This window comes from Spinacia oleracea, chromosome 1 (genome assembly GCF_020520425.1).
Source record: "Spinacia oleracea cultivar Varoflay chromosome 1, BTI_SOV_V1, whole genome shotgun sequence".
Lineage (NCBI taxonomy): Eukaryota > Viridiplantae > Streptophyta > Magnoliopsida > Caryophyllales > Amaranthaceae > Spinacia > Spinacia oleracea.
In genome coordinates this window covers 38,344,051-38,416,139 of record NC_079487.1, presented here as the reverse complement: position 1 = coordinate 38,416,139, position 72,089 = coordinate 38,344,051, and the positions used below count along the sequence as shown (strand labels likewise).

Here is a 72,089-nt window from a genome sequence, read left to right as displayed (position 1 = left end):
CGTCTTGAGTCACAAATAAAATAAATAAAAAAATAATACAAAAAAGAAATAAATAATAAAAAAGGAACTTTGCACAGCGCCTCTAAAGTTAGTCTAAAAAGAAAAAGAAGTATTTAGCGCACCAAAAAAGATCCTCACAGAAGTCATTTTCAGCGCCCATAGCTGGGCGCCGAAATCTTTAGCGCCCCTGCCTGGGCGCTGATTCTCTCTGCTCGCCAAATTTTGTCCAGAAGTGCTCGTCATTTTATTTGCACATGCACGGAAAAATAACGAACACTTGGGGGGGTACAGCACGTATTCAGATATACGTACCACCAAAAAAAATACATGTACTCAAAAAAAAAAAATACAAAACAAATTTTTGGCTTACAGCAGGGCAGCAGATTATAATAATAAACTTCACTTATTCTACCGTTTCAAATAATATGTTTCCACCTCAGAACATACTTGTTTAAAATCGGCATTCTATGAAACCATTTTCTAGGCTAAGAACTACGCAAGACCTGATTCCAAATTAAATCTACTTAAGGCGGATACGTAGGCAATCCATGATTCGGTCCAACCAATTTGCAAAAATATTAAAACCTATAGAAAAACAAGAATAAGAAATAGAGTCCCTTATTGAAATTTAAATCACTTGCGACCCCAGTCGAAAGAAAAATAGAAGTCAAAGGAAGAATCCAACTCATCAAAATGCCAAAACGAGCACCCATCGAAAAATAATAAGGGCACGTACCCTTTCCAGAAGGAGCACTCACACTCCTAGGCACTTAGCCAAGACTCAAAAAGATCGCTTTGCCTCAATCGAATGGGGCTAGCGCAAGCGTCCATGACCTCTAAAGTACTCAACTTGACCCTCCCTAAAGCGAACTAACTCACTTAAAGACCTTCTTTCACCACTAGACACAGTCATAATCGCCAACAAGTAGTAAAGGCAGTAAGCTCGCAATGAAGAGGATTGTCCTACGGCGTCGCCCCATCGTTCCTTCGAACTCAGGGCACCCGTTCATGGTAATTCAAATGTTTGCGAATCCCCTTTGAAAAAAAAATCAGACATTGTCAATAGGACTTGGCACTTAACCAAGGCTCACCCTACTCAGACATATGACACGGACATCTAAAATCGAAATTTAAAAAGCATCGTTAATGGGAAGACATAATAGCAACTGGGGGCTAAAAAATTGAAATGAAAGAGCTAGGGAAAGAACTAAATATACCTTGACCTTTTGTACGGACATACACCAAGTAAATCTAAGTCAATTTGAAAACGGTTTATATTCCCGCAATTTTGGAAAAGATGGCCTTAAAAGCCTAAAGCATATGCCAAACGGGCACAAGAATATCTTGACGCCTGCACCCTGGCTTCCAGCAAATCCTTAGACAACATTCCAAAAATCGTAACAGTATTTTGATTCACTCGTGTAATCCTGTACGAACCCTTCTATAAATCAACTTTAGGACACCTCGGATTGTACACAGTAGGATTCGGATTTTAAATAATTTTCAAATGATTTTTAAAGACTTCTTCGAACATAATAAAGTGTCGTTGGTTTAAGCTAAGTATGCGTTTATCTCAATGTTGCAAGTGAGTCAAAAGATTTCCAAATATGATTATGGGTAAAGAAAGGCACCTAGCTTTTGGACAAGGCACATTTCGACATGTGACTACCTTGACCATGGCAATGTCGCACAGTACGACATTTACAAGAGAAGTAGCAGGTCACTACTCGAACGTACCTCGCACTAAACGAGTCTGGTTCAAACTATTCATGATCCATGTCACCATGAATGCATAAAGACGTATGCAAAGCATTATAGCACCAAACTAATCCCGTAGCTACAATTGGGGGCTTGAGAAAAATACTCTAAAAATGCTCGAAATGACGATTTTATCGCAAATTCTCGACGCTAATGCTATGCATATGTCATAGGGGCTCAATCCTAAGCTTTAATCGTGCAAAACAAACCTTAGAATGGCCACAACCCCTCCCAAATTCTAAGCGCTACTTAGAATATATAAAGTCACCCCACTAACAAGGGTAACTGAAAATCGCGAGTCACCAAAACTCCGATCAAACTACTGCACCTAACGCTCGCCCTATAAGCGCCCGTTACACAGTCTACCTCGTTCCAAAGCAAAAGTGAAAGAAAAAAAATCAATGATAAGAACTGTCAAAATATACCCAGAAATCAATTTCAACGCCCAGAGCTGGGCGCCGATATCTTTAACGCCCCAGCCTGGGCGCTGAATCTTTCTGCTAGCCAAGTTTTGCCCAGATACAAAAATAAGGAAGAAACACCTATGAATCATCGCATCGAACGAAGTAATAAGCCGTGCAAACCCACGCAGAAGGTGCTACACTTGTTCGAGCACCTGAACGATTCAGCACGATGAAGTACTCCAAATAATGATATCCCAACACTTGGAGGAATGTTCTAAGACACGCCGTTAGGCCACACAAGCCTGCGTTGCACCATAATCCCACAGTACAAGTCTAAAAAAGGGTAAGGCACATTGCACTAATGCAAGCACGACCAAGAGTAAGAGGCAAAGACTACTTATCGCCCAAATGCAAGCCACACGACTTCTACATTAAGGATTAAAGGTAGCAAAACATTACCTACCACGGAAGGGATAGCTCGCACCTACACGAGCGAAACCCCAAGGCATCTTTCTCGAAAGAACCTACAAAATCGTACGCCAAAAGGAAGTATCCCAACATGCATACTTGGGGTCTCCAAGCTACGAAACAACCATAACAAAATAAAAAAATCTCGAAGCAAATGTTTGAACAATCGAAAGGGCACGATGTTTGAGCCCGCTTCATGAATAGGCCTAAACCCTATCAAACTTCTAAGCAAACTATTCAAAATCAGTCATTGCTCAAAAAAATATGATTCAAGCAAACTGATTAATGGACCGCACACAACGGCCATTCTATGAACACTCGTTCGCACATACATATCATCATTCTAAGTATCGAACATTCACGAACGCGTTCAAAAGGAATATACAACAACAAGAGCTGTCAAAGTCTTACGCCTCAAGGTATGTTCCTCGGGCCATATAGACTCGCCCAACTGTCACAGTAACTGTACGCCTTAAGAGCAACAGTTCCTTAAAATAATCGCCCCAAAGCGACAAGCACCGTAGTCCACCAATCGGCTACGGCTTCTCAAGAAAATCATCACGTTCTAAAAACAAAGAAAAAACAAAAGAAAAAAGAATACATAGAACTTCCAAGTGAAATAAACGAATGAACAAAAGGCCAACTGTGTCATCAAAAGACCAGCCCAAACAACACTTTCAACGCCCCACCTGGGCGTGAATTATTTCAACGCCCAGGCCTGGGCGCCGAAAATGAACTCAGGCTCAAAAAGGCCCTAACTTCTATTGGGCCCTGCCATATTCATTCGGCTTGAAAATTGCCGATTTCTTCACTGAAAGTCGCACCTCACGGCTTTGTTAAGAGTAGCACACCACTATAAAGATCGCTCGCACATACGAGCGTGACCCAAACATGATTACAAGACGCAAAAAACAACCGACGAGCCCCAACGCTCGGGGGCTCGCAAAAGTGGACTCTAACAAGGAGCGCGCAATCAAAATCACATTCCCAGACTGCGCCACGCACCATATCATGTTTGGATATCTCAAAAAATATATTGTTAAACAAAAATATACACAGTGTGGACCCACTTACAGGACACATCTAATCAGGAAATATTACGACCCACCAACAGGTTGTAATCACCAAAAGCTCTTCTACATAGGCAAAATAAGAAATTCAAAATGGGCTCGCCCACCCTCAGCGGGCGGGGTCTGCGTCACTAGCCGCGCAGGTCCTCAATTTTTCGAAGAATAAAGTCTTCAAATTTAAAATAGGCTCGCCATCTTCAGCCGGCGGGGTCTACGGCGCAAACCACGTAGGTCCTTATTTTCAAAAAAAAAAAAAAAAAAAAAAACAAAAATTTCAAAACAGATTCGTCCACTTCTATCGGACGGGGCGTCCACCCTCAGCGGACAGGTTCGCCATCTTCAGCCGGCGGGGTCTACGTCACAAACCGCGTAGGTCCTTATTTTCAAAAACATCAAAACAGATTCGTCCACTTCTATCGGACGGGGGGTCCACCCTCAGCGGACAGGCTCGCCCACCTTCAGCGGGCGGGGTCTGCGTCACTAACAGCGCAGGTCCTTAGTCGCTGCAGCGATAACTTTTATCGGTTTTCCCTTTTTCCGAAAATCAAAGGATCGGTTTTCCCTTTTTCCGAAAATCAAAGCATCGGTTTTCCCTTTTTCCGAAAATCAAAGGATCGGTTTTCCCTTTTTCCGAAAATCAAAGGATCGGTTTTCCCTTTTTCCGAAAATTAAAGGATCGGTTTTCCCTTTTTCCGAAAATTAAAGGATTGGTTTTCCCTTTTTCCAAAAATTAAAGGATTGGTTTTTCGTTTTTCCAAAAAAGAGCGATGTGCTGGATTTTCCTTCGTTTTACGTCCTATAAAAACAAGGGGGTTTTCTCGTTTAGCTAGCCCTGAAAATGAGAATCTTTAAAAACGTTTTACCTCGTGATTGGGCTTGGCCAGGTCCAATTACACTTTACAGCTTTAATTTCGAAAACATCTGTAGTTACTCCCAATGACAAAGTGAGGGAGTTTCTACGCATCTTTAGATCCTTCCAATGACAAAGTGAGGAAGTTTCTATACTATCAGTTGACAAATCCCAATGACACGTGAGGGATATGTCGACACTTCAAGTGATGACCCTTAAGTCAAATGTTATCCCTCGGGGGCTCGTGAGACCCTCGCAAAACAGGTCACATACACCATGGCTTGTGTGACGCACTTCGTCTAATACTTTGACCATCGTCTTACTCCAAGACTAAGTCAAAGTGGGGGCTAACTGTAGACACCTACTTTTGTCCCCATCCCCGTAAGGGAAAGGTTCGATGATGAAAGCATAAAAACTCCACTTGACAACGCATCTCCTATAAAATAAACGAATCTCGATTCCCCATTTCACCCGAAACCTGCTATTTATGGAAACCCGCTAAAAATAGTAACTGCCGTAAAAGGTAGCTTCTAAAAGTGGCGAATCATAAAAGATAGAAACCTGTCAGAATTAGGTGTTGCATTCCAACATAAATCCTAAATGAGATAGAAATCCGCGAGAATCCTATTCCTAATAGGATTCGGAAATAAGAGTTACGTATTAATTAAAATCCTAACGAGCCTAGAGTTCGTAACGGGCCCAGACGCATTCCGTCATGAAATTGATTTGCGCTAATAGACTCGAATTAATCTCAAAATCTACGGATTTTAGGAATCCGAATATGACTAAACAAAACTGCCCAGACCCTATTTTCAACGCCTGGCTCTGGGCGCCGAAATCTTCGGCGCCCAGGCCTGGGCGCTGAAAATACCTGGGTACGTCTCTTTTCCTAATTCTTTGTGGATTAGAACTCTGCAATTCTATCTTTCCACGAACTCTTCCCTATACATAGGCCCCTAGTTTCGACGTGAAAGAACACACAACAACACATAATATATTCTGAGTATTGACTCTAAACCCCTTAGCCTAAGCCTCTCGCTGCGAAACTGTTCACGCGTTCTTTCGCAATCGATCCATAAATCGAACAGAACGTATCCTGTCCCATAATCGAGATTCGTTAAATAAAAAGGAGAAATAGCAAAGTCAAAGTGGTTAGTTTTCTGAGAACCGTGGCGCACCTCTCAAGGGTGCGTCGTAATGTGTCCCTTTTCGATGATTTAACCGCTTTCCTCGCCCTTTTTATGAACTGTTAAACTAACCTAATTTGAATGTTCTATCACGCCTAACAAATATAATATTTTTGGGAAATCGGATTATCATGCTAGGTCCCTTAATGTTATTTAAACCAGATAATCACGATCGAATTAGAATTATATGTTGCATATTGCTAAAATCAACTCGGATTAGTTTAATGGTTAACGCATGTCCCTTCAATTATTTATGCTGAGCTAGTAAGGATATCCTGCCTCTGGAGTTATCGACGAGCGAATTACTCATCTCGGTAGTTACAGTCCCCCGAACCCTCAATCTCTACCTTGCGGGTGTATATTGAGAGATCCCCACACCAGGGATCACAAGGGAACCTACGGCCGTCGTGGTCAAACATAATTGCACTCCCTTTATAACCGTGTTTTGTCAGTTTTTCTCATTGTCGTTAAAAACTGAATGGCGACTCCTATATTACTAGTCAATTGGGTGTATACTCACAGGAAATCCAATTACACTTGATTGAATAAGAAGAATCGTCACACCCACGAGGGACAAGGTCACGCATTAGCCTCGCGCTTTTTCGACCCCCTCACACCCAATAGATGTTAAGCGATGTAGAAAGAAAGCGCAAAACCTTTGACAAACATCATCAATATGTAGCATAGGCATAGAACAAGAACGAAAAATGGTAAACTTTGAAGTACGAAATGCGAAAGCGACCAAATAGAAAACTAATAAAATTATTTTTGTTAAAGATCCTCGGTAGACTTTTCTCTCTAGCCATGGTTCCTCGGTGCACGTTGAGGAGAATTTGCTAACAAGCGCCTCTCTCACAAATGGCAAAAAAAAAACTAATTCAAATCCTTCGGGAGGTAATGGCGGCTCATCTTGGCAATCTCAAGGATTAGTTTTATAAATTATCAGATACCTAAATTTTAGGTGGGAAGGAGGCTTGATTTGACAGGGCGCATGAGGGGAGAGTGAGTATTTTCTAGCTATTAAAGTAAAAAAGGGGAACGGAGAGTGTATATATTAGATAGGAAAAGAAATGTCTCACATCCTACAGTGGGAGACAGCGATTATCTTACTAAAAAATATTAATGCATCGTCCTTTGCCAGCTGCCTTTTCTTTTATCCTTCCTTCTTCCAACTTGAATTCCTTGTTTCTAATCTCTTTGGACTTATTCTCTCAAATCGGCCATTAAAAACGGGATACTACCATCTACGTTATTTGTTCCAAATATACTCCTGTACCCTTTTAGATTTGGGTCCACCACATAAAAATTATTAACCTTCCCTTCTCCCCAATTTCTCTCTCCTAAAAAAGAACTTTCCCCATTATCTTAGTTTTTATTTTTGCTTTACATAATAATGACCCACTACAAGAAGTCTCCCAAAGACGGGACATGGGGGGTATTGAGGTTACCTGGTTATAGACTTGTAGCCTTCTAAAACTAGATAAATCTAGATACATTGAGTGATACATCCCACGGACATCTTACATATCTTACATATGTTGTGTATTTAGTTTTCGCCAACAAATACCTTTAACATTCTTGTACTTCCATAAGTGGGACAGACGAGCCATGTTATGCAAGATAAACCTAGCTGATGGAAACGAAACCAAATATTGTGTCATTAAGCCAATAATTCTAGACCTTGAAGTGGCAAAATTTTAAAAAGATAAAGGTGTAGTGTGGAGATAGAGATCCTAGAGGCAAGGCGCAAACCACAAGCGTAAAGCGCACGCCTCGTTGAAGTAGCCGCACATAATAAATAAAGAATCAAAAATTTTGGTGTACATGCCCCACTTTGAAACCACCTCCCCTATTCCAATAAGAGTAATTGACTCTAATCACTGGGCTTCAGCACCCAGGCACATTTTATAAAGCACCTAGAAGTGGGAACTGTTTCAAAGGACAGTTTTCTATACAACACACTTTCGGCTCCTAATTAAGCTCTACAAAATGGCAAATTCTACCATTAGACGATCGAGTGACATGAGAAGGAAAATATCACCTCATTTCACAGTGAAAGTCACCCTGAAATTTTAGTTATTAATAATAATGTAACATTTTGTAACGTTAAAGAAGTCTTCCTTAATTATACACTTGCCTCACACAAGCATTACCCCTACACAATATCTCCTTGTCAGTTTTTCAAACGACAAGAAGTTGAAATTGAGCTCTGCACTTAAAGTAGGGATTTTGTAAGTGAAGAGTAGCACAAGTAAAGCGCACATATTAATTTCTGGATAATGATGATTGGGATAAGAAAGAAAAGTTTTATTTGGAGATCAAACTCGTAAATCCTTTGAAATATAGGGCCTTGTAATATAAAGGGCCCCCCTATTTCATTTTTTGATTTGGGTCCACCTATTGCTACAATAAATCAAAGGCAACCTAAATTTCATGATTCACCACGGCTTTACCGGTGTTACTCTAGCAAATTCTTGAATTATAATATGAATTTGAAATGCATGCCAAATGCAATGGCTTAGATAAGGATCTAAGTTCTTATGCTATACCTTGTCCTTCCAAATTAGAAAAATTAACATATTTCTATTTAATTATTAACACATTTATACTTCCAGGGAAATTTCCTGACAAAACTATTCATCAAAAAAAAATCATACAAGTCGTCCTGTAATTCCCTTTGGCCCCTGTTTTTTTCTCGGTTACATGATATGAAAATATAGATATGTTTCGGTTTCCTGCCACTGAGACAGTGAGACAAACACAAAAAAGGGAGGGTAAGATGTGAGAGTATTTTGAGAACTTCCGATACCAAAAAGGTTGTAAAGAAAAAGGAATTCCGGATACTTATATCCAAAAAATCCGACTCCCATAGTAGGCACCTATAGTAATAAGCTGACTAAGAAACTTTTAAAACAATCTAAAAATATCAAAACAAACGGTGCCAAGATTTTCTGAATACTACAGTTAACACTTAACAGAACAGAGCAACTGATGTATCAATTTAAAATTAAAAACAAATAAGGCAACATATGACATGTAGAATAGCCATTATCTATCACAACAAACATGCTGCACACGAATCTAAGAACATTACCTTATTCCCCATCAGTGAGTTTAATGAACTAACACCACGCCGCGTATCAGCATCATCCAATACATCATCGTGAAGAAGGCTTGCCACCTACGACAACAAAAAAATCTTACTTGAGACCAATGGAGGACATTCATTTCAACCATCAATCTCTAAAGTCTCCTCCATATTATACATTGACAATTAAGAGGATGCCCTAAATTCCCAGCTAACACAAAACTTGGTAACTCAGTAACATATAAGAAATGAAAATACCAAAAGCATACATCATGTACAAAGATAATATTTACATAACTCCTGCAGGAATTCAATTTCTTCCAGTGAGCGACGGAATAGTTAGAAGTCTTTAGAGGACAAGAAATGCATAAAGTATCTGATTCCACCTGAAGCCATCATGAACAAAGAAAGACCAGGATCTAATACTGGGAAAGATAATTCGGCAGTTCGGCCTACAAATACATTCACCGAACAGCAAGAAAAACATTAGAGACAATATCAACAAAACAAGTCTATTATGGATGCTGCCACAGGTGGATAATGGCAGTTAGATTACACAAATCCTTACAAAGTTACAAAAAATAAATCGATTCAACCAGAGATGTTAATTGGAAAGACCATGATAAAAGCTTTCAAGAACAAGAAAAGTCTTCAAGAACCTATTATAAGGAGCTATACCCCATACTCTGTTAATCAAACTACATAGTCCACACATCACAAGCCCAATTCAGCATCACATCTAGGTAACTCAAACTTTGAGAATATAACAATTTTGAGCAGAACATTTAACATAGAAGCAAAGAAGAATATGTAGGGAGCAATGATATTTATTATAAACTAGCATGGATCATCTCTGTGATCTCAGCAATGCATTGTTGTCTTCTACGAAGCTCTGTTTCCAGATTATCTACTACCCCTGTAGGTGATAGTCTATCAACAGAGGGCATAGACACAGGCATGTTCAAAGCAGTGGCCATCAACAATAAAACCTGCACACAGAAATTCAATTCTCAATGAACATACTTGGTAAGATAAGAAAAATCTAGACTACCAAATCAAGTTAAAATGCTAAACTGGATTGATTATTGTGATTCTCCAATATTTGCGGAGAAAGATGTGAAATATTAGGTTGCTTTTTGACCTATTTCATAACACCCACAAGCAAAGTATGATAGTATTAGAATTTAGAACACCCATCCCCCTCATACAGTTCTAACCCTGTTTATCGATCCAGTTATGCACAACAAATTTGTGTTTAGCACTTTAGCCATGTGTTAAGTAACATTTATGATACTATTTATAGTCTTCTTCCTTCGACTTTGAATAAGGTTGTTGAAAAATCGGTTCAGACCACATCGAAGACAATAGGTTAGGTTTCCAAGTTAATAAATATTTCATTTTCTGGGTTCAATTGAACCAAGGAAAACATCAAAACTGGACCAGACGAATGTTTTAACCTAAATTAAACAACGGTTCTTTAACTTCGCTTCAGAATCAATTTAAGTCTATTATGGTATGAATTTTTTTTAAGAAATTATACAAGGATATGGTCAAGTTTGACAACGGACATGAAGTTTGATATGTATGTTCAGTTTGTAAGGACCAACCATAATGTTATTTTGAATTATGAATGTGTAATGTTCCTTTTTGTTTGTCCCATTTGGATTATTCCATTTGAAAAGAGAGAATTTGACCATCAGTGATTATCGATTTACATAAGAAAAAACATGCCCGTGTGGGATCTTGTTAGATACGTCTCGATGTGTATTTTCAAAATGTCAACTTATTATAATTTTTTATCATACAAAATTGATGATATCTATGTTTAGACGGGTTCCTTGAAAACGTCAAAAAGGTAAATGAGAAAAAAAAAAAAGGGGACGAAGTTTGTAATTGATACAATCCCTTATACTCCATCCACGTTTTGAATAAGTGCATCAGTTTGACCGGCACGTAGTTTTAGAATTTCAAGTTGAATTTAGTATAATATGAAGTGGGGTAAGTGGGTGTGTTCTTTGTTGTAGAAAATGATAGTGAAAGAATTTTCTATTGTAAAAATTGGTGGTGTGAGTAGACCTAGAAAACGGGTCGTTTGGATCGGGTTCGGATCGGGTAAATTTGGGCCATTTCTACTTCGGATGGGTCTGGTTCATTTGGGTTTCGAGTTACTTCAGTTGTTTAGGTTTGGGTCAGGATTTCAGGTTGATATTGGATCGGGTCAATATTGGATCGGGTCATATCAAATCAGTTCATACCGGATCGGGTTTTCCAGGTTATATCAGATTTGGCTTAGATCAAGTTTGTCGAGTTGGATTGGATTTTGATTAGGTTATTGCTCTTTAGATTTGGTGGTCATTCATAAAATTATTATTATTATTATTATTATTATTATTATTATAATTATTATTAATATTCTTATTATTATTATTATTATTATTATTATTAGTATTATTATTATTATTATTATTATTATTATTATTATTATTATTATTATTATTATTATTGTTGTTGTTGTTGTTATTATTATCATGTAACGACATTTTTTAAAAAAAGTTAAGGGATAAGACTTAAGCGTATACAGTTCGAAGTTCAATGGTTTATGGTATGGAAGTTATTACAGTAAACGATAATTCAATGGTCACATTTTCAATTTTTACAAGTAATAAATTAGGCGATTCTAGTCTTAATTCTACTAATTTACGGGCGAGAAGACGAGACATGAGACATGAGACATGGACAAATATAATATTGCGTAATGTATTTTATTGATCAACAATAAATTATCATGATTTGGTAAAGTATGTAACTAGTACTGAGACCAAACGCTCGGATTACTTTAAGGACAATATGTCGCTATAAATGAAATTTATGGTTGAAATTTGATTTCTTTTACTAAGTTTACTTTATTGCATTTCCACATATCATAAGTTCGTAACATTATCATAGTTTTTTCCTATAGCACAAAAGGGAACAAAATAAAATGAAAATAATAATAATAATAATAATAATAATAATAATAATAATAATAATAACACTAAAAGTTAAAGAAACTTGTATTTAAACTATTGGTAAATTCTAGTTGCTCTTGGCTCGGATTGGTTTCGGGCCTTCGGTTCGGATCATTTCGGGACTCCGGGTTGATTTAAATTTTACAGTTATTTTCGATTTGGGTTAATTCGGTTACAGGTGAAGATCGATTCGGGTTACTTCACTTACTTAAAGATGGAGGGAGTATTTAGAAAGATTGATGATAGTACATAGTTTCTTTCCTTCAAAGCATGGTTTTAAAAATCATTGTGAATTGATCAATTGAGGAAACTAATACGTACTTGTTATAAAAGTTCTTACCAGGCCCCCAACATTTCGGGGGCCCAGGGCAAATCAACGATAAAGGGCTCTTGTGTACAATGGGATCTCTTAAATTTTGATATTTATGGGTCCAAACAAATACTAGTATAAGTAATTTTTATTCGTAACTTTGAGGTTTAATTTCAACGTTGAAATAATAGTATTTTCTAGCTTGTATCTAGAACAATAGAGTTAAAAAAATTAATTAAAACAAAGAAGAGAGAAGTTGATAAAACTGTAAAAATGAAAAAGCCAGTTTTAGGAATCGAACATGTGCAACATTGGAAAACCCCATTTCCTTTAACCAACTGAGACACCAATCATTCAATGCAATGTTTCAAATTATATGTTACTTATCTGTAACTTAATTAAATTGTAAATTTGGGGCCCTTTTGATTTGGGGGCCCAGCGCGGTTGCCCCTTGTTTCACCCCTCAGGGTCGGGACTGGTTCTTACTTGGACCGGACTTATATTTGGATCGGTCCAGGTTTTGGACTAAACATATCCGTCCAATTTTAATCAGTGTGGTCTCTAGGTCTAGAAAATACATTTGTCAGGTTCTGGTTCAGTCTGTTCCAATCCGATTCTAAACTTATTTTAGGGTACTTGTTCATGTTCCTTTGTAGTTACTTTACTTGAGATCTAACCCTCCTCCCCTTTGTGTTACTCATTGTAACTGCTTTTACTACTCATGCTTTTCTAAACGAACTTTCCCGTTGGATCGACTCTTACTTACCGTAGCAGTTTATTAGAGTATATAAGGTTCAGTTTGTGTGCACTTCGACAACAGACCACATGTCAGTAATAGGGAAAGCATGTTCACAATTATTATTCTATCAAATTTCCAAAAAAGAACCAGATTCAGTTTTCACGTGTATAGACACTCTATACGTGAACTCTCATCGCCAAGGAAACTATTTAGTGTCATTTAACATCAAGTTTCACATACAGATAGGTACAGTGCTTGGTAATATGCAATCAACACATACTGTCGGGCGAAAGAGCTTTCCTTCAACTCCCTTCTTAAAGAAATATCCAGCAGCATATGCCAACTTAGGGACCTGCAAGAAGCAAATAGAGTGAATGTCATACAACGTCCAACATTTAGTAGCCCAGCACTAGTACAAAAAAGGGCAAAGAGACCCTTCCAAAATGGCCTAAGAGACCTCTTTTGAGGGGGTCTCTATCTCAAAGGTCTCTTTGATTAAGAGACCTACTCATCTAAAGGGGGTCTCTTTGATAGAAACAAGAGACCCCTTAAGTAAGAAAGGGGGTCTGTTATGTAAAGCATACTAAAAATAATTAAAAAGGAAAAAAGACCCATTCTTGAAGATATGAGGTCTCTTTGTTAAATAAATTCAGACCCAATATGTAAAAAAAGGGGTCTCTTTGAATTAATTTTTGTTTTTTACTCAACAAACTCAGACCCCCTATTTCACATAACGGGTCTCTTTGCTATGTTTTTATTTAAAAAAATTGGTTCAACAAAAGACCCAATATCTCACCTAACGGGTCTCTTTGACGATTTTAGATTTTTTTAAAAAAAAACGCCAGCACATCACTGCATATTAAATTGCTTAAATTAACGAAGCACCAATCGAAAAATAAACAAAAATTGCATTCAAAATCTTCTACACAATTACAAATTATTCATCCAAGATCGATCACATTCATAATCTAAATTTTATGTCTAAAAATACAAAAATTGTTTAAGTACAAGAATAAATTCCCGTTCCAATTCACCTAAATAAACCCAATAAAAAAAGTACTTTTTGTATCTTCCAAATGGACAATCCTAACCAGCAATCTTCAGAAATGAATGGTAAGAACGCTATAATAGCTACAGCGTTTACCTGCAAGCAATAATAGAGACAATGGCATTTTGGTACTCATGTGTCACTTTATGGAGGAAGAATCTGAACTATTGTTGTAACTTACCAAAATCATTGTCCTTTCAAGTTCCAAAAAACTTAACTTTCAAGACCTCATAAATGAGCACATTAAAAGATAATAGATTGCAATTTGCAAATGCTGCTAATTCAGTATGAGAAATGAAACATTTAAAGAACATAATAGACAAGTTCACTCACCAGCCAATATTTTGAAGACACCCCTTCAATCAGTGTACTTCTTTCCAACTGCAATGACGTCATAGTCTTCACTTCACCTATGGAAATCCAATGACAGAAGTCAAGTATCATGTTTGAAATATCTTTGATGGAATCTCATTTTCAAAAGAAGTGGGGGGGGGAGGGGGTTACATTATGGCATCCTTAGTACTGGAAATGCAGGTTGCTGTGCTAATATATATAGCACTACAAGAAGAAAACGCCGAAGTTGTATCTGACATATGTGACGACCAACTTAATTCTGTACGAAAACTTCTAAGGCGTAATAATTTCCAGGCTAAAGTAAGCCGCAATTACAAATTCAAATAAGTATCTTGACTGATGCAAAAATAGCATCAAAATATTTTATGTCACTGGAGCTAGACTCTTGTTTAATAATACATATCTTGACTGATGCAAAAATAGAATCAAAATATTTTATGTCACTGGAGCTAGACTCTTGTTTAATAATACATGAATGACTAAGCTCTGAGCCTCTGACAATAGCATAAAATAGAATGTCTATTACTGGAAAAGTGATATGTACACACATGTGGTGATACAAAGAAAAGACAGTTTAAAAGAAAACGTAAATAAAATGATAACCTCCAAAAGACTTGCGAAGTTTTTGTGGGTATAGGAATATAGGTATGAAAATGATCATTTGTTCCATGTTAAAAAAGAAACGGAAAAAAAAGAAGAGGGAGTAACATACACAGCAAATAGAGGGAGAGATCTAGAGAGAGAGGGAGAGAGAGAGAAGCCAGAAATCTCAAATTCAGACTTTGGTAATAAATTAATCTATGCTAGAACCACAAATCCTATTCACAACAGTAGTAATCCAATTGTTATACAAGATTAAAATTAATTTTTTGAAATAAAATAAGTATATCTTAAATGATGTATGCAATAACGCAAGAAACCTAAGAGTAAGAAGTAAAACATCATCTCAAGAGTCAAATCAACGACCTTCAAACCCTACTGACAGTAGATGGAAAAAGATATAGACTTTACGGAAAATAAAATGTGAGAACCTGAGATAGAGTCCAAGTATCACTAATTCACAAGCCAAAATAATAACGAGTAAAAGGAAGAACACTTAAGAATAAAACATAGTGCTGGTAGTTTTGAGAAAGAAAATACCATCAGAAAAATAACATATATGCGAAGAGGCCAAAATGCAAAGAAGAACTAGACATGCTTAACAACAATCTGCTTATAGGTTAACAAATGAACGAGCGAACTCAACATAAGTTGCATTCTGTCATACACCGACACTAGATTGCTTAGCTTAGTGTACTAGCTAGTAGATCAGTTAATCAGATATACCAACAAAATAAAAGCTCTCTAAATCGCACCCAATATCATAATAAGTTCGCCCCGTATTGTACGAATACAACACAATTCAAATTTGATATTCACTTAAATCCACTCATGCCAACAAAAACCTTACAAAATCCAAAAACCTCACTTAAATCCACTCATGCCAACAAAAACCTTACAAAATCCAAAATCAAAGCACCGTTGAACATGATGACATTATATTACTTAGTACAGGAAACCAGAAAGTAAATATAAAAGTATACCTTAGCACTTCCAACACTGATCTTGACCTCAGTAGTGAGTATTAAGGAGTACTTGATTATCACCACAAAATGACATAAATGAGATTAGCAAATGAGATTCCATCATCGACCTATATTAGCAAATGAGATTCCATCATCAACACTTGACCAGCCTACTAATTAGTTAAAGTACATTTATTGGCTAATAGGAGATATAAGGGGAGTATGACACAAATGAGTAGTTATTTCAGGTCTCCATTACAATCCTCCCATGAAAGTTTCACTGCATGTATAGCAAGTTAGTAACATTAGAGTATATAGATACAGAAGTTGCAACATTTAGAACATTGGCCGGCACGGCCTCCATAGCACATTTACTTATAAAAAGGAGATAGTTAATCAATTATTTGATTATGGAATAAACGTTCGCAGAATATTATAAGAAAATAAATAAGATAAGATAAAAAGCTATCTTTCCTTTAAAACTCTGGCTCTATTGGGTTGATGAGTAAAATAGTTCAGGGTAAGCTCAAACAAGAAATCTGCGAAACAACAGTAGGGAACCAATGAAATCAAATGTCATAATATTTATAATTTGGCCATTTATGCAAACAATAAACTGAAGACAACAAGAACAATTCCTTTTCCTAGGTTGTGGTCATTTACACTATCTTAACATTATATAATAGACAATGTTCAGAACTTTTCTAGTTCTGTTATCATAAAACTTTACTCTTGACATAGGTCACAAATTCAAAACAAATATTGGGAAGTTTTCAACTCAAATTCTCAATGTAAAAGCAAAATCAATAAACATATAAACATAACTTAACCCATATCACAATTATTGATATTTACCTACGTTTCAAAGGGATTCATGTAATCAGCCTCCAAATCCAACAAACATATCAGCTGCAAAAATCAGAAATTAACAACATTATCAAACAAGCTTCAACATTAAAGAAAAATTGGGTAAAACATAAAAAATAGAGAATTGGGGTTTAGAGAAATTGGAAATAATCTGATAGAAAAGAAGAATGAGGAGGCTGATGTTGGAGATTAGGGAGATTAGCCATAAGATTAAGTCTCACTGTCAGGTTTTAGTGAAGATTTAGACTTCTCTGGATTTGAAGTGACAATGAGCCCCTCTGGACACAACAATAACTATTGGCGCAACAAGGCCGCCATGAACCTGCGTTGCAAACCCTGCTCCGCTGCCTCCCCATCTATCTCTTATGGCTGCTCTCCCTCGATTCGTTTTCTTAAAACTTTAGGTTTTTCGCTGGTACAAGGAAGGAAGAAAGAAATTGAGGTTTTGATTACAGATACTACAAATATTTTTAAGAGAAAAAATTAGGAAGAGACCCGTTAAGGCAACCTAACAGGTCTCTGCTTTCTCCCTTAGTGGACCCCACCGACAAACATTATCAAATGGGACGAGAGGGAGAGACCACTTATGTATGTTAACGGGTCTGTTTTTGTTGGTAAGTGGGTCCATGTTAATATAAGAGACCTTTTATTTGTTATAGCCTTATAGGGGGTCTTTTTAATTAAAGAGACCTCTTATTTAATCAACGGGTCTTTTTTTAGAGATCTCTTTGGTCATTTTTGTAGTAGTGCAGCCTCCACTGAAACCATATTATTATTACTGGTTCACCTCTGTGACCACCATTGACCGCAATCTATCCATTAGGGGTGATATTTCATCAGAAACAAGGGAAAATGGATCTAGGTCCTGGGAAAGAAATTCAGTGACTTTCAGTTGAAAATTACAATAAAAAACAAATCTGAAGCTTGTTTAGATTACCAAAAAAAAGTGCTGAAAAATAAGACCAATCAACCAAAATTCTTGTAAGAACAGCTGTAGTTGTAATCTTAAGTCGTTTCTGTTTATCTCTCCATCTACATTCCCTGGACATCAGAAACATTTATGGCATAATGCATACCCATCATTAAAAAACTCAAAGCTACACATGTGTATTTATGTTTTACGGGACATAGAAAGAGGAGTATCATTTGACCTGCATATCAGGACATGCAATCTGGGATGCGGACAACAATTTACAGCTGGGGGGTCAGATCCGTGCTCCTGGCCACATTGCCCTACACAAGGCTTTGCTTCACCTTATTTTGCTAATTAATATACTTTTCACAACTTCTGTGAACGAGTCAGAACTTCTATGTTAACTAGTCCAAATTAAATATCCAACCTCTTCTAAACTTTGTGAACTTTGCCAGACATTTCAATTTTTGCTATAGCTTATTACATTGCATTTCTGAAGTTTTCTAAATCTGTGAAGAGTGAAGACAGCTAGCATGCCTAGCATATTAAGGAAGCAAGAACATTCTCATGCACAAAGAATTTGTCAGCATATAATGACTGCTTTAAGTAAAAGTTCAGAAAGTAACCCTGAGCTTATAACACTGGCGATAGAACTTAGTTCAGGAACATACCTTCGCTACAGTCACTTCAGCTCCTGTCGACAAACCATCAACATGCTTGTACAGCTACTCGGTTGTTTGTTTCCCTCTGCATAAAACATTCATCATGTCAGGCTTAGCACTCAGCCATCACGGGTGTGGCCCTCTGACTAGGATGGGTTTTAAAAAAGAGGATGTGTGTTTAGTTACCAATCATAGAGAACGGACAGGTGAGGGAAGGAGAGATAAGGGGAAGTGAAGTGAGGGAAGGAGTGCGCTGGCATAAGTAGTAGCATTTTCCAACATTTGGACATAGTTTGTGTGTGTAAGTAGGGGGGGGTTATCATTCCGATTTTATTTACCTTTCCTCAATCCATTTCAAAATAAAGGAAGGTATATCTCACTCTTGCTTCCCTTCCTTCCCTTAAGATCCTTTATCCATACAGACAAATAAAATAAACTTGCTGCCAACTACAAATCGAAGAGCATAATTTATCCAATATGTGAGTATTGAACATATTATCTCAGTTTCAGATCTTAGTTGACTCCTTTCAAGTCCTCTACTTTCTCCTTCAGCTATTTAATTTACAGTTGGTGGGAGTAAAAAGAATTTTTAAATTAACGCAAAAGGGGGAAAACCACATAGAGAAAACAACCATGATTAGAATCTCACCAATAGAATAAAATGATAAACCAAATGGAGGGATCATAATTACACTTTACGAAGGAACATGGCAATAGAAGTTGATTCGCATATACCAAGGAAATTATCCAAATTCACAATGTTAATGCTCATCAAATTCAAGAATCTTAATGCCTACGAAGCAAAACTAAAAAATAAAGAAAAAAGCTATATCATGATTGGGCATACACTTGTAATAACAAACAAATTGGAAATTCCATGGCATTACAAAAGAAAAGAATTGCAATAATAAGAGGCATTGATGTCAACAACAATTTCTAACCAATCCCTCATTTACCCAAATTCAATTAAAGAAAATTGGATTTAAGTAATTGTGCAATCATGTGATTACTCGATGCTCTTTTGTTGGCTTAAGAATCCAACCGCAAACGAAACAACCAGTAATAGAATCAATTTAACAACTAAATACACCAAGTCAGAATAAACTGAAAGCATTCGACTGATCCTCATAACCAGTATCAATACGCAATTGGCTAGCTAGATAAGATTGTTAAGCTAAAATGTAAAACATTCACGTAATAATTTACATTTTTGGGTTCGCAGTTTCGTGGGGTTTAAGGAGTTCAGGTAACTATGCCTGTAATCCTAATTGCTTGAAACCATAAAACAACATCTTGAGCAAGCTAACAATTAGAATGACATAAAAAACAAACTAAAGGACTGGTGATGAATTACCGGATAGCTTCACCAATAACCACACTGAATTGACGACGAATTGATGAATAATCAATTCCATTAATCATTCTTAGCTACGCATCGGAGTGCTGGTAAAGACCTGGATTGGAGAAGAGAAAAGCACAAACACGTTTTTTGGTACCCATTTCTTAAGAATTTTATTGCTTCGTTTAACAACAGTAATGCTCAGCAAATCGTGCTTTAGGGGGTTGTCACTTGTAATTCGAAAGGGACGATATATTTATTTATTTTATTTTTATTTGTTTTTGAATTTTTTGTTACGAATGAGAGACAAAGGCAATATAGATTACAAACGGGGTCGTTCTCTTTTTCTTTTTTCTTACCAATGGGATCCGGAATGCTATCAGTTTTAACCATCACGTAGAAAATGACATTTTCTAAGGTGATCCCGGCAACCGTGTTTTTTTTGAGCGGTTTCCTTCAATATTGAATAAAGATCAAATAATTCCCAAAATACGTTACTTTCTAATTTAATTCCCACCATACCGTCCACGTCAGCAAGGGAGAAAGAGAAGTAGTTTTTTTTTCGATTCAGCGTTGAACCGCCATCTGAGATAGCGGTTTCGTTTTAAAGCAAACCGCCACTCAGATGGCGGTTTAATGTTATAAACCGTTATCTCAGATGGTGGTTTGCTTTAAACATAACGGGTACGATAAGTTTTTGTTTTGGAAGCTCACTGTAAGTTTTTATTTAGGGAATATATAAACCGCTATCTAAGATAGCGGTTTATGTAAACCGCATTCTCAGATAGCGGTTTATATAAACCGCTATCTCAGATAGCGGTTTAGTGCCGCTTTGTTAAAAAAAATAGACCGGTTTTAATGTTGACGTGGACGGTATGTTGGAAAAAAGTTAGAAAGTGGCGCATTTTGGGAATTTGACGTTCTTTAAACAATATTGAGGGAAATCGCTCGTTTCTTTTCTATTAAGTTTCAATTAGGGATGGCATTGGGTAGGATCTGGACCGATCCTACTAGATCCAGATTCATTTTCTACACATGGATACAGATCTAGATTAATGGGTCCAAAAAATTTGGATCGAGGTCCACCGGATCCACGGGTAGGATCTGGATCCACATGTAATTTTTCTCCTTCAAAAAATATTATTTTTATGCTACTTTTTACAAAAAAGATATTAAGAATATGGATTCAACTTCTGATGAACAATATATTCTAGCGGAGTAAGGAAAATAAATATCAAAATCATGTAAAAATTAAAGTTCGTATTATTTTATACATGTTTTATACACATTTTTTATTTAAAAAGAATTTATTCTTTTAAAATTGGATCCATAAGCAGGATCTGGACCGGATCTGGATCCAAATCCTATCCGCCTGAAAGTGGATCCGGATCCATATCCGCACAGTCCAAAATTTGAAGATCCAGATCCTATAAAACGAATTTGGATCCACCGGATCTGAACCAGGTCCAGGATCCATAGACATCTTTAATCTCAACCCTTTATTTCATTTATAATTTATTTATTTTGCACAGATTCTTATTAACAAGCTAGTGGGATGCAATAAAATGATACTAAATATTATACATTAGAGTAAAAGTTAACTCAAAATGTTTAAAAGCTACCCCGGTATGTGTAAAAATTATTTACTTTTTAATGATAATGTTTTTTATTTGATAAAAATTATTTCCTTCAAAATCAATAATCTAATATACATAATCAAAGTAGTCATATTTTCTCAGTTATTAGAGCGCCACGTAGGAAATCATTAGATTTCGATCAATGAGTAATAAATTTCTAGTTTATTTTAGAATTAAAAAGTGTGTGTTCCACATAGATAAATAACTAGGTATCACGTAGCTATTTTAATTACTTAATTACAAATTCAATACGTACATAAATAATTAGGTTTCACATAGATATTTTAATTAATTAATTAATTACTAATACAACTCTACTGGTAATAACTCTACGCATAAGAGTCTTTTATCCAAAATCAAACACTTTAATAATTAAATAATAAATCTAATCAAACACTGTTTTGAGTTGAATTTTGATTTCCGAACCCAAGTTTCGGGACGAAACTTCTTTTAAGGAGGATAGACTGTAATACCTCGTATTTTTATAATATTTATAAATATATTTTATTATATTTATAAAGCATTTTACGATTTTTGGAATTTAGTTCGCATTTAAATAGTATTTAAATGTATTTTAATTAACTAGAATATTTATTATTTTAACTAATTACGAAACGAATTTAATTTTCGAGTCGGGAAATTTAATGGGTCGCAAGTAATTTTAAAAGGTTTGGGTTTTAAATGAAAAGTCCAATTCGTTTTATTAAACAAGCCCAATCAAAAGAATTTAATTCAAGTCCTAAGCTATCCCAATCTTTTAATTCCCTAATCCCAATTCTAATTTCCTAAGCCTAACCCATTGAAAGTAGGGAGCCTATAAATAGGACTCCCCATCATTAAATGAACCCCTTAATTTCATAAACCCTCTTCTTGCTTGCTTGAACCTCACTCCTCTTGCCCCTCATCCTCTCGGCCGGCTAGCACATCATGAGTGCTCGTGCCTGCTGTCCCCTCGTGCTCTCGTCCCCTCTTGCTCGCTGCTGCTCGTGCCTCTCGCACGGCACAGCCCTCGTCCCCCCTTGCTCCCTTGCTGCGTCGAGTGTGTGTGTCGTGTGGTGTGTTGTTGTCCCTCGCACACCCACACCCTCGCCTTCACTCTCCCTCTCGTCTTCCCCTCTCGCCTCTCGCTCGCACACAGCGCCCAGCCCAGGCGCGTTGCCCCGCTGCTGCTGCGTTCCCCTTCGTCGCTGCGCACACACGCACACGAGTTGTGCGTTGTGTGTGTGTGTGTTCGTGTTTTGTTCGTTCTTGTTCAATCTTTTCTCCCAATCACATTAATTCGTGGTTGTTCCGTGCTATAGGCCGGATTGGTATAATCCTAATCCCTTTAAATTATTTTATTTAAATTCCGTATTTTAAATTATAATATTATTATTGTTTTGAATGATTAAAATGCTGGGAATCGGTTATGAACACCGTGCTTTGAGGATTTACGTGTTGTGATTCATTAGGCTTGTTTTAATTATTAAAGTATGAATTTTCAGATTCGGTTATTTAATAAAGAATTGATTTTTATGATGATAAATTGGTTTTATTGGGATTTTCAAGTTAGGGTTTTAATGTAGACCTAATGAGTCAATTGATTAGCATAATTAGGTGGTGATTTTAATTATGATAATCAATTATATTTTCAGATTTGAATAAAGGCTTAAAGTGTTGATTTTATTGATTTTAAAGGCGGAAAAAGTATGTTTTAGTACTAGGGATTGGTTTTGCAAATTGAGACGATTATATTATTGAAGAACGATTGAATTCTAAAGTTTAAATGAGGTTTTAGATTTTACAAAGTTGCTGGAAATTTAATGAACATCGAAATAATTTAAGTTTCATTATTTTGATGGTAGGAGGTGATTTCTAAGTGAGTGCTCGTTATTGCAAAGTGGCCCCTACGCTTAGGTATTCAAGGTACGTACAAGTCTAGTGCGACCACACTATTTGTCAAGGACATTACATGATTGTTGTTGATGTGAATTATATTATGTGGATTCATATTTGTTTTGGTGAACGATCATGTGGATTATTATATTGGTATTGTTGAATTATTGGTTGAACAAGCATGTTGGGATTATTATGAGTATGGATTTCATTGTCAATCATGTTGTTCAATATTTATGCATGTATGGTTTGTTTCACATGCAAGGGATGGATTATTTATTTGTATGCTATTGCACAGGATGTCTAACATACTTTGAGCCAATTATTCTTACTTCGTTGTACTATTTATTCTACCACAATGAAGGGTTAGCTCACGTAAGCCACCGCACATGTAGGGTTCAGTTGGGAATATTATATGAAATGAATTAGGATTTGTCGTGCAAGGGCACAACCCTAATGTTAATGGGCATGATGTGGAATCTCACTTTGGTGAGGAGGAACATGGTAGTAATTTCACAAGTGTCTTGCTTTGTTGATCACAAGTCCTAAAGCATTAAAATAAGATTGTTTTGGTAGTCGTTTATTTATTGTATGTGTGTACGTTGTTGAGTCTTGAGTTCACCTTTAATAAAATAATAATAAACGTAAAGTGCAACCAGAACAAGCTTCAAAACTCTTGCGTATATACCTTGAGTATGAACAATGGGGGGAGTCTTGCCGGAAAGCTCGTTCTCCTACTAATGATACAAGACGTTGTTTCATTTATATTATGCGCAGGAATTCCGTCGGTATGGTATGGCCCGATTTTATTATTTATTATTTGGTGTATGGTTGGCTCCCATCACCTTTCCTTAATGGAATATTCTTTTGGCCCGTTCGAAGCTTATTCTAATTAAATTGTGAGTCAAGAGTCGAGTCAAGAGTCGAGTCTTGTATTCATGATTGGTTTGTTAATTATTAAATGGCTTTTTCATGTTGATTAGTACTTAGTGAGTGATGCATGTTTTTAGTTTTGTTTCACTCTATTCTTGTAAGTACTCAGCTTTTGTTGACTACATGCTTTGTGTTTTTGGTCATGGCCTTTGCCTTAATGACCCTATGATGATCTATCATTTGCACTTGCATTGATGGGGAGTAGAATAATATAGCAGGTTGGTAGATCGAAATCATGTGGCTTGGGATGATCGAGAGAGTTGCATGCTTTCGTATTTTGAACTATTTACTTATACTTTAATTATGTTTGAAATTGTTGAACTTTTTATACTTTGGTTTTTGGGCTGTCATGGTTCCAAATTGTAGGAGGCCTCGATATTTTATTAATTATGTTTTTAAAAGTTAGTCGACATTAATTCCGCTGCGTAATTCTGGTAATAGCCTTAACCGTTATCACGGTGGCGGTAATACTTTAGTAATTGCTTTATTTTAAGTTGGAAAATGGTTTTATAAAAGCAAGGAATTATTATGGTGTTACAAAGTGGTATACTAGAGCTTAGTTTCATTCCTTCTTTGTAGTAAGCAATACTACAAAGTGGTAATCGGAGACTAATGCGGAACTTTAGGATTTTTAAATATTATTTTCCTAAAGTCAAAACATATTATTTTGAATAATCAATATTTTAAAGGTCAAATATCAATTATTTTGGGTCGTTTGAAATAAGTTGACAATTTTTTATTATTAGTTAAATTACTTAAATTTTTCCGAAAAATTAATTTATTTATTCGGAATTTCCGAATTAAATTCGAAAAAAAAAATTCGGATTTCTTTGAAATTGTCCGAATTATTTATTTATTTATTTATCTAATTAATTTTCAAATTTTCGGAATTCTAAAAAAAATCGGATTTCCTTAATTAATAATCCGAAATTAATTTGCTTAATTCTTATTAATTCTCGACTTTAATTTTAATAATTTCAACTAAGTTAGGAGTTATTTCTTAATTAATTTCGAAAATTAATATTATTTTCAAGTGAGGAATGGGTAGACTAAGAAGGGCATAGTAGTTTAAGAATGCATATTATGTGACAATGTGGTTTATTAATTGTCATGTATGTGTTCTAATCATGTTTTATCTTGCTTTATGTGATTAATTGCATCATATTTCATGTTGAGCATATACTTGTGCCTTGAAATTGTATGGCTCCACGAACTATTTATTGTATCCTTTTTGGGTTGGAATTTCTATGGGAACGCGTTAGTAAGACTTTCTAGTTGTGAATTTTCAGGAATTAAGGATGCTACCTTCTAAGTTCACTAGTCTAGGATACTTAGAGAAGATGGATAACGAGACTCCTCACATGTATGTCCAGAAGATCGTGTTTGCTTGCAACTATTTTGCTTCGACCAAGGATATGCCCCACCTTAGGCACAAAGGTATGATGGCTAGTATGGTTATACATTGTTTGCCCCATAAGAACCCTTACATAGACCTCAAGAACAAGTTCAGTGACATGCATTTGAATGATGGTACCCCTAATTGGTACAAATATGGGACTGGAGATGGTAGGTGGAAGTATGATACTGAGGTTCTTACTACTATCTTAGAGGTTGCAGAGAATAGCTATGAGGACGGGAAGTACTCTGCGGGTCTAGGTATGGGCTATGGAGGGATAGAAAGTGATGGTGAGGATGGCATGATTCATGATGAGCAAGCTTGTGATGTTGAGGAGGACGATGATGATGATGATGTAGTAGAGATTGGGAATCCTAATCCTGTAGTTCCTGAACCAACAATTGAGATATCTAGTGGATCTGAGGATGAGCTTGAAGAGAATAATGTGGTTGATAGTGAGCCACAACATGATGATGAGGCTATGGATGACGACTCTGATTCGGAAGAAGACTTGGATGATCCTAATGATCAAGACTTTACTCCAGAGCAATACAAGGAAAGAAGTGATCGTCGTGATGACATTAGTCTCTAGGGAAATGTAATCCTTAGTTTTATTTTTTTTCGTTGAATAATAAAGTGGCAAAGCTACTACTTATGGTTGTTAGTTCTATCATAGTTGGAGAATAAATGTTATGTCATCAGTGGATGTAAGACCTATTCATTGAAGCATTAATAAAAGAATAGAATTTCCTTTTCGTCGTCTCTTAAGTTCAATTTTCAATTCTAAGTCTTGTGGGTATCGCAGAGGGATTAATTGTTATTTCTTCAATGAAATTTTATGTGCAAGGTGGTCAAGTAGCAACCATCTAAATTTACATGCATCGAATAGTGGGGTGAGAAGGCCCAAAAGTAGCGCCAACTTTTCCCCTAGGGCACGTGTAACTGTGTTCTTGTTGTGAGTGGGTTTGTTGTCGAACTAGTGCCTTAGTAATGTCATGTCCAACCAATATTAAAGTTCGCCTTTTATTTTATTCAGGAGAAGGGATATGTCTAACCCTAGTAGAAAAAATCACATTTACAGCGCGGGTAAAACAGGCTTTTTGCAGCGTTTTCGCGCTGCAATTGTGATGGCTGCAAATACCGTAAGTTTTTTGCAGCGGTCATAGGCGTTGCAAATAATAGGTTAATTGCAAGCGTGGGTAGACCTGTATAAGTTGTAAATAGTGTATGAGTTGCAGCGATGTTTGACCCCTATAAGTTGTAAATAAAAAGTAGTTGCAGCCCCTTATTGAGAAATATGGGCTGCAGCGCAGTGCCAGTACACGTGCTGTAATTAATTCTTTTAACAAATATATATATATATATATATATATATATATATATATATATATATATATATATATATATATATACATATATATATATATATACATATATATATATATATATATATATATATATATATAACAGCTCCGATCAGATGCATATTTATATATTTATCCCTGGACAATCCTATTATTTTGACAAAAAATTATAATAAAAACATTATAAATAGTTTAATAGGTTGCAAAAAAATTTCCATAGTTTCCCTTGTAATTTGCGAAACCCGGACAAAACGGGAATTTATAAACACCTGTATATAAGACATAACATACATATATGTTCCAACAACCATATATACCTCCAAGTAGCATCCAACGTCATAGCCAACGCATAACAAAAACATAAAACATAACATTAATAGACAACAAACTCATTCGGCAGCATCCATCAAATAGTTGTCCTTAAAATACTTTGCCCATTGTTCTCGAGTTTCTTCTAACTCCTCATTAGAGTATGGCATTTCTCTTTGTACATAACCCTTCAAAAAGCAAAAACTTGGTATTAGTTACTCGAAAACTAATTTCAAAGAACTTGGTATAGGCAAGACTGACTTGAATACCGTCATTTTCGCTCCCATTTTTGAACTAATGAACCTAATGATTCATTTTAAACTAATTACATGTTTTATATGCTTTGTTTAAACTTTCTAAGACTCATTCCAATATGGTTATGCACGTTTTAGGCTTGTTGGGTCGTTATGGGCATATTTAGGCTAAAATGAGACATTTTCGCTCCCATTTTTGAACTATTGAACCTAATGATTCATTTTAAACTATTTACATGTTTTATATGCTTTGTTTAAACTTTCTAAGACTCATTCCAATCTAGTTTTGCACGTATAAGGCTCGTTGGGTCGTTATAGGACATATTTAGGCCAAATTGAGGCATTTTCGCTACCAACTTTGCACTAAAGAACCTAAGGACTCATTTTAAACTAATTACATGTTTTATATGCTTTGTTTACACTTTCTAATACTCATTCCAATATGGTTATGCACGTTTTAGGCTTGTTGGGTCATTATGGACATATTTAGGCTAAAATGAGACATTTTCGCTTCCATTTTTAAACTAATGAACCTAATGATTCATTTTAAACTAATTACATGTTCATATGCTTTGTTTAAACTTTCTAAGACTCATTCCAATCTAGTTACGCGCGTTTAAGGCCCGCTGGGTCGTTATAGGACATATTTAGGCCCAATTGAGGCATTTCGCTACCAACTTTGCACTAAAGAACCTAAGGGCTCATTTTAAACTAAATACATGTTTTATATGCTATGTTTAAACTTTCTAAGACTCATTCCAATCAAGTTATGCACGTTTAAGGCTTGTTGGGTCGTTACGGACATATTTGGGCTAAAATGATACATTTTCGCTCCCATTTTCGAACTCATGAACCTATGGACTCATTTTAAACTAATTACATGTTTTATATGCTTTGTTTAAACATTCTAAGACTCATTCCAATATGGTTATGCACGTTTTAGGCTTGTTGGGTCGTTATGGGCATATTTAGGCTAAAATGAGACATTTTCGCTCCCATTTTTGAACTAATGAACCTAATGATTTATTTTAAACTAATTACATGTTTTATATGCTTTGTTTAAACTTTCTAAGACTCATTCCAATCTAGTTATGCACGTTTAAGGCTCGTTGGGTCGTTATAGGACATATTTAGGCCAAATTGAGGCATTTTCGCTACCAACTTTGCACTCAAGAACCTAAGGACTCATTTTAAACTAAATACATATTTTATATGCTATGTTTAAACTTTCTAAGACTCATTCCAATCAAGTTATGCACATTTAAGGCTTGTTGGGTCGTTACGGACATATTTAGGCTAAAATGATACATTTTCGTTCCCATTTTCGAACTCATGAACCTATGGACTCATTTTAAACTAATTACATGTTTTATATGCTTTGTTTAAACTTTCTAAGACTCATTCCAATATGGTTATGCACGTTTTAGGCTTGTTGGGTCGTTATGGGTATATTTAGGCTAAAATGAGACATTTTCGCTCCCATTTTTGAACTAATGAACCTAATGATTCATTTTAAACTAATTACATGTTTTATATGCTTTGTTTAACCTTTCTAAGACTCATTCCAATCTAGTTATGCACGTTTAAGGCTCGTTGGGTCGTTATAGGAAGTATTTAGGCCAAATTGAGGCATTTTCGCTACCAACTTTGCACTCAAGAAACTAAGGACTCATTTTAAACTAAATACATGTTTTATATGCTATGTTTAAACTTTCTAAAACTCGTTCTAATCAAATTATGCACGTTTAAGGCTTGTTAGGTCGTTACGGACATATTTAGGCTAAAATGATACATTTTCGTTCCCATTTTCGAACTCATGAACCTATGGACTCATTTTAAACTAATTACATGTTTTATATGCTTTGTTTAAACTTTCTAAGACTCATTCCAATATGGTTATGCACGTTTTAGGCTTGTTGGGTCGTTATGGGCATATTTAGGCTAAAATGAGACATTTTCGCTCCCATTTTTGAACTAATGAATCTAATGATTCATTTTAAACTAATTACATGTTTTATATGTTTCGTTTTAACTTTCTAAGTCTCATTCCAATCTAGTTATGCACGTTTAAGGCTCGTTGGGTCGTATTAGGACATATTTAGGCCAAATTGAGGCATTTTCGCTACCAACTTTTCACTCAAGAACCTAAGGACTCATTTTAAACTAAAAATATGTTTTATATGCTATGTTTAAACTTTCTAAGACTCATTCCAGTCAAGTTATGCACGTTTAAGGCTTGTTGGGTCGTTACGGACATATTTAGGCTAAAATGATACATTTTCGTTCCCATTTTCGAACTCATGAACCTATGGACTCATTTTAAACTAATTACATGTTTTATATGCTTTGTTTAAACTTTCTAAGACTCATTCCAATATGGTTATGCACGTTTTAGGCTTGTTGGGTCGTTATGGGCATATTTAGGCTAAAATGAGACATTTTCGCTCCTATTTTTGAACTAATGAACCTAATGATTCATTTTAAACTAAATACATGTTTTATATGCTTTGTTTAAACTTTCTAAGACTCATTTCAATCTAGTTTTTCACGTTTAAGGCTCGTTGGGTCGTTATAGGACATATTTAGGCTAAATTGAGGCATTTTCGCCACCAACTTTGCACTAAAGAACCTAAGGACTCATTTTAAACTAATTACATGTTTTATGTGTTATGTTTAAACTTTCTTAGACTAATTCCAATCAAGTTATGCACGTTCAAATGGAGGGATCATAATTACACTTTACGAAGGAACATGGCAATAGAAGTTGATTCGCATATACCAAGGAAATTATCCAAATTCACAATGTTAATGCTCATCAAATTCAAGAATCTTAATGCCTACGAAGCAAAACTAAAAAATAAAGAAAAAAGCTATATCATGATTGGGCATACACTTGTAATAACAAACAAATTGGAAATTCCATGGCATTACAAAAGAAAAGAATTGCAATAATAAGAGGCATTGATGTCAACAACAATTTCTAACCAATCCCTCATTTACCCAAATTCAATTAAAGAAAATTGGATTTAAGTAATTGTGCAATCATGTGATTACTCGATGCTCTTTTGTTGGCTTAAGAATCCAACCGCAAACGAAACAACCAGTAATAGAATCAATTTAACAACTAAATACACCAAGTCAGAATAAACTGAAAGCATTCGACTGATCCTCATAACCAGTATCAATACGCAATTGGCTAGCTAGATAAGATTGTTAAGCTAAAATGTAAAACATTCACGTAATAATTTACATTTTTGGGTTCGCAGTTTCGTGGGGTTTAAGGAGTTCAGGTAACTATGCCTGTAATCCTAATTGCTTGAAACCATAAAACAACATCTTGAGCAAGCTAACAATTAGAATGACATAAAAAACAAACTAAAGGACTGGTGATGAATTACCGGATAGCTTCACCAATAACCACACTGAATTGACGACGAATTGATGAATAATCAATTCCATTAATCATTCTTAGCTACGCATCGGAGTGCTGGTAAAGACCTGGATTGGAGAAGAGAAAAGCACAAACACGTTTTTTGGTACCCATTTCTTAAGAATTTTATTGCTTCGTTTAACAACAGTAATGCTCAGCAAATCGTGCTTTAGGGGGTTGTCACTTGTAATTCGAAAGGGACGATATATTTATTTATTTTATTTTTATTTGTTTTTGAATTTTTTGTTACGAATGAGAGACAAAGGCAATATAGATTACAAACGGGGTCGTTCTCTTTTTCTTTTTTCTTACCAATGGGATCCGGAATGCTATCAGTTTTAACCATCACGTAGAAAATGACATTTTCTAAGGTGATCCCGGCAACCGTGTTTTTTTTGAGCGGTTTCCTTCAATATTGAATAAAGATCAAATAATTCCCAAAATACGTTACTTTCTAATTTAATTCCCACCATACCGTCCACGTCAGCAAGGGAGAAAGAGAAGTAGTTTTTTTTTCGATTCAGCGTTGAACCGCCATCTGAGATAGCGGTTTCGTTTTAAAGCAAACCGCCACTCAGATGGCGGTTTAATGTTATAAACCGTTATCTCAGATGGTGGTTTGCTTTAAACATAACGGGTACGATAAGTTTTTGTTTTGGAAGCTCACTGTAAGTTTTTATTTAGGGAATATATAAACCGCTATCTAAGATAGCGGTTTATGTAAACCGCATTCTCAGATAGCGGTTTATATAAACCGCTATCTCAGATAGCGGTTTAGTGCCGCTTTGTTAAAAAAAATAGACCGGTTTTAATGTTGACGTGGACGGTATGTTGGAAAAAAGTTAGAAAGTGGCGCATTTTGGGAATTTGACGTTCTTTAAACAATATTGAGGGAAATCGCTCGTTTCTTTTCTATTAAGTTTCAATTAGGGATGGCATTGGGTAGGATCTGGACCGATCCTACTAGATCCAGATTCATTTTCTACACATGGATACAGATCTAGATTAATGGGTCCAAAAAATTTGGATCGAGGTCCACCGGATCCACGGGTAGGATCTGGATCCACATGTAATTTTTCTCCTTCAAAAAATATTATTTTTATGCTACTTTTTACAAAAAAGATATTAAGAATATGGATTCAACTTCTGATGAACAATATATTCTAGCGGAGTAAGGAAAATAAATATCAAAATCATGTAAAAATTAAAGTTCGTATTATTTTATACATGTTTTATACACATTTTTTATTTAAAAAGAATTTATTCTTTTAAAATTGGATCCATAAGCAGGATCTGGACCGGATCTGGATCCAAATCCTATCCGCCTGAAAGTGGATCCGGATCCATATCCGCACAGTCCAAAATTTGAAGATCCAGATCCTATAAAACGAATTTGGATCCACCGGATCTGAACCAGGTCCAGGATCCATAGACATCTTTAATCTCAACCCTTTATTTCATTTATAATTTATTTATTTTGCACAGATTCTTATTAACAAGCTAGTGGGATGCAATAAAATGATACTAAATATTATACATTAGAGTAAAAGTTAACTCAAAATGTTTAAAAGCTACCCCGGTATGTGTAAAAATTATTTACTTTTTAATGATAATGTTTTTTATTTGATAAAAATTATTTCCTTCAAAATCAATAATCTAATATACATAATCAAAGTAGTCATATTTTCTCAGTTATTAGAGCGCCACGTAGGAAATCATTAGATTTCGATCAATGAGTAATAAATTTCTAGTTTATTTTAGAATTAAAAAGTGTGTGTTCCACATAGATAAATAACTAGGTATCACGTAGCTATTTTAATTACTTAATTACAAATTCAATACGTACATAAATAATTAGGTTTCACATAGATATTTTAATTAATTAATTAATTACTAATACAACTCTACTGGTAATAACTCTACGCATAAGAGTCTTTTATCCAAAATCAAACACTTTAATAATTAAATAATAAATCTAATCAAACACTGTTTTGAGTTGAATTTTGATTTCCGAACCCAAGTTTCGGGACGAAACTTCTTTTAAGGAGGATAGACTGTAATACCTCGTATTTTTATAATATTTATAAATATATTTTATTATATTTATAAAGCATTTTACGATTTTTGGAATTTAGTTCGCATTTAAATAGTATTTAAATGTATTTTAATTAACTAGAATATTTATTATTTTAACTAATTACGAAACGAATTTAATTTTCGAGTCGGGAAATTTAATGGGTCGCAAGTAATTTTAAAAGGTTTGGGTTTTAAATGAAAAGTCCAATTCGTTTTATTAAACAAGCCCAATCAAAAGAATTTAATTCAAGTCCTAAGCTATCCCAATCTTTTAATTCCCTAATCCCAATTCTAATTTCCTAAGCCTAACCCATTGAAAGTAGGGAGCCTATAAATAGGACTCCCCATCATTAAATGAACCCCTTAATTTCATAAACCCTCTTCTTGCTTGCTTGAACCTCACTCCTCTTGCCCCTCATCCTCTCGGCCGGCTAGCACATCATGAGTGCTCGTGCCTGCTGTCCCCTCGTGCTCTCGTCCCCTCTTGCTCGCTGCTGCTCGTGCCTCTCGCACGGCACAGCCCTCGTCCCCCCTTGCTCCCTTGCTGCGTCGAGTGTGTGTGTCGTGTGGTGTGTTGTTGTCCCTCGCACACCCACACCCTCGCCTTCACTCTCCCTCTCGTCTTCCCCTCTCGCCTCTCGCTCGCACACAGCGCCCAGCCCAGGCGCGTTGCCCCGCTGCTGCTGCGTTCCCCTTCGTCGCTGCGCACACACGCACACGAGTTGTGCGTTGTGTGTGTGTGTGTTCGTGTTTTGTTCGTTCTTGTTCAATCTTTTCTCCCAATCACATTAATTCGTGGTTGTTCCGTGCTATAGGCCGGATTGGTATAATCCTAATCCCTTTAAATTATTTTATTTAAATTCCGTATTTTAAATTATAATATTATTATTGTTTTGAATGATTAAAATGCTGGGAATCGGTTATGAACACCGTGCTTTGAGGATTTACGTGTTGTGATTCATTAGGCTTGTTTTAATTATTAAAGTATGAATTTTCAGATTCGGTTATTTAATAAAGAATTGATTTTTATGATGATAAATTGGTTTTATTGGGATTTTCAAGTTAGGGTTTTAATGTAGACCTAATGAGTCAATTGATTAGCATAATTAGGTGGTGATTTTAATTATGATAATCAATTATATTTTCAGATTTGAATAAAGGCTTAAAGTGTTGATTTTATTGATTTTAAAGGCGGAAAAAGTATGTTTTAGTACTAGGGATTGGTTTTGCAAATTGAGACGATTATATTATTGAAGAACGATTGAATTCTAAAGTTTAAATGAGGTTTTAGATTTTACAAAGTTGCTGGAAATTTAATGAACATCGAAATAATTTAAGTTTCATTATTTTGATGGTAGGAGGTGATTTCTAAGTGAGTGCTCGTTATTGCAAAGTGGCCCCTACGCTTAGGTATTCAAGGTACGTACAAGTCTAGTGCGACCACACTATTTGTCAAGGACATTACATGATTGTTGTTGATGTGAATTATATTATGTGGATTCATATTTGTTTTGGTGAACGATCATGTGGATTATTATATTGGTATTGTTGAATTATTGGTTGAACAAGCATGTTGGGATTATTATGAGTATGGATTTCATTGTCAATCATGTTGTTCAATATTTATGCATGTATGGTTTGTTTCACATGCAAGGGATGGATTATTTATTTGTATGCTATTGCACAGGATGTCTAACATACTTTGAGCCAATTATTCTTACTTCGTTGTACTATTTATTCTACCACAATGAAGGGTTAGCTCACGTAAGCCACCGCACATGTAGGGTTCAGTTGGGAATATTATATGAAATGAATTAGGATTTGTCGTGCAAGGGCACAACCCTAATGTTAATGGGCATGATGTGGAATCTCACTTTGGTGAGGAGGAACATGGTAGTAATTTCACAAGTGTCTTGCTTTGTTGATCACAAGTCCTAAAGCATTAAAATAAGATTGTTTTGGTAGTCGTTTATTTATTGTATGTGTGTACGTTGTTGAGTCTTGAGTTCACCTTTAATAAAATAATAATAAACGTAAAGTGCAACCAGAACAAGCTTCAAAACTCTTGCGTATATACCTTGAGTATGAACAATGGGGGGAGTCTTGCCGGAAAGCTCGTTCTCCTACTAATGATACAAGACGTTGTTTCATTTATATTATGCGCAGGAATTCCGTCGGTATGGTATGGCCCGATTTTATTATTTATTATTTGGTGTATGGTTGGCTCCCATCACCTTTCCTTAATGGAATATTCTTTTGGCCCGTTCGAAGCTTATTCTAATTAAATTGTGAGTCAAGAGTCGAGTCAAGAGTCGAGTCTTGTATTCATGATTGGTTTGTTAATTATTAAATGGCTTTTTCATGTTGATTAGTACTTAGTGAGTGATGCATGTTTTTAGTTTTGTTTCACTCTATTCTTGTAAGTACTCAGCTTTTGTTGACTACATGCTTTGTGTTTTTGGTCATGGCCTTTGCCTTAATGACCCTATGATGATCTATCATTTGCACTTGCATTGATGGGGAGTAGAATAATATAGCAGGTTGGTAGATCGAAATCATGTGGCTTGGGATGATCGAGAGAGTTGCATGCTTTCGTATTTTGAACTATTTACTTATACTTTAATTATGTTTGAAATTGTTGAACTTTTTATACTTTGGTTTTTGGGCTGTCATGGTTCCAAATTGTAGGAGGCCTCGATATTTTATTAATTATGTTTTTAAAAGTTAGTCGACATTAATTCCGCTGCGTAATTCTGGTAATAGCCTTAACCGTTATCACGGTGGCGGTAATACTTTAGTAATTGCTTTATTTTAAGTTGGAAAATGGTTTTATAAAAGCAAGGAATTATTATGGTGTTACAAAGTGGTATACTAGAGCTTAGTTTCATTCCTTCTTTGTAGTAAGCAATACTACAAAGTGGTAATCGGAGACTAATGCGGAACTTTAGGATTTTTAAATATTATTTTCCTAAAGTCAAAACATATTATTTTGAATAATCAATATTTTAAAGGTCAAATATCAATTATTTTGGGTCGTTTGAAATAAGTTGACAATTTTTTATTATTAGTTAAATTACTTAAATTTTTCCGAAAAATTAATTTATTTATTCGGAATTTCCGAATTAAATTCGAAAAAAAAAAATTCGGATTTCTTTGAAATTGTCCGAATTATTTATTTATTTATTTATCTAATTAATTTTCAAATTTTCGGAATTCTAAAAAAAATCGGATTTCCTTAATTAATAATCCGAAATTAATTTGCTTAATTCTTATTAATTCTCGACTTTAATTTTAATAATTTCAACTAAGTTAGGAGTTATTTCTTAATTAATTTCGAAAATTAATATTATTTTCAAGTGAGGAATGGGTAGACTAAGAAGGGCATAGTAGTTTAAGAATGCATATTATGTGACAATGTGGTTTATTAATTGTCATGTATGTGTTCTAATCATGTTTTATCTTGCTTTATGTGATTAATTGCATCATATTTCATGTTGAGCATATACTTGTGCCTTGAAATTGTATGGCTCCACGAACTATTTATTGTATCCTTTTTGGGTTGGAATTTCTATGGGAACGCGTTAGTAAGACTTTCTAGTTGTGAATTTTCAGGAATTAAGGATGCTACCTTCTAAGTTCACTAGTCTAGGATACTTAGAGAAGATGGATAACGAGACTCCTCACATGTATGTCCAGAAGATCGTGTTTGCTTGCAACTATTTTGCTTCGACCAAGGATATGCCCCACCTTAGGCACAAAGGTATGATGGCTAGTATGGTTATACATTGTTTGCCCCATAAGAACCCTTACATAGACCTCAAGAACAAGTTCAGTGACATGCATTTGAATGATGGTACCCCTAATTGGTACAAATATGGGACTGGAGATGGTAGGTGGAAGTATGATACTGAGGTTCTTACTACTATCTTAGAGGTTGCAGAGAATAGCTATGAGGACGGGAAGTACTCTGCGGGTCTAGGTATGGGCTATGGAGGGATAGAAAGTGATGGTGAGGATGGCATGATTCATGATGAGCAAGCTTGTGATGTTGAGGAGGACGATGATGATGATGATGTAGTAGAGATTGGGAATCCTAATCCTGTAGTTCCTGAACCAACAATTGAGATATCTAGTGGATCTGAGGATGAGCTTGAAGAGAATAATGTGGTTGATAGTGAGCCACAACATGATGATGAGGCTATGGATGACGACTCTGATTCGGAAGAAGACTTGGATGATCCTAATGATCAAGACTTTACTCCAGAGCAATACAAGGAAAGAAGTGATCGTCGTGATGACATTAGTCTCTAGGGAAATGTAATCCTTAGTTTTATTTTTTTTCGTTGAATAATAAAGTGGCAAAGCTACTACTTATGGTTGTTAGTTCTATCATAGTTGGAGAATAAATGTTATGTCATCAGTGGATGTAAGACCTATTCATTGAAGCATTAATAAAAGAATAGAATTTCCTTTTCGTCGTCTCTTAAGTTCAATTTTCAATTCTAAGTCTTGTGGGTATCGCAGAGGGATTAATTGTTATTTCTTCAATGAAATTTTATGTGCAAGGTGGTCAAGTAGCAACCATCTAAATTTACATGCATCGAATAGTGGGGTGAGAAGGCCCAAAAGTAGCGCCAACTTTTCCCCTAGGGCACGTGTAACTGTGTTCTTGTTGTGAGTGGGTTTGTTGTCGAACTAGTGCCTTAGTAATGTCATGTCCAACCAATATTAAAGTTCGCCTTTTATTTTATTCAGGAGAAGGGATATGTCTAACCCTAGTAGAAAAAATCACATTTACAGCGCGGGTAAAACAGGCTTTTTGCAGCGTTTTCGCGCTGCAATTGTGATGGCTGCAAATACCGTAAGTTTTTTGCAGCGGTCATAGGCGTTGCAAATAATAGGTTAATTGCAAGCGTGGGTAGACCTGTATAAGTTGTAAATAGTGTATGAGTTGCAGCGATGTTTGACCCCTATAAGTTGTAAATAAAAAGTAGTTGCAGCCCCTTATTGAGAAATATGGGCTGCAGCGCAGTGCCAGTACACGTGCTGTAATTAATTCTTTTAACAAATATATATATATATATATATATATATATATATATATATATATATATATATATATATATATATATATATATATATATATATACATATATATATATATATACATATATATATATATATATATATATATATAACAGCTCCGATCAGATGCATATTTATATATTTATCCCTGGACAATCCTATTATTTTGACAAAAAATTATAATAAAAACATTATAAATAGTTTAATAGGTTGCAAAAAAATTTTCATAGTTTCCCTTGTAATTTGCGAAACCCGGACAAAACGGGAATTTATAAACACCTGTATATAAGACATAACATACATATATGTTCCAACAACCATATATACCTCCAAGTAGCATCCAACGTCATAGCCAACGCATAACAAAAACATAAAACATAACATTAATAGACAACAAACTCATTCGGCAGCATCCATCAAATAGTTGTCCTTAAAATACTTTGCCCATTGTTCTCGAGTTTCTTCTAACTCCTCATTAGAGTATGGCATTTCTCTTTGTACATAACCCTTCAAAAAGCAAAAACTTGGTATTAGTTACTCGAAAACTAATTTCAAAGAACTTGGTATAGGCAAGACTGACTTGAATACCGTCATTTTCGCTCCCATTTTTGAACTAATGAACCTAATGATTCATTTTAAACTAATTACATGTTTTATATGCTTTGTTTAAACTTTCTAAGACTCATTCCAATATGGTTATGCACGTTTTAGGCTTGTTGGGTCGTTATGGGCATATTTAGGCTAAAATGAGACATTTTCGCTCCCATTTTTGAACTATTGAACCTAATGATTCATTTTAAACTATTTACATGTTTTATATGCTTTGTTTAAACTTTCTAAGACTCATTCCAATCTAGTTTTGCACGTATAAGGCTCGTTGGGTCGTTATAGGACATATTTAGGCCAAATTGAGGCATTTTCGCTACCAACTTTGCACTAAAGAACCTAAGGACTCATTTTAAACTAATTACATGTTTTATATGCTTTGTTTACACTTTCTAATACTCATTCCAATATGGTTATGCACGTTTTAGGCTTGTTGGGTCATTATGGACATATTTAGGCTAAAATGAGACATTTTCGCTTCCATTTTTAAACTAATGAACCTAATGATTCATTTTAAACTAATTACATGTTCATATGCTTTGTTTAAACTTTCTAAGACTCATTCCAATCTAGTTACGCGCGTTTAAGGCCCGCTGGGTCGTTATAGGACATATTTAGGCCCAATTGAGGCATTTCGCTACCAACTTTGCACTAAAGAACCTAAGGGCTCATTTTAAACTAAATACATGTTTTATATGCTATGTTTAAACTTTCTAAGACTCATTCCAATCAAGTTATGCACGTTTAAGGCTTGTTGGGTCGTTACGGACATATTTGGGCTAAAATGATACATTTTCGCTCCCATTTTCGAACTCATGAACCTATGGACTCATTTTAAACTAATTACATGTTTTATATGCTTTGTTTAAACATTCTAAGACTCATTCCAATATGGTTATGCACGTTTTAGGCTTGTTGGGTCGTTATGGGCATATTTAGGCTAAAATGAGACATTTTCGCTCCCATTTTTGAACTAATGAACCTAATGATTTATTTTAAACTAATTACATGTTTTATATGCTTTGTTTAAACTTTCTAAGACTCATTCCAATCTAGTTATGCAAGTTTAAGGCTCGTTGGGTCGTTATAGGACATATTTAGGCCAAATTGAGGCATTTTCGCTACCAACTTTGCACTCAAGAACCTAAGGACTCATTTTAAACTAAATACATATTTTATATGCTATGTTTAAACTTTCTAAGACTCATTCCAATCAAGTTATGCACATTTAAGGCTTGTTGGGTCGTTACGGACATATTTAGGCTAAAATGATACATTTTCGTTCCCATTTTCGAACTCATGAACCTATGGACTCATTTTAAACTAATTACATGTTTTATATGCTTTGTTTAAACTTTCTAAGACTCATTCCAATATGGTTATGCACGTTTTAGGCTTGTTGGGTCGTTATGGGTATATTTAGGCTAAAATGAGACATTTTCGCTCCCATTTTTGAACTAATGAACCTAATGATTCATTTTAAACTAATTACATGTTTTATATGCTTTGTTTAACCTTTCTAAGACTCATTCCAATCTAGTTATGCACGTTTAAGGCTCGTTGGGTCGTTATAGGACGTATTTAGGCCAAATTGAGGCATTTTCGCTACCAACTTTGCACTCAAGAAACTAAGGACTCATTTTAAACTAAATACATGTTTTATATGCTATGTTTAAACTTTCTAAAACTCGTTCTAATCAAATTATGCACGTTTAAGGCTTGTTAGGTCGTTACGGACATATTTAGGCTAAAATGATACATTTTCGTTCCCATTTTCGAACTCATGAACCTATGGACTCATTTTAAACTAATTACATGTTTTATATGCTTTGTTTAAACTTTCTAAGACTCATTCCAATATGGTTATGCACGTTTTAGGCTTGTTGGGTCGTTATGGGCATATTTAGGCTAAAATGAGACATTTTCGCTCCCATTTTTGAACTAATGAACCTAATGATTCATTTTAAACTAATTACATGTTTTATATGTTTCGTTTTAACTTTCTAAGTCTCATTCCAATCTAGTTATGCACGTTTAAGGCTCGTTGGGTCGTATTAGGACATATTTAGGCCAAATTGAGGCATTTTCGCTACCAACTTTTCACTCAAGAACCTAAGGACTCATTTTAAACTAAAAATATGTTTTATATGCTATGTTTAAACTTTCTAAGACTCATTCCAGTCAAGTTATGCACGTTTAAGGCTTGTTGGGTCGTTACGGACATATTTAGGCTAAAATGATACATTTTCGTTCCCATTTTCGAACTCATGAACCTATGGACTCATTTTAAACTAATTACATGTTTTATATGCTTTGTTTAAACTTTCTAAGACTCATTCCAATATGGTTATGCACGTTTTAGGCTTGTTGGGTCGTTATGGGCATATTTAGGCTAAAATGAGACATTTTCGCTCCTATTTTTGAACTAATGAACCTAATGATTCATTTTAAACTAAATACATGTTTTATATGCTTTGTTTAAACTTTCTAAGACTCATTTCAATCTAGTTTTTCACGTTTAAGGCTCGTTGGGTCGTTATAGGACATATTTAGGCTAAATTGAGGCATTTTCGCCACCAACTTTGCACTAAAGAACCTAAGGACTCATTTTAAACTAATTACATGTTTTATGTGTTATGTTTAAACTTTCTTAGACTAATTCCAATCAAGTTATGCACGTTTAAGGCTTGTTGGGTCGTTACAGACATATTTAGGCTAAAATGATACATTTTCGCTCCCATTTTCATACTCATGAACCTATGGACTCATTTTAAACTAATTACACGTTTTATATGCTTTGTTTAAACTTTCTAAGTATCATTCCAATATGGTTATGCACGTTTTAGGCTTGTTGGGTCGTTATGGACATATTTAGGCTAAAATGAGACATTTTCGCTCCCATTTTTGAACTAATGAACCTAATGATTCATTTTAAACTAATTACATGTTTTATATGCTTTGTTTAAACTTTCTAAGATTCATTTCAATCTAGTTTTGCACGTTTAAGGCTCGTTGGGTCGTTATAGGACAAATTTAGGCCAAATTGAGGCATTTTCACTACCAACTTTGCACTAAAGAACCTAAGGACTCATTTTAAACTAATTACATGTTTTATGTGCTATGTTTAAACTTTCTAAGACTCATTCCAATCAAATTATGCACGTTTAAGGCTTGTTGGGTCGTTACGGACATATTTAGGCTAAAATGATACATTTTCGCTCCCATTTTCGAACTCATGAACCTATGGACTCATTTTAAACTAATTACATGTTTTATATGCTTTGTTTAAACTTTCTAAGTATCATTCCAATATGGTTATGCACGTTTTAGGCTTGTTGGGTCGTTATGGACATATTTAGGCTAAAATGAGACATTTTCGCTCCCATTTTTGAACTAGTTGATTTAGCTATAAAGGCACGTCATTCCAAGTCACAAAGAAATTAATCCGCATCGCATTGAGTCGTAGAAGAAGGTTCCTATAGGGATCTGACTCGTCAATTTCCTAGAATCACGCAACTTGAAGTAGTGCACAGAACTGATCAGAAACTGTGCAGATCAGTTCACAGAACTGATCAGAAACAGCCACCACAATAGCATTACATGAACAACTATTAAGTGACCCCTAAAGACTGCAGGCCAAAACACACACCCCTAACTGCCTGCACTAATCAGCATAACCCCTGAGCAAAACAAACCCCAACCCCCATGCAAAACCCGACAAACAATCTGACTCCAGCAATAAGACAACTCAACATTCGACCAGTCACAACACTATAAATCTATTGTTCATATTCTGTTGTTTGCAGGCACTTGGCAGTTAGCATAGCAGCTCAATATCGAGATTAATAAGATAATAAAAGAAAACTTTGTAAGAAACGTATACAATAACAGAACAACATTGACATACCTTCTACGAGTTCACCAAAGGGTCCAAAGGCCTTAAGTAACGTCTTTACTGATGTGTAGAATGACAAACCTGTAAGAAAACATCCTAATCATTATATTATTCGATTCAGCTCCTAGTTCAGAAGTTCTATACAGTTGTACATAATTCTCACAGGCACTTTTATAACTTACTACCTATTGTGTTTAACAAAATATAGATACTGCTCATGATTTACGTGTAGTGTGCAGAAGAAAAAGGAAACTGAGCTTTGTTTATATAGTTTTCTTACAGTTTCAGAATCCCAAAGGGGAAATTTTCACAAACTTTCACCTACCAGACTAATTTAACCTGAACTGAATTGATTAAAACTGAATTGAAATTCTGAAGAAGAAAAAACTCCAAAAAAACAGGACCTAAATTGATTAAGCTTTCTTTATCCTTTGAGCTGTTTGAAAATTTCTTCCTTTTCTTCGTTAAATCCATGCTCTAAACTTCTTCCATTTTAATCACTTTCTTATCAGAATTATCACAAAATTTTCACTTTTATCTAACCGGAAAGCATTTCGCGTATTTGTTCATCAATTGCGTTCTATCACAAACATTGGAAATCAAATCACATTCAAGAATATTTCCCTGGAGATTAAACTTTAATTCATCAGAAATTACAATATAAATAATCAAAGATCCGCTCTAACAGTTGATATGAACAATCAACACAATTAGTTTCCAATTCATATTATTTTTAAAAAAAAACAATGAAAATATAACTAAAATTAAGTTTTTTTCCCCTAGTGGAGTTAAGGACTCCTCTCGTGACCCACTACCAGTACCGTGGCTCCACCATTGTTTCCGACCATGTCTTTTTTGTGGGAAATATATGACAAATGATACTCCTTGGAGTCCTTCACACCTTATTATTTGGCACATAGGAAAAATGTTAGGGCTAAAATAATGTTTCAATTAATTTCTATTATTTACAAATTGGGAATAGCTTTTCGTTGAGCAACGCTCATGTTTTTTGGAGTCCTGCAAGATGAGAGTTCGAGAAGTTGTGTAGGGGGACCCCTTCTCCTTCCCCCTACTCTCAAAGGCTCTGGTTTGTTAAGCTCAATTGAGTTTACCTACTTGTCCAGTAGGGTCCTTCTCCTTACCAATTAAAAAAATAAAAATAAATTCTCAAAAAGTCATGGTAGTGTCACAGATTTAGGCACGGAGATTTTCAGTTTGCTAATCATTAAAATTAAGGGAGCACAAGGAGCAACAATTCTCAAAATTGACCTCAGAACATGAAGCTGACAAAATTTCAACCACTAGAAAAATGAATATGCAATCAATGTATACCTCAGGTCCAGCGTTATTCAGCTCCTCGTAACCCCTTTCAATGACTGTCCTCACAGAAGAATCAAGAGCAATATCCAAAAATATTAGATCCTTCATCCGATTGTGAGATTTGAACAACAATGGTCGGAGTTCCTGTCATGCCTCTAGTAATGCCTGTGTATTATTAGGTCGGATTTAGGCAAAAGTGAGTTTTTTAAACCAAATTAGAGATAAAGTGAACCAGAGATGTGAAGATGTATGATCTAGGTACCTCAAGCAGTGGCTCCACATTCTTATCTTCCACATGTACCGAAATAAACTGAAGCAAATCCTGCAAAAAAAAAAAGGATATACAACATTACTTGAAAAGTGTACCTAGCATACATATGACATAGAACCAACAGAGAAGCAAACAACAGAAATGGACAGCAGTAAAAAAAGATTACCGGAAATGCGGCTGGCAATCCAGGAAGAGGATCGATATTCACGCCAACCATGAAGCCTTGACCCTGAGGTTATCATATATAAAATATCATGTCTTCAAAAAAGAACTGATTAAGTGAGCAGTATAGAAGAATGCAGGTGACTGACAATACCTCAGTTTTGTATCCCATGCAATTTGAAATAGCAGCCTCCAGATCTGCTCCTGAATGAATTGCCTGCATAATCCAACTGAAATCTTTCTTCTTCGCATACTTGTGTTGCGTACTTGCAGGCTTATTCTTCTTCCTGGTCTTTGTTGTAGTAAGCACTACTGAGTCTTTGCCTCATGCTTGAACAGACACATTCTTGGGGTTTGCAATCCCTTCAATAATACAAATACGAAAAAACAGGAAGTCACTAAGCCCTACGGAATCATATAAATGATATTATTATATATATACAAAAAAATAATCTTCTAAAAGCATTTTTCCTGTTATGGTCTGCATGATAAACAAGATGAGTGAGGCCTTAAATAAGCTCAAGACCAACAAGAAGGGGATTTATCTTTATCTTTACCATTCATTAACCTAAAAAAAATAAGAAAACACAATTGAAAGTAAAGAGACGAAAGTAAAATACACATTTCTTAAGTAATGTCTAACAATATGAATAACCACCGATTAACCGTAATTCATAACTGATGTGGGTAAAAATACCCCACCTACGTGGCACCAACGTCACGCGACACGTGGCTCCTGATCACTGGTCAGCCGCTTATTTTGGCTGCCACCTAAGAATCAGCCTATGCTGATGTAAGGTTAAACTAAATGTGCTAGTCCCTTTTGAGGCCCATGGCCCATAAGGAATGTTATGATAGTGACACATGTCATTATCTGGTAAACTAGCCAATCATGTGACATGACTCTAGGGTTTTCCCCCAAAAGGGGGAGACTATCTATACATCCAATTCCCAAGAAATGGATACACAATTCTAGATAGAGAAACATTCTACTACTTACCTTTAATGCTTTCTGTTCATTAATTACATCTTCCTAAAAACCCGTGTCTTACTTAAGCATCGGAGGGAATATTCCTTCGGAAATATTCTTGTTTTGTAGGTACGCCGCCGACGTGGACTGGACTCGACACTACGTGGAACCTTATACCTCCTCGTCATCATCCAAAGGAAAAACTCCCACAACATTTGGCGCCGTCTGTGGGGAGGTAAGGTAACATGGTAGACGTCCAGCACTTCGGAGACGCGCCCATCAGTCGAAACGAAAACGACGAAACCGTAATCAATGGTGATCGTCCTCCTCGAGGGAGGGACGATAGAAGCCACCAGTCTGTAGGGCAGGACGGTCGTCCTGAACCTCCTCCTGAGTCACAACCCGAGCAGGTCCAAGTGGAAGATGAGACGGGTCAACCTTTGTTTCCTCCAGGTGGCCACTTGAGGGTTGATGCCGACACAGTTATGGAAGAGAACCCAGACTTGCCGGTGTCTGCTGGGCAGCTCAAAGATATCCTGGCTGGATTCAAAGCACAGATGGACACCCTACAAGATGAGATCAAGATTATCCGTTCTCAGTCTCATGGGACGGGAATTCCGTTCTTTAATGGACTCACTCGGTCTAATGTCTGGCGGCAAGACCAAGCACGAAATGACGATCATGATAGACGCTTTGACAGAACAAGAACTTCCTTCCAGTCCATAGCTCCGCGTCGGATCCTGCCAACTTCTCGGCCTGAACCTGGACCGTTCCGAAGAGTACCGATCATTCAGCTAGATAGGCCCCAAGAAACTGAGGTGTCGGATACAGGTTCCACTCCTGTCATGCAAGATTCACCCCTCGCTGCCCCTTCGCGCCGTCTCACCAGGACTCATGTCAGCCGCGCGGACAGCGAGCGGCGTAGAACATCCCAGAATAGAAGGCAGGATCCAATATGCCATATTCAACAAGGGGTAGCCGGCATCATCCTCGATTACACCACCCCATTCTGTGCTGATATCATGAATCCTCCCAAGGAGCCTAAAGTAAAACCACCTGCTATTGACGCCTATGATGGCACGTCTGATCCTGATGCACACCTCTTGGCCTATCGGCATCATATGTATGTCCAGGGAACTACTGATGCAACCTGGTGCAAATACTTCCGATCCACTCTGAAAGGGGTTGCCTCCAAATGGTTCGAGAAGTTGCCTGCGGGAACGATCAACACATATGCCGAATTGGAGATGTTATTTTCAGCAAGATTTATGGCTTATAAAGAAGAGAAAAAGACGAGCATGCATTTGGGTCAAATACAGCAAGGAAAAGATGAATCTTTGCGAAGCTATGTTCGACGTTTCAATTTGGAATCAGGGCAGATTCCAGACCTACCTGACGGGGTGGCGTTTGATAACTTCTTTAGGGGACTTAAGAAGGGGTCCTTTAAGTTTTATTTGGTGAAGAAAAGTGTGAGAACTATGGCCGACGCTCTGGATGAGGCCGAGTCCTTTATTCATGCCACTGAAATCTGCTCCGTCCCCAAAGAGTCTAAGGGAACAGAGGCCACAGATCATCCTCAGCGCAAGGATAAGTCAGACAAAAAGACCAGTCGTCCGAATGGGACATGGGCCATTGAAAAGAAAGGATATCAAGCAGACCGCTCCCAGGGACAGAAGAGAGGATGACCCTATGACAAAGAAAAGTTTGAATACAACACTGACTTGTATACGATACTTCTAGATGTCAGTGATAGGTATGAGATTGATCAACCGTTCCCCATGAAGTCGCCGGTGGAAACTAGGGACAGCTCGCTTTACTGTAAGTTCCATTGTGATGTGGGACATGAAACAAAAGATTGCAAATCACTACGAAGGGCTCTCGATGGATTAGCCGCTAAAGGGTTCCTGAAATCCTATCTCAGCGCAAGCACGGGGGGAAGTGGTAAAAAATTCTACAAGAAAAGCAAGTCACCGTCATACCGACGTGATGACAACGACACTGACCCAGAAATTATAGCCGTCATCTCAGGAGGTTTAGCCGCTGGAGGTCCAACAATGAGAGGTCAAAAAGAATATGCAAGCCGGTTGGGATAGGTCATGTTGTCTGGAAAAGCTCCAATTGACCATTTCCCTAAAGTGGAGATTTGTGAATCTGACAGGGGCAAGATCGCCACTCCTCATGACGACCCCTTAGTTATTGAATTGAAGGTAGCAAACCTCAAAGTAAGGCGTATCTTAGTAGATACGGGGAGTTCGTCGGACATTATCAGCACAGCTTGTCTAAATCGTCTTGAGCATGATCCAAAGACAATTGAAAAGATACATTATCCGATCATTGGATTCAAAGGCGGCATAATTCATCCCCAGGGGATAATAACTCTGCCCCTACGAGTTGGAGGCCGGCATCAAAGTAAGAACTTGAACGTCCGCTTTCTAATTGTAAAGGACCTCACTGCTTACAATATCATACTGGGTCGTCCAACTTTGAATCAGGCCAAGGCAGTGGTCGTCACTCATCTTATGCTCATGAAGTATGTCTGTGATAAAGGTCAGGTCGGCACTATTCATGGTGATCAACAGCTAGCAAGAGATTGGTATCTCACTACGCTAAGTCCCGAGGCTTGGGGGAAAACTGACGAAGCAAGAGCAAGCTCAAAAAGAAAACTAGATGAGATGGAGGAGAAAGTCAAGAAGGAGGCCTTTACCATTGCCACGGCTCACATGGAAACAAAGCGGCCTGAGCCGGTTGGTGGACATTATGAAATCATCCTTGATGAAGCGCGTCCAGATAGGACGGTGCCAGTAGGGGTCTCTCCTGACGACCAGCTTGGGGCACATTTGGTCACTCTCTTCCAGGACATTTTTTCTTTTGCTGTGGAGGACATGCCAGGCATTGATCCAAGCATAGCCGTCCACAAGCTCAATGTAGATGAGTCCTTAAAACCTGTTCGTCAGAAGAAGAGAAATCATGGGGAAGCAAGAAACAAAGCTGCAGCTGAAGAAGTGCAGAAGTTGTTGGAGGCTGGGTTCATTCGGCCAAGTCAATATCCAGATTGGGTGGCAAATGTAGTGTTGGTGCCGAAGCCCAACAAATCCTGGAGAATGTGTGTGGACTATACGGATTTAAACAAGGCTTGCCCAAAAGACAGCTTCCCTCTACCCAAGATAGACCGGTTGGTAGATTCAACGGATGGTCATGCTTTGATGTCTTTCATGGACGCATACTCGGGCTTTCACCAAATTCCTTTGTGGCCAGATGACCAGGAAAAAACGTCATTTGTTACTGAGCAAGGCCTGTACTGTTACAAAGTGATGTCGTTTGGTTTAAAGAATGCGCTAGCCACATTTCAACGTCTAGTCAACACTGTCTTCTCTAGTCAGTTAGGGCGAAACATCGAAGCTTACATTGATGATATGATAGTAAAAAGCAAGCAACGTGAAGAACACTTGGCTGACTTAAGAGAAACTTTTGAGACGCTCCGAAAATATCAGATGAGGTTGAATCCAAAGAAGTGTGTTTTTGGGGTAACGGCTGGAAAGTTCTTGGGATTCCTTATTGATGAAAAGGGAATCGAGGCCAATCCTGATAAAGTACAAGCAGTGATAGATATGACGTCGCCAAAATCAGTCAAGGAAGTCCAACGCCTGACGGGATGTCTAGCGGCCCTGGGGCGGTTCTTATCAAGGGCAGGTGACAAGTGTCATTACTTCTTCGGCACAATCAAGAAGAAGAGCAAATTTGAATGGACTGAGGCGGCAGAAACTGCCTTCGTCCGATTAAAAGAACATCTCCACACCTTACCTCGGCTTGTCAGTCCTCTTCAGGGGGAAACTTTGTATGTGTATCTGGCCATTTCTGAGTGGTCCTTGAGTGCTGTGTTGCTAACTGAAAGGGAGGGAGTGCAACTCCCTGTCTATTTCGTGAGCCATGTCCTGCAAAACGTTGAATTAAGATATTCTCCAATTGAGAAGTTTGCACTTGCACTGTTTATGGCCAGCAAGAAGCTGCGCCCTTACTTTCTGGCACACAAACTAGTGGTATACACAGACCAACCTTTGAAACAATCCCTTACTAAGCTAGACGCTGCTGGACAAATGCTGAAATGGGCAATTGAGCTGAATGCATTTGATATCTCATATGAGCCTCGAAAAGCTATCAAGGGACAAGCATTTGCTGATTTCATTGCAGAAATGACGAGGCCGACTTTTGAAAAGAATGTGGCGACTCGCTGGACAATCTATGTAGATGGCTCGTCAACCCAGAACGGGTGTGGAGCCGGCATAATATGTCAATCTCCTGAAGGAGACAAGTATGAGTATGCCATGAAATTCAATTTCCAAACATCCAACAACGAGGCAGAATACGAAGCTTTATTAGCCGGCATAAAAATGTGCAAAGCTGCTGGAGCTCAAGAAATACTTGCCTTCTCTGACTCACAGCTCATTGTGAGTCAAGTGAATGGGGACTATGAGGCAAGAGACCCTAACATGATCAAATATATGCAAGCTGTGCATCAAGAAATAGAACATCTAAAGAGCTTTGAAGCTAAGCAGATTCCCAGAACGGAGAACAATCAGTCTGATGCCCTATCAAAACTAGCTAGCTCGGCTTCTTGTGATACCCCGCGTCACGTGTTCTGGGAAGTGAAAGATAAGAGAAGTATTGAGCAGGAATTATACTCTCCTATGGTAGCTATTCTGGATCTGTCGTCAACCTGGATGGACCCTATCATTGCTTACAAAGTGGACGGTTCGCTTCCGGACGACTCAAGTCTGGCCGCCAAAATACAAAAGAAAAGTTCTTGGTTTGAATGGTAGAATGGAGTTTTGTACAATAAGTCATTTTCTAGACCCCTCTTGCGGTGTGTCACTCCTGAGAAAGGGAAAGAAATTCTAGATGATTTGCATCAGGGATTATGTAGCTCCCACATTGGAGGACGAGCCATGGCAGAGAAAGCCTTGCGAACTGGTTATTACTGGCCCACTTTGAGGGAAGACGCCCTAGCTATGGTGCAAAAATGTGACAAGTGCCAACGGTTTGCTCATCTCATCCACAGGCCGGCTCACCCTCTCACTCCTATCATGAGTCCCATTCCGTTTGCCAAGTGGGGAATGGACCTGTTAGGGCCATATACAGCGGCCCCTGGAGGCCGGCGCTATGTGATAGTGGCTGTTGATTACTTCACCAAGTGGGTTGAAGCAGAGGCTCTCAAAAACATAAAGACAAGTGATGTGAGGGCGTTTATCTGGAAAAATATCATGACTCGCTTTGGAATACCACAAGCTATCGTCTTTGATAATGGGCCTCAGTTTGAGACGCCTAAGCTGAAGGAGTGGTTAGCAGACCACGGCATACACAGCTGCTTTGCCTCTGTGGGACGACCTCAAGCCAATGGCCAAGTCGAAGCATTTAACAAGATTATCTCCGAGGGGATCAAGAGGAAACTAGATGAAGCCAAGGGTCTATGGGCCGATGAGCTGCCAAACGTCTTATGGTCCATCCGCACTACGGCTAAGAACTCAACCGGCGAAACCCCATTCCTGCTAGCCTACGGAGCTGAGGCCGTGTCGCCCATAGAAATGTGTGAACCTACACTAAGGGTCATGTTATATGACGAGAATGCCAACTGGGAAATGATGAAGTTGGCCCTTGACTTTTTACCTGAAGTAAGAGGAAATGCAGCATTGAGGCAACAACTGTACAAGATAAGGATGGCGAGGGAGTACAACAAGAAAGTCTCCAAAAGAGTGCTCAAGGTAGGAGACTTTGTTCTCCGAAAGATGGAATCTGTGGGACGAGCCAACGAACAGGGTAAACTAACGCCCACTTGGGAGGGACCCTATGAGATCTATGACGAGGTTAGAGATGGAACCTATCGCATTCAGGACATGCAAGGCTGACCAATTCTACGCACCTGGAATGCAGACAATCTCAAAAAATATTTTTCCTAGGATGTATTCTGACTGTCTTTTATGAAAGAATCTGTGGTCTACACAACGGCCGCTAATGGTCCTAATGGAGTAGTAGTCTCCCTTGTAAACGGCTAAATTCGCCTTACAAAGTATAAATAATACTACTCTTGTTTCGTCCTATTCATTACTCTTACTAACTTACCTAACATATGCATGCAAAAAGCCTAATCGAATAAAGGCCTAAGAAGTGGCCCCAGATTAGCACAACATTTACAAGCCTAATTGATTGAAGCCTAAGGAGTGGCCCAGATTAGCATAAACATAGGCTGATCACCTATTTAATTGTAAAAATCGTTCCCGAAAACACGAACGTCTATTTCTCCAAGGCAAATAGGTTCATTCCTATATGCCGCGGCAACAAACATGCCGCTCCACATTGACGACGGGGGCAAATCCCCAAACCAGTCATATGTCGCAGCATCAAACATGCCGCGCCCAATTTACGACGGAGGCAAACCCCTATACAACTTATCGTTTTCTTAAAAATGAATATTTTTCTAAAGGCAAATAGGTTTACTCCTATATGCCGCGGAAACAAACATGCCGCTCCAAATTGATGACGGGGGAAAATCCCCAAACAAGTCATATGCCGCGGCATCAAACATGCCGCGCACAATTTACGACGGGGGCAAACCCCATACAACTTATCGTTTTCTTAAAAACGAATATTTTTCTAAGGCAAAAAGGATTACTCCTATATGCCGCGGCGTCAAACATGCCGCGCCCAATTTACGACGGGGGCAAACCCCCATACAACTTATCGTTTTCTTAAAAACGAATATTTTTCTAAAGGAAAATAGGTTTACTCCTATATGCCGCGGCAACAAACATGCCGCTCCAAATTGACGACGGGGGCAAATCCCCCAAACAAGTCATATGCCGCGGCATCAAACATGCCGCGCTCAATTTACGACGGGGGCAAACCCCCATACAACTTATCGTTTTCTTAAAAACGAATATTTTTCTAAAGGCAAATAAGTTTACTCCTATATGCCGCGGCAACAAACATGCCGCTCCAAATTGACGACGGGGGCAAATCCCCAAACAAGTCATATGTCGCGGCATCAAACATGCCGCGCCCAATTTACGACGGGGGAAAACCCCCATACAACTTATCGTTTTCTTAAAAACGAATATTTTCTAAAGGCAAATAGGTTTACTCCTATATGCCGCGGCAACAAACATGCCGCTCCAAATTGACGACGGGGGCTAATCCCCAAACCAGTCATATGCCGCGGCATCAAACATGCCGCGCCCAATTTACGACGGGGGCAAACCCCCATACAAATTCGTCGTTTTCTTAAAAACGAATATCTTTCTAAGGCAAATTGGATTGCTCCTACAGGCCGAAGAAAAAAGTAAGCCGACGATCAGAAGCCGCGCAACAATCCCCATACCCAAGTTCAGCGAAAATCATACTGATTGATTGACTTGCGTCAATCAATCAACTAAAATAAACTTGGGCGTGGGAGTCTTGTCCAGAGACATTCAAACACCTGCTCTGGGGCACAAAGTAGACGTCCAATCATACACGACAAAATGACAGAGAAGGCGTTTAAAAGTCTAAAACTGAAAATCACATAAAAAGGTGACGAATCACCACTAATCTGCGCCCAAAACGGTGCCAAATTCAACAAAAATAAAAATTATCCAAACAAACGCCATAGGCGTTGAAACAAAAATAAAATTATTCATTACAGACGCTCTTGGCGCCATAAAAACTTATTTTTTTATTGACAAGGGGAGTGGAGTTATGACCCAACAGGACGAGCAGCGGCGGAATGAGCGGAGGTCGACGTACTCACACCATCTGGGCCGTCGACAGCAAGCTTGGAGGTTGGCTGAGCTGAAGTCCCTTCCTCCTGAGCCGGCGAGTTCACCTCCTCACTTTTGGCATCAGAATCCTCAAACACAGGAGGAGGAAGACCTTGTTGCTCGGCCTCAATGATTGCACCCTGCTTGCAAATTTGCCGCTCAAACCAGGCGAAGGAGAAGTCCTACATGCAGGCGTCCCAGGCTCGGCGAGTTCTCTCTCTTACGTTCTCTGCAGCCAACTTGGCCTCGGCCTTAACCCGAGAAACCTCAGCCTGAGAAGCCGAGACCAACTCTTCAAGACTGGCCACTTGCTGGCGCAAGCTCGCAGCTTCCTTCACCTTGGCCTCAGCCTCCTGGAGGAACGACTGGGCAGAAAGGGCTTCGGCATTAAGAGTCTCAATAGCAAGAACTTGTTCATTGATTTTGATCAAGCATTGCCTCTTGTCGCTCCTCAGGACAGCCAGCTCCTTGCTTTGAGCTTCGATGGTCTCCTGCATCTCAAGCCGAACCTTCTCCACTGTCTCCATAGCATAGTCACTGGCATTTGTGGCTTTATGCACCTGCCGCTGAAGCTGACTGGTGACGTCAGCTCGCCAGCGCTTAAAGCCCTCAGCCTTAATAAGCAGCTGCAAGAAAAATGTAAGTAAGAAAGAGTAAAAATTGCTAAGTACAGGAATGAAACAAGAAGACGGATGCTTACACCCAGGAGAACCGCCTACATAGCCCCGAATTGCGCATCCGCCGCCGGAGGGAACTGCTCCACATATTCCTTCGGCACGGCCTTAATCACCGAAGAGATGATCTTAGCCTTATCTCGGGACGAGAAATGCCGAGACGGAGGAATATTGCGGACCTCATCGTCCAAAGCCGCCTGCCTGCCAGAAGCTATACAAAAAGAGAGGTGAGAGTCCACAAAAGTACTTGATCAAGAAAACAATTTAACTTGAAGAATTTAGCATCTACCTGGGTCGTCGCCCCCCACATGAGGAGGACGATGAGCTTCTGGATTCTGGGCCGCCTGAGCCGATGGCTGGTCGTCCTCACCATCAAGTACCTCAAACGGCGTAGGGGAAGCAGCCCTCTTGCTGGGACCGGCCCCGCCTCTGGCATCCCCTCTTTTGGCCGAACCCTCCGTAGGAGGATGCTGCCGCAGAGGAGTCACTGCCATAGGAACGACCTCCACTGGAGAATCAGACGACTTCTCTGGCAAGTCCTCCCTCTTAGGACGCCTGAGCCCCGCCTTGACCTTGGGACGCTTCCCCGCCATGGAAGCGTCCTTGTCCTCGGCCTTGCGCTTAGGGCCGGCCGAACCTTTCTCGCCCTTCTGAAATATTGGAGGAGGAAAGATATATATATAAAAAAATAAAAAAATAATAAAAAAAATTATGATATAATAATAAGAAATATATAGACAACTCACTCTTGCCGGAGCACCTCCGCCAATCCCTTTCAGCTTCTGGTCAACCATCTGGGTTAACCACTCCTTGGTGCTAATAACCCCCTTCTCTTGAGGCGGAAGCTTGGACATGGCGACGGCTGCAAAAGGAGATTTTTTATAAAAGTTAGTAAGCAAGTAACATCCAATACATAAAAGCAGTAATGCCATGATACCTTGGTCCAACCCATGGTCTAGGCCAGCCGCTGCAAGGAACACAGGGTCCCTGAGCTGAGCACATGACGGAAGCCAAGACAAGGGAATGTTCAGGTTCTTGGTCTGTGCCGTCACGGCCTCAGCCTGGAAATGGACCGTGATCTGATCCCATTCCTGTGCCGTTAAGGCCGGCAATTCCTCATTCCCCCCTGCAAAGCGAGGTTCTAACTGCCAACGGCTAAATTTTAGCTCCGCCTCCTCGTCGGCGGTCCACATCACCACCCACCTCATTCTCCAGAAGTGATGTTTTGACGGCTTGTCAAAAGTGGTAGCATACTCCCCCTTGTTAGCTAATTGGAACCAACCTTCGACTCCCTTTACTTTCTGAAAACGCACCAACCTAAGAAATGCATTGAAAGACGGCCTCAGGCCCAACAGCTCACATTTTGCGACGTACCCAAGTACGTTCGTCCAAGAATTGGGTGACAATTGGCAGAGGCCAATGCCGAACCCATCCAATACCTCCTCCACAAAAGGATGGACCGGAAACCGTAAACCACTTTTAAAGGCTCCAGCATACACAGGAAACTCGCATGGGCCCACGTCAAAAATGGTGGACGCCTCACTCTCAGGAAACCTCATTTCATAGCCGGGGCCAGTATTCATGCCAGCGGCATAATTCTCCTTATGTCTCTCCAGCCATTTTAACCACTTCGGGTCAGCCCCAATATGACCCGCGTTAATTTGAGCATTCTCACCCTGGACGCCTCCAGCAACAACCTGGGGCACTCCAGCCGCCTCCTCTTCAACTTCTTCACCCACAGCCTCGTCGCCGCTCTCATCTGGTTCCGACTCCTCGAACGAGGCGGCGGGCTGTTTCAATGGACCAGCTTCCATCTCTTCCATCCAAAACTCATCAAAGTAAGTACCTCCTTGACGAGCACTGCTAGTCTCACCTGGGGGAGTCCGGCTTATTTCCCCTGCCGGCACTTTGATGGATCTCCCTCCTGAGAAAGAAGGGTCCATCTGCTGACCTTTAAGCCGCAAGTCAGCGATGTTTGCCGTCTTTTTCGTCCTCGCCATCGTGTCCTGCATAAAGACGCAATGGGAGGCCGAACTTAACGACGGGCTTAAAAAACATGGGATATTGGTGCGGCGCAGATCAGACCACCATATCCAGAAGTTCCAACCTTAACGGCTCAAGAACCGAATACCATCGTTCCAAAAGGAAAAGAAAAATGGACGATGCCAAGACTGACGAGTAACAAAAAATGCAGGAAATAACTAACATACTGTAATCAGGTGCTTACCTCAAAAATAACGGAGATGATGGCGTCAAAGGTAAGCGTCACGAAAAGGAGACGAAGGGCTCGTGCGGTCTTTCCTTCGTCTTAGGATATGGGCCGAATCGAAGACTGCGTCAGAAATCTCTGTAGATTCTCTCTCAGAAAAACACAGAGGTGAATTTTGGAAAGTGAAAAATGAAAAATTTTACCCCCCTCACATATATATAGGGAGGACAGAATAGGAAAAGTCGCCACGTGGCGCATTCTCCCCGGTTCGAAGAACCTAATCAGGAGATCAGCGGTCAAGAACGGGCATCATGCAGACCATCTTACCTTAATACCCTTCTTGAGGGGCAAATAATGTGGGTAAAAATACCCCACCTACGTGGAACCAACGTCACGCGACACGTGGCTCCTGATCACTGGTCAGCCGCCTATTTTGGCTGCCACCTAAGAATCAGCCTATGCTGATGTAAGGTTAAACTAAATGTGCTAGTCCCTTTTGAGGCCCATGGCCCATAAGGAATGTTATGATAGTGACACATGTCATTATCTGGTAAACTAGCCAATCATGTGACATGACTCTAGGGTTTTCCCCCAAAAGAGGGAGACTATAAATACATCCAATTCCCAAGAAATGGACACACATTCTACTACTTACCTTTAATGCTTTCTGTTCATTAATTACATCTTCCTAAAAACCCGTGTCTTACTTAAGCGTCGGAGGGAATATTCCTTTGGGAATATTCTTGTTTTGTAGGTACGCCGCCGACATGGACTGGACTCGACACTACGTGGAACCTAATACCTCCTCGTCATCATCCAAAGGAAAAACTCCCACAACAATAACCATGTTGTAACAACATCAGCAGTAAAGGGAGTAAAGGGTATGTATCCAACTTCGAGCATGAAAACAAGATTCAATCTAAAAACTACCCAATAAAATTCTACCATACTTGAAGAGACCCAATACTAACTTGCCCTTACCATCAAAAAAACGCAGAATGGTGATACTCCGTACCTTTTCCAGTATTGCAGTTCAAGAAATATTTGCAATATCCGCAACAATGGGAGATTCTGCAGCAAAATCCAGATGCATCAGCAAAATTCCCTAAATCGAAATTCAGTATAAACTTCAAAAAGGAAAAAGCTTAAAAAACAAAATCGACATAATTCAACAAATTTTGACAACATTTACCTACTTTGGCCCCAAATTCAACAAAATTGAGAGAAATAACATTGAAAATAAAAAATAAAAAAAATAACCTAAAAGGACCTGAATCGGTCTCTTAACCGACAGAAACCCAGAAATTTATGTCAAATTAACATGTTAATCAGAATAAACTCTAAAAATAATCGCCAACTAAACATTATAAATCAAACAAATTCGAAGAAAACAAAGGGTTTATGAACCGAATTCTTACCGAAATCGACGAGGCAAAGGTAGAACAATGAGCGAAAGTGGAGTTGATCGTCTTTCTCTCTAGAGTTGAACCCATTACATTATTTCAAAATAATCGACCAGCATATCCAAAAAATGAGAAAGAAAAGGAAAAAAATGGTGAGATTTAGAGATAGAAATATACTTTTGCACGAGGGGAGTTGGAAGGAACCAGATCAAAGTTCTTTTTCGAAATCCCATTGAACAATTTGGACGAAACAAAGAGATAGAATTCTAGGGTTTGAAATGGACAGAGAGTTCTAGGGAGAGAAGGAGATTTAACAGTGTTGCAAATGATGTTTTCTCTACTAGTGAATAGTTTCTGACCCGCAGAGTGGTAAGACTGGATCACTTTTCAATGTTACCAGATGGGTGGATACCTATATAGAAATGATTCTTTGTAGCCATTGCATTTATTAGCTTTTGCATTCTTAAAGCTGACCAGTCAGCAGTTTTATCTGTGTTTTCCATTTGTGGTCGTTTTCGTTTAAGCACTTCACCTACAATCCCAAGAATATAATTCATTCTTTCCTCCTGTTATGAATTACTCTTCTGCTATATTTCTTACACTTCTTTTGTATTTTTATTTGGTAATTTACATTATAAATACTTATAATCCAAAAATTACTAGAGTTTGTTTGCAACTAATTAAATTGGACTTTTTGAATTTGATCTTTTTTTTAATCTTTAAATCAATATTAGAATTTTACCAGGATTAAGAACTGAAATTACTGAGATAATCTGATAATCCAGTTCAGAAAATCAAAAAATGAATTGAGTTTTTGTTTTAAATTTTACCCATAAGCATTTTGTTATTTTCATGTTACTGTCATCGTGATGTTGCTTCATATTTTATATTGGATTGTTGCTTTCTTTTGATCTTCAAATAAATAATTTAACAATGAAAAACCTTCAGTAAAATGGATATCACCAATGGTGGGGTCTAGATAGGGTCAGTCTTCCAAATGTTCGGAGCCTTATCCTAACCTGTAGTATTATTAAAGAAGCTGTTTCTGAGAGTATACAGAAATCACAACCACATCAACAACGCTAAACCAGTGACAAATCCCTAAAGAAAAACAATTAATCAACTACCTATAGCGAAATAAATAACAAATTAATCAATAAGTTCAACAATCAAACAATTTCAACCATCAATCAAGACCTAAAAATGCGAAAATCAAACGAGAGAGGAAAAGAAATAACAAATTAATCAATAAGTTCAACCATCCAACAATTTCAATCAGTAATCAAGAACACAAAAACGCGAAACTAAAACGAGAGAAAAAGAGGAAGACCTCATTTTCGGATAATTGCAAGGAAATCCCAGATAAATCCACCCTTCTCGGTGTTATAGGCGATGGGAGTTGAAAAAGAACAGAAAACCTTGCGCGGAGGAGAGAGCAAGTTACCGTCGGTGAGATATGCGGTGGGAGTTGAAAAGCTTTAGTTACCGCCGGTGAAACGTTTTCCGATGGCCGCGCGGCGGAGCAAACCGAAGATGAAGAAGGGAGTTAATGGGGGTAAGATCTGTGTAGATTAGGGCAGAAATTGGCCATGGAGATTCGAAGGTTTCACTGGATTTTTTTTCTGGAATTCGATCGATCTACATCTGCGTAGTACAAGGAGGTTTTGAGGATCCGTTACGAGTTAATCTCGTTGATTGGGAAATTTTTCCAATCAAATGGCATTTTCGTGAATAATTGATGTTTTTATTACGAAAATGCCATTAAATTTGGGTTAAAGTACAATGACATGTCATCAAATATGGGCCATATGTACGGTCATTATTGTATTTTCATAATACATCAACAACTATATAATATACAGTCAACAGCTCGCAATATACAATAACCTTTTACTAATAAACAATCCACGACTATAAATATACAGTCAATCACTTACCAATAAACAATAATGCATTTTAGTAATTAATCAGCAGTCCTAAAATATACAGTCAACGATAAGTGGTATACAATCAACACCGAGTAATATGCAGCCAATAACTACAAACTAGTGTGTGGCTCGGGCGATGCCCCGAATGATACATTGAATAGTTAAAATTTTAGATTTTTCTTGAGCTCAATATTTGACAAAAGACATGCATGTATAACATAAAGGATTCATTAAATTCGTCAACTGCACAGGCCCATGCATTACGTCATTTATCATACCATCTAATTTTTCAATTAGATCATCTTACAATGTATAATTAATTTTCTAGTTGAACTATCTACTACAAATTAGTAAACACCGAATTAGATATATACGACCATGCAAGACATTTTTATAGTTGAAGCTTATGAGACTTTATGACATCATGTTTCTTTATGTTTGTCCATTTATTTATAAATTAATGTGAAAAGATAAAACACAATTGGTGGTTGGTTAAGATGGTAATGAGTGTTGTCATTCATATTTGAGGTCTAGAGTTCGAATCTCATTGTATTGATTTTTGGTTGTCCATGACATGACATACCACTTGATGAGTGAATCATGTGGCGCAAAGAGAAGAGTACTACGTGTCACATAGACTTTTTTCACAACGCCTTTTAATATATTAGTATAGATATACAGTCAACACCTAACATTATACAACCTACAGTTTTCTAGAAAAATATTTACGAAAATGCCATTTGATTGGAAATTTTTTCCAATCACCGAGATTAACTCGGAATTTATCGGTTTCGAGTGAGTGTTTGAAATTAATTGCAGCAACCTCAAAGGCCAAAGTTGTAACTATTTAAAATTGCAGCAATCGCCAAGCGTGTGAGTTGCAATTTATTCCCCTAATTGCAACTTGTACAGTCTCTACGCGCTGCGAATTATCTTTTTCCAAAAAAAAATAAAAAATTCGCAACTCGGGGTCAATGAATTCGCTGCGAGTAGTTCATTTAATAGTTGACCCGCGTTGACCAAACCTATTTTACAACCCATATGACTTGCGTGAGTTGCAATTGATGAGTTGCAAATGACATTTTTTCTACTAGTGTAACCAAGAGATTTTTGAAGTGGTTAGACAACTAGCTGAGGTAGTTCGAGACCTAGCTCAAACTAGAGCCAACCCAGTGCATGATCCGGCTGAGGAAATGTATAAGAAAATAGCTCAAAGCAAGCCTCCACTGTATAGCGGAGAGATTGAACCAAGTGTGCTTGAAAACTGGTTGAGAGAGTTTGATAAGCTTATTGTAGCTGTGAATTGCCCCGAAAACCATAGGGTAAACAGTGTTGTGTACTACCTGAGAGGTGAAGCTGATTTATGGTGGCAAAGATGTGAGAATACCCTTAGAGCCACACTTAACTTTGGGTGGGAAGAATTCAAAACTGCACTAAGAAACAAGTTTTACGCACCTTATCTGAAGAAGAAAAAGGCGCAGGAGTTCATCGAACTCAAAATGGAGGGTCTGTCTGTAACGGAATACTATTCTAAGTTTATAGAGCTGTCTAGGTTTGCACCTGAAGTGGTGGCAACGGAAGAGCTCAGGGCTTAAAGATTTGAGAATGGTTTGACCATGGACTTGCAACTGTTGTTGTCTGGAGAGACCTTTACCTCACTAGACACCCTGTACGGAAAAGCTGCTCACCTGTATGGGTTACAACAAAGGAAGAATGGGGGTACTGAAAAGAGAAAGGATGGTGGAAGCTCGAATCAAGGGAATAACCATCAGAATCAGGGAAATTTTAAGAAGCACAAAGGAAATGGGAACTTCCAGTTTAGGGCTATCAATGGTGGTAATCACTGAAGGAAATAATGCCCTTGGTCCAAGTATGCATTCAATGGTAAGTCTAAAAAAAGCGGTTCAGTATTAATTATACAAGTTAATAATTCAGTGAGATCAAGTGAACTGTATGCCTAGCTAGAGGCCGCTTCAGTTCAAGTGGATTAATGATATTAATCCACAGCTTAGTCTTGACTGAACCCGTAGGGTCACACAAATAGTACGTAAACGGATCAAGTATTTAATGGCATTAAATACTCTATCTATGAATATTCGGAATCGACGGATCTTGGTTTCAGTGGGAGATGAGATCGTCAAAGGCAAATAAATGAATACTCCGGAAACGATGATATTGCCGGAAACAGAAATATGGATCGTATCGGAAATATAAATATTATCCAAGTCGTAGATGTTGCCGGAAACGGAAACATGGTACGTATCGGAAAGTATTATTGGAAATGGAAATATTGCCGGAATCTGAAATATTGCCGGAAACGGAAATATTGTCGGAATCGGAAATATTATCAAAATCGGAAAATAATTTCGGAAACGGAAATATTAAATATTTGTTCGAAGCGGAAATTAATTCCGGAATCGGAAATGTTAAATATTGTTCGTATCGGAAATGAATTCCGAAATCGGGAAATTAATCGCAAGCGCGTCGTACGAATTAGCATCGGACGAGCTTGCTAGACGAAGGCCCAGCACGAAGCAAGGCCCACGTCCAGCAAGCAAATGTCGCGCCACACACAAACAGCCCAAGGCTACGCCAGGCCCACCGCAAGGCAGGCCCAGCGCGCGCCTAAGGCCGCAGGCAGCTTCGTGGGCTGCGGTAGCTCGCATGGGCTTCGTGGCCGTGTGGGCTATGCGCGGGCATGGCCTGCACGCTTGCGGGTCATGCTCGTGTAGTGTTTGTGCTTCCGTACGAAACCCAAAACTTATAGGATTCGTTTGATGATTAAATTCCTAATCCTAAAGGATAAATTAATTAATAAGAGTTCTGATAGGATCCTACTTAATTAATTCGTATCCTAGTAGGATTCAATTACTTTTTCCATATCCTATAAATATGAGATCAATGCTCATAATTTATAACGAGTTTTAAGTATTCTAAAGGTGAGAATTTTGAGCAAAAAATTCAGTCACACTCTTTGCCCATATTGACCGAAAATAATAGTACCTTAAGGGCGATTTTAGTTAGTCAATCTTAAGGCGGATCCGGACGTGCTGTGGACTTTCTACGGAGGGACGACACTTGGAGTCCCAAAAACTTGTTCTTGTTCGGTTCGGGCGCAGCAAGGAAGGGCACGCTACAAAGAGTATGCATCCTAGTTATGCTAATTGTAATGTGGCAATTAATTTGGAATCCTGGCTTTTATGGTTTTTCCGCATGATTTATATTCGGTTATATGTATCATAACCTAACAATCGCAACAACCAAGGTGGTGGAAATCAGTCTGGAAGGAATGGAGTAAGGACCTACGACTGTAGGCGCTGTAACATGAATCACCCTGGAAAGGATTGTGACGGAAACTTAGTGACTTGTAGATTCTGTCAGAAGTTAGGCCACAGGGAGTATGAATGATATTCTAAGAATGGAAAGCCTAACCAAGGTAACCACTAGAGCAATAATCGGAATAATCAGAACCAAAATGGGGGAAATGGAGGTGGAAACCAAAGGAATTACCAAGGTGGTAACAATGGTAATAGCAATGGCAATCACCAGAACCATGGAAAGCCTGGAGGAAACCAACAGCAAAATGGGAACCGAAACAACAATGGAAACACCAATGGAGGTGGCTATAACAAAGGAGTTGCCCAAGGAAAGTTGAATGTGATATCTAGGCAAGAAGCGGAAACTTCGGCCGAACCCAGAATTCCCAAATTCGAAGCCTAACTATGACTTTTCGGAGGTTTTTAGTTTTTCGAACGCAAAAGTTTGTAATTTTAAGATGTTAAATTAAATATTTGCGATTCTTGTTGTTAAATGTTGAATTTTTTATTGACCTACTGTATATGTTTAACAAATTTGAATGCCTAAGCTTGTTAATTATACAACCTAATTTGTAATTGTAATTAATTTGTTGAAATTCGAATAATTTAGAATTGGTTTGATTTTTATAATTAATTATCGATTTAATTAGGTATACATTTTAACCACCATAAAAATTGTTAATTTATGATAAATTTTAAATTTTTATGACCTAGATTTGAATCCATGGTAATCGGAAATTAATTGATTAATAATATTTCGATTTTTCGCCCTAATTAATATGATTTATTAATTTGTCATTAACTTTGAATTAAAAGTTTTAATTTTTATGAAATTCGCTCATGATTGTTGCACGCACAAAGCAAAGGACGCTACGTGTTACCCTTAAGGGGTGTTGTATAGTGCGGGCACGCGACGACGAGCAAGGGAGCTCGTCCCCCGTGCGGCACGAATGCAGCGAGCAACAAGCAATGGGGCGCGCGCGAAGCAATGGTGCTGGGCGTGTGTGATGCGCATGGGGGATGGGCGATGGGCAATGGCGTGAGCCAGGCAAGCAGTCGCGTGTGGGCAGCGAGCGTGCTACGCCACAGCGCCCACTGCCTCGCCCAGCGAAGCGACCAGACGCGTCGAGTAAGGCAGGCTGCACGCAGCGTGGCCTGGGCTGGTTGTGATGCGTGTGGCCTGCTCGTGTGATATCGTGCGATCATTCGATGGGGCGCGCATGCCTCATGACTCGATGGCGCTTGGGCGCAGGCCCAAGTGCCTCGTCGTGTTACGATTGATGCGTTTTGATTTTAATTTTGAATTTTCAGTTCGGAATCGATTTTAATTAATTTTAAAATTCGTGATTTAAATTGTTTTCTCGGAATTTAATTTTGAATAATCAAATTATTATAAATTTTATTTATACTAATTATTTTACTAAAATTAAAACCTTGAAATAATTTAAATTCATTTAATTCAACTGAAAATAAATTAAATGGATTCAACTATAAATTTGTACGAGCTTTAAATTTTAATTAAATTTGTATGTTTCCGGTTAGACTAGGAAATACATTTCTATGTTTAACATTAGTAAAGCATGTGAATTTATTGGTTTAAGTGGGAGCATTTTAGTCATAAACTCTTGATTAGATCTATATTCCTTTAAGGTTAAACAACTTGATTAGAATTAATAAGGACTGAATAATTGGTAGATTATTGGTGCCCTTGTTTAATTGCTGCAAATATTTATGTGATGCATAACATGATCTACTAACCAGCTATGTGGGCCATTCATGATAATGAAATGAAGGAAAACGTATGGTACTTGAAAAGGTACATAAAATTAGTTCTTGATTCAAGGAAATGAAGATATCCTAAATATTGATGCTACACGCATAAACACTGGCAAAGGATCAAGCAAGATTCCTTTGGAGTTAACCATTGACAAGGATGAGCTAAAGAGCATCGTGTTTTGAAATGGCAACATGGATTGGAGACCATGAGTTGTTGCGTGGGAAATTAAATATTAATTTCTATGTTCTGAGATACAGATGGAAAGTCTTCCACACATCTATGGACTGCTTGGATAAGTAAATCCAAACAAAGCATCACTAGCAACCTAAACAGTTGAAGTAAAAGTAATTATTGCCTAGGAAGCAATAAAACAGGGTTGTTTAAGTTAAAGAGTTCTTCACTGAACTTGGGTGGATCACATGTCTGCTGACTTGATGGTTCTTCATTGCAAAATGCGTAGAACCACTATCGAAGTAAGAAAGACTAGATCACATAATAAACCAACTCAAAAGATCTTATCATCTATCTCGAAGAACATTCGATGAAAAGGATATTAAGATTGGCAAAGCATGATAACTAAACCTATGCAACAAGTGAGAAACAACACTCACATTGTGGCACTGGAAATCAAGCATAGCTTTGAATTCCATTAGTTGTTCTAAAGATGGGTTAGGGGGCCATGGTTGTAAAACACTGGGGTTGAAACATTTATCGTATATGAAATGTATTTTCATATTCCATTTAATCTTGGTTTAGTATTAAATGATGAGTCCCTTCAATTTGACGATATATTCAAGATAGACTGTCAGGACCAATCCTGTGACTAAGAAATGTCTATCAAGTGAACTTGAATGTCAAAAGTTGAAAATGATCCCTGGTCGGAGTTTTCTATAAAGATGGACGCATAGAAAACGTTAGACGACTAGAATGCAAGATGACTAGTAGTTCTGTTTCTTGAACTATGTGGACATGGCAATGTCGCAATCATTTGCATAGATACTTACTTTGGGAAGACTAGTATCGGACAGACCTATGAAACTTTACTGTAAAAGATGAAAAATCTGTCATAAGTAAATTTCATTAAAATTATTAGACACTAATCCTCAATACCTGAGTGATTTGAGATTACTTGTTTCAAAATTGCTTACTTTGACGTTGTCAACCGTCGCACCGTAAAAGGAGGCTATAAAGGCAACGCTCGGGTAATCACCTATCAAACGAAGTCTAATCTCAAGATCGCAAGATTGGGATTGTCCTCCCATAAATCGGGATGAGATGCTGAAAGTTGTACAAGGCCACTCGGAGAGCTAGAAACTGTAAAATGCATGGTCGTGCTCAGATGAATCATAGGCTATGATTATCTGTTTATTTGATCAGTTGAACTCTGAAACCGAGAAACACCTCTGGACATAATAAGGATGACAACTCTTACCTTATGTTCAAGAGCAAGCATCGAGTGACAAAGGAATTAGGAAATGCACACTAGTCCCCAAGGACAAGTGGGAGACTCAAGGAAATAATGCCCTTGGTCCAAGTATGCATTCAATGGTAAGTCTAATAAATGCGGTTCAGTATTAATTATACAAGTTAATAATTCAGTGAGATCAAGTGAACTGTATGCCTAGCTAGAGGCCGCTTCAATTCAAGTGGATTAATGATATTAACCCACAGCTTACTCTTGACTGAACCCGTAGGGTCACACAAATAGTACGTAAACGGATCAAGTATTTAATGGAATTAATACTCTATCTATGAATATTCGGAATCGACGGATCTTGGTTTCAGTGGGAGTTGAGATCGTCAAAGGCAAATAAATGAATACTCCAGAAACGATGATATTGCCGGCAACGGAAATATGGATCGTATCGGAATTATAAATATTATCCAAGTCGTAGATGTTGCCGGAAACGGAAACATGGTACGTATCGGAAAGTATTATTGGAAATGGAAATATTGCCGGAATCTGAAATATTGTCGAAAACGGAAATATTGTCGGAATCGGAAATATTATCGAAATCGGAAAATAATTCCGGAAACGGAAATATTAAATATTTGTTCGAAACGGAAATTAATTCCGGAATCGGAAATGTTAAATATTGTTCGTATCGGAAATGAATTCCGGAATCGGAAAATTAATCGGAAGCGCGTCGTACGAATTAGCATCGGACGAGCTTGCTAGACGAAGGCCCAGCACGAAGCAAGGCCCACGTCCAGCAAGTAAATGGCGCGCCACACACAAACAGCCAAAGGCTGCGCCAGGCCCACCGCAAGGCAGGCCCAGCGCGCGCCTAAGGCCGCAGGCAGCTTCGTGGGCTGTGGTAGCTCGCATAGGCTTCGTGGCCGAGTGGGCTGTGCGCGGGCATGGCCTGCACGCTTGCGGGTCATGCTCGTGTAGTGTTTGTGCTTCCGTACGAAACCTAAAACGTATAGGATTCGTTTGATGATTAAATTCCTAATCCTAAAGGATAAATTAATTAATAAGAGTTCTGATAGGATCCTACTTAATTAATTCGTATCCTAGTACGATTCGATTACTTTTTCCATAGCCTGTAAATATGAGATCAATGCTCATAATTTATAAGGAGTTTTAAGTATTCTAAAGGTGAGAATTTTGAGCGAAAAATTCAGTCACACTCTTTGCCCATATTGACCGAAAATAATAGTACCTTAAGGGCGATTCTAGTTAGTCAATCTTAAGGCGGATCCGGACGTGCTGTGGACTTTCTACGGAGGGACGACACTTGGAGTCCTAAAGACTTGTTCTTGTTCGGTTCGGGCGCAGCAAGGGAGGGCACGCTACAAAGAGTATGCATCCTAATTATGCTAATTGTTATGTGGCAATTAATTTGGAATCCTGACTTTTATGGTTTTTCCGCATGATTTATATTCGTTTATATGTATCATAACCTAACAATCGCAACAACCAAGGTGGTGGAAATCAGTCTGGAAGGAATGGAGTAAGGACCTACGACTGTAAGCGCTGTAACATGAATCACCCTGGAAAGGATTGTGACGGAAACTTAGTGACTTGTAGATTCTGTCAGAAGTTAGGCCACAGGGAGTATGAATGCTATTCTAAGAATGAAAATCCTAACCAAGGTAACCACCAGAGAAATAATCGGAATAATCAGAACCGAAATGGGGGAAATGGAGGTGGAAACCAAAGGAATTACCAAGGTGGTAACAATGGCAATAGCAATGGCAATCACCAGAACCATGGAAAGCCTGGAGGAAACCAACAGCAGAATGGGAACCGAAACAACAATGGAAACACCAATGGAGGTGGCTATAACAAAGGAGTTGCCCAAGGAAAGTTGAATGTGATATCTAGGCAAGAAGCGGAAACTTCCTCTGACGTCATAGCAGGTACTTTTTCTATTAATTCCGTTTTAGTTAAAGTTCTATTTGATTCTGGTGTGACTTATTCTTTTATATCAGTAGATGCTTTGGGGAAATTAGGGTTGAAAGAGCTTGAAACAATTGAAGTACCTATAGTCATACCTACTGGTAGCATAGTGAAGTGTACCAAAATCCATAGAGATGTGCCTTTGACCATAGCCAAGACCGTGTTCTTATCTAACCTAATCGACTTTGAGTTAGGAGAGCTAGAAGTAATTCTAGGAATGGACTGGTTGGCCATGTTCAAAGCCAAAATATATTGTGAGAAGCAGAAGGTTCACTTGAGATCTAGCCTAGGCAAAGTAGTGTCATATCGTCGTTTTGGTAAGCCTAAGAACATAGGGATTATCACGGCAATGGAACTCGTGAAGCTAGTCGGTAAAGGAAACCCAACCTTCTTATGCAATGTGAGAAACCTAGAGCATGTGATCAAAGATCAACCTGAAGATATTGCAGTAGTTAATGAATTCCTCGATGTGTTTCCGGAAGAGATCCCGGGGATGCCCCCCAATCGACCTATTGACTTTACCATAGATTTAGTGCCTGGAACCGCGCCTATTTTAAAAGCACCATATCGAATGGCTCCAGCAGAAATGAATGAATTAAAAGGCCAGTTAGAGGATCTATTGGAGAAAGGTTACATTAGGCCAAGTGCATCGCCTTGGGGAGCACCAATGTTGTTTGTGAAGAAAAAGGATGGGAGTATGAGGCTCTGTATAGACTACAGGGAGCTCAATAAGGTCACGATCAAGAATAAGTATCCTTTACCTAGGATAGAAGACCTATTTGACCAACTGAAAGGAGCAGGAATCTTTTCAAAGATCGATTTGCGTTCGGGTTATCATCAATTGAGAATCGCTGATCACGACATACCAAAGACCGCATTCAGGACTAGATACGGACATTATGATTTCACTGTTATACCTTTTGGGTTAACCAATGCACCTGCAATATTTATGGACTTAATGAATCGTGTATTCCATGCCTATTTGGACAAGTTTGTAGTGGTTTTCATAGATGACATCCTAGTGTATTCCAAAAGTGAAGAGGATCACGCTGAACACTTGAGATCTGTGTTGAGTACCCTGAGAGATAACCAGTTATATGCCAAGTTCTCAAAGTGTGAGTTTTGGTTGGAAAGAGTTGTATTTTTGGGACATTTTGTATCTAAGGAAGGAGTGGCAGTTGACCCTGCTAAGATCAAAGCTGTTAGTGAATGGCCTACACCCAAGAGTGTGACTGACATTCGAAGTTTTCTGGGATTAGCTGGCTACTATAGACGCTTTGTGCAAGACTTCTCTAGGATAGCCAAGCCCATGACAACCTTGATGAAGAAGGAAGCAAAGTTTGAGTGGAATAACCAGTTGAGGAAGCATTCCAAGCCTTGAAGACGCGATTGACAACCGCGCCAATGTTAACCTTGCAAGATGAGAGTGGTACCTATGATGTGTATAGTGATGCCTCTAAGAATGGTTTAGGGTGTGTATTGATGCAGAACGGGAAGGTTATTGCGTATGCGTCGAGGCAGTTGAAGCCCTATGAATCCAATTACCCTACCCATGATTTAGAGCTAGCTGCTATAGTGTTTGCATTGAAGATATGGAGACACTATCTGCATGGTGTGAAGTGTAGGATATTTACGGATCATAAGAGTTTAAAGTACATCTTCACACAGAAGGAATATGCGCCAACGAAGGTGGTTGTAGTTAATCAAGGACTATGATTTGGATATTCAGTACCATGAAGGAAAAGCCAATGTAGTTGCGGACGCCTTGAGTAGGAAATCAATTCATAGTGTTAATGCTTTAGTAGTTGCTAACGAGCTGTGTAAGGACATGTAGCGTTTGAACCTTGAAATAGTAAGTGGTGAAAGCCTTGAGGGAATGATGAATGCCTTAACCATCCAGCCGTCAATATTTGATGAGATTAGGGAGAATCAAGCTGGTGATGTAAAGTTGGAGCGCATCAAGGAAAAGATTTCGCAAGGCAAGGAGTTAGATTTCCGAATCCATGATGGTAGAAGTTTGAGGTACAAAGGCAGGTGGTGCGTGCCTCAAAAGTGTGGAGAATTGAAGGAGAAATTAATGAAAGAAGGGCATAATACGCCATATTCTGTGCACCCAGGTAGTGACAAGTTGTATAAGGACTTGAAAAAGATCCATTGGTGGCCAAGAATGAAGAACGAAGTGGCTGAATTTGTGGCTAAATGTCTGACTTGTCAGAAGGTCAATATAGAGCACAGGAGACCTCAAGGAAAGGTCCAACCTTTAGAGATTCCAAGCTGGAAATGGGACTGTATTTCTATGGACTTCGTCACTTGTTTGCCTAAGTCAAAGACCGGAAATAATACAATTTGGGTTGTGGTAGATAGGTTGACCAAGTCAGCAGTGTTTATACCAATGAAGGAAACCTGGAAAATGGAACAACTTGCTAAAGCTTACATTAAGAATTTTGTGAGGTTACATGGAGTTCCTAAGGATATCGTATCAGATAGGGATTCAAGGTACGTTTCTTTCGAATTTCTGGAAAAGTGTGTAGAAGAGCTTTGGTACAACATTGAAAATGAGTACAGCCTTCCACCCAGCCACAGATGGAAAAACTGAGAGAACCATCCAAACCCTTGAGGACATGCTTCGGGCATGCGTCATTGATTTCCAAGGAAGTTGGGAAGAGAGCCCGGATTTGATTGAGTTTTCATATAATAATAGCTATCATGCTAGTATTGGAATGGCACCATTTGAGGCCCTGTATGGACGGAAGTGTAGAAGTCCCCTTTGTTGGAATGACATTAGTGAAACCGTAGTGTTGGTACCGCAAATGATAGAGGACACCATGAACCAAATCCGAACCATCCAATCAAAGATTCAAGCGGCGCAGGATCGGCCAAAAGAGTTATGCAGACTTGAAACGTAGGGATGAAGAGTTCAATATAGGTGACAAAGTGTTGCTCAAAGTGTCACCAATGAAAGGTGTCATGAGATTTGGAAAGAAAGGGAAGTTAAGCCCTAAGTACATAGGCCCATATGAAATCTTAGAAAGAATTGGAAAGGTAGCTTATAGACTAGCCTTGCCTGTGGACTTGCATAGAGTGCACAATGTGTTCCACATATCTCAGTTAAGGAAATATATCTCGGATAAGTCGCATGTGTTGCAACCGGAGACCATAGAATTAGACCGAAGTTTAACCTTTGAGGAAAGACCTGTCAAAATCCTTGATAGCAAAGTGCGTAGTACGCGTACTAAAGACGTGAAAATTGTCAAAGTGTTGTGGTCTAATCAAGAATCTGAGGAAGCAACTTGGGAAGCGGAGGACGAAATGAGAAAGAAATATCCCGAGCTTTTTCCCGGGGTTAGTTGAGTTACGGGGTCGTAACTCGTGTCTTTTAAGGGGGGTAGAGTGCGGTAGAATTTCGCGCTTTTTACCTTGTTTATTTTATGCTCAATTTAGTGCTTTCTATTGAATTTGCACTAATTATTGTCCTGTTTAATCATGTAAAGAGTACAGCAACTTAAAATTTTTGCAAGAGAACGCATTAAAAGTCTCATAAAGTCTCAAGTTTTGAGTTGAATTTTGATTTCCGAACCCAAGTTTCGGGACGAAACTTCTTTTAAGGAGGGTAGACTGTAATACCTCGTATTTTTATAATATTTATAAATATATTTTATTATATTTATAAAGCATTTTACGATTTTTAGAATTTAGTTCGCATTTAAATAGCATTTAAATGTATTTTAATTAATTAGAATATTTATTATTTTAACTAATTACGAAACGAATTTAATTTTCGAGTCGGGAAATTTAATGGGTCGCAAGTAATTTTAAAAGGTTTGGGTTTTAAATGAAAAATCCAATTCGTTTTATTAAACAAGCCCAATCAAAAGAATTTAATTCAAGTCCTAAGCTAGCCCAATCATTTAATTCCCTAAGCCCAATTCTAATTTCCTAAGCCTAGCCCATTGAAAGTAGGGAGCCTATAAATAGGACTCCCCATCATTAAATGAACCCCTTAATTTCATAAACCCTCTTCTTGCTTGCTTGCACCTCACTCCTCTTGCCCCTCTTCCTCTCGGCCGGCTCGCACAGCACGAGTGCTCGTGCCCGATGTCCCCTCGTGCTCTCGTCCCCTCTTGCTCGCTGCTGCTCGTGCCTCTCGCACGGCACAGCCCTCGTCCCCCCTTGCTCCCTTGCTGCGTCGAGTGTGTGTGTCGTGTGGTGTGCTGCTGTCCCTCGCACACCCACACCCTCGCCCTCACTCTCCCTCTCGTCTTCCCCTCTCGCCTCTCGCTCGCACACAGCGCCCAGCCCAGGCGCGCTGCCCCGCTGCTGATGCGTTCCCCTTCGTCGCTGCGCACACACGCACACGAGTTGTGCGTTGTGTGTG

General features: G+C 38.1%; 2 long non-coding RNA genes across 3 annotated transcripts; both read right to left on the bottom strand.

The window, feature by feature from the left end:
- Positions 1-13,900: 13,900 nt before the first annotated feature.
- On the bottom strand, positions 13,901-17,101 carry LOC130466344 (uncharacterized). The gene is made up of 3 exons (XR_008926528.1): positions 15,868-17,101; positions 14,264-14,340; positions 13,901-14,026 (listed from the first exon to the last, which is right to left on the bottom strand). It is a non-coding gene; the product is annotated as an uncharacterized lncRNA (long non-coding RNA).
- A 21,130-nt stretch (positions 17,102-38,231) lies between these two features.
- LOC130466343 (uncharacterized) lies at positions 38,232-54,093 on the bottom strand. Of its 2 annotated transcripts, none has more exons than XR_008926524.1 (7): positions 53,701-54,093; positions 44,398-44,606; positions 44,248-44,310; positions 44,073-44,132; positions 43,823-43,975; positions 42,503-42,571; positions 38,232-38,496 (listed from the first exon to the last, which is right to left on the bottom strand). It is a non-coding gene; the product is annotated as an uncharacterized lncRNA (long non-coding RNA). The 2 variants fall into 2 exon arrangements; XR_008926525.1 differs by lacking the exon at positions 53,701-54,093 and adding an exon at positions 45,244-53,687.
- Positions 54,094-72,089: the final 17,996 nt, after the last annotated feature.